At 36.4% G+C, this 51344-nt stretch overlaps 3 protein-coding genes across 5 annotated transcripts; 2 read left to right on the top strand and 1 right to left on the bottom strand.

The window, feature by feature from the left end:
* The first annotated feature begins 2906 nt into the window (after positions 1-2906).
* On the top strand, positions 2907-7541 carry LOC148863081 (microtubule-associated futsch-like protein). Of its 2 annotated transcripts, none has more exons than XM_088980288.1 (6): positions 2907-3397; positions 3506-3602; positions 4770-5127; positions 5702-6173; positions 6634-6692; positions 7214-7541. In XM_088980288.1, exons 1-6 carry the CDS (start codon positions 3364-3366, stop codon positions 7259-7261), a joined length of 1068 nt encoding a protein of 355 aa, XP_088836414.1. In that variant the 5' UTR covers positions 2907-3363; the 3' UTR covers positions 7262-7541. The 2 variants fall into 2 exon arrangements, with proteins under 2 accessions (XP_088836414.1, XP_088836415.1); XM_088980289.1 differs by having other exon boundaries at positions 3159-3397; positions 7221-7541.
* A 2936-nt stretch (positions 7542-10477) lies between these two features.
* LOC148863080 (putative LRR receptor-like serine/threonine-protein kinase At1g14390) lies at positions 10478-15134 on the top strand. 2 transcript variants are annotated; one of them, XR_016110408.1, is made up of 8 exons: positions 10478-12426; positions 12622-12755; positions 13339-13582; positions 13680-13873; positions 13987-14036; positions 14169-14290; positions 14367-14478; positions 14698-15134. XR_016110408.1 is itself a non-coding variant. In XM_088979974.1 (7 exons), the coding sequence occupies exons 1-7, from the start codon at positions 11181-11183 to the stop codon at positions 14980-14982; spliced, it is 2265 nt and encodes a 754-aa protein (XP_088836100.1). In that variant the 5' UTR covers positions 10478-11180; the 3' UTR covers positions 14983-15134. The 2 variants fall into 2 exon arrangements, 1 of the variants encoding a protein (XP_088836100.1); XM_088979974.1 differs by lacking the exon at positions 14169-14290.
* A 3519-nt stretch (positions 15135-18653) lies between these two features.
* Positions 18654-28949, bottom strand: LOC148863079 (ubiquitin-conjugating enzyme E2 2). The gene is made up of 6 exons (XM_088975971.1): positions 28566-28949; positions 27279-27412; positions 27153-27178; positions 24308-24397; positions 23581-23669; positions 18654-18985 (listed from the first exon to the last, which is right to left on the bottom strand). The coding sequence occupies exons 2-6, from the start codon at positions 27401-27403 to the stop codon at positions 18857-18859; spliced, it is 459 nt and encodes a 152-aa protein (XP_088832097.1). The 5' UTR covers positions 27404-27412; positions 28566-28949; the 3' UTR covers positions 18654-18856.
* Between the last annotated feature and the right edge of the window lie 22395 nt (positions 28950-51344).

Below are 51344 nucleotides of genomic sequence, written 5' to 3'. Positions count from 1 at the left end.
GTGACATTAAAGACGCACTTATTTAGATTAAATTTTATAAGTACGTAGAATACATCAGTCAAGTTGGCAATTAGAGTTTCATGGGATTTTCTCTTTAAGACCATGTCGTTTATTTACACCTCTACTTTGTCATCAATCAAAGGGGCAAAAGTTTTATTCACAAGGCATTAGTAGGTCACCCCGACGTTCTTTAGGCCAAAGGGCATGACCTTGTAACAATAAAAGCCAAACTCAGACATGAAGGTTGTTTTCTCTTGGTCGGTAGGATCCATCTGGATCTGGTTATAACCGGAGTATGCATCCATGAAGCTCAATAACTCAAACCTCGAGGTCGCATCTACTAGGCGGTTTATCTTAGGAAGTGGGAAGCTATCCTTTAGGCAGGCTCTGTTGGGGTTTATATAGTCGATGTACATACGCCACTTCCCATTGGCCTTCTTCATGAGAACTGGGTTGACAATCCAACTCGGATATTTGACCTCCCTCATGAAGTTTGCCACGAAGAGCTTCCCAACCTCATTGTCTATCATTCTCCACCTCTCCAAGGTGAAGTTCCTTTTTCTCTATTATATTAGCTTGACTAAGAGGTTTACATTCAGTCTATGGGTTATCATAGAGGGGTTTATGCTAGGCATGTCGGCAGCCGACCAAACAAAAACATATAGATTATTAATTAAAAAACTTACGAGTTTAGAGTGTAGTGGTTCCTTGAGGTGTGTGTTGATCTGCACTATCTTCAATGGGTCGGTATCCGAGATTGGCACCAAGACAGTGTCTTCCATTGGGTGGGATCTTTCGTCGATGTTCTCCAACGGTGGCCCCAAGTTGATGTTGACAGCATGCTTTTCTTTGCCCTTCAGTGCTGCAACATAACACTTCCGCGATTCGAGCTGGTTGCCGCACACTACTCCTATTTTGTGGTTGATGGGAAACTTCATTACGAGGTGATGTGTCGATAACACCACTCTAAGAGTGTATAGAATTGATCAACCTAGAATGGCATTGTATGGTGACGCTGTTTCCAACACCAGAAAGTAGTGTTGCAACCTCGTCTTGTTCGGCGCGGTTCCTGCTGTCACGAATAGGTTAATCGGACCAAAGCTCGGGTCGCCCCATCACCAAAATAGACTAGGAGCACATTGGCTTAGGCCAAATCTTCCCTCTGCAGCCCATTTGCTCGCAAGCTCAAAGGAACAGGATACCTGTCGAGTTACCGGAATTGGCGATTACCCTTTTTACTTCATAATCGTGAATCACGATCTTGACTACGAGGGCATCATTATGAGGGTAACAGATCCTACGTGTATCGTCTTCGTTGAAGTAGATCACCTCTTCCACTCTTTGTTGCTTTGGCGGGTTCTCCCCCCCACAGTCTAGCCTGCGAACTAAGGTTCGATTAACAGGGGCAACGGAACTTACTGGCTACTACCTCCAACTCTCCAATGATCATGTTAATCACGTCGCAAGCTGGTTGGCTTTCATATTGCTGTGTTTGCAGGTTGGTGTCGTGGTTGCGTTGCATCATCTGTCGGAGACGTTGGCCGTCTTCTATGAAAGCCACAAGAGGCTCAACTTGTGGGGGCAACTCCATTACTTGTAGGTCGTTGACTTGCACAGAAGCCTTGAAGGGCTTGATTTGCGAGGGCGACTTTGCAATCCGTTGGCTGCCCACTCCCATGGGAACTGCAAAGAGCTCGACTTGTAGAGACGACCTCGCAATCAGGGTTGATGAGGCTTGTCCGGGTGAGACCACTAGAACTTGTCTGGATTGATCATTCTGATTCTACCCCCTGTGGGTGTTCCTTTGATCCAGGCGTTGCTATTGTTGCTTGAGGATGCCATTACTTGAGGCTCAGAGAACGTGTGAGAACTTAGCTTTTGTGTAGCATGTTCCCACACAGACAACGCCAATTGATGTTTTGCAATCTAGTGCTCCCTGTTGGCAGGCAACTTGGACACCTGATTGAGTAGGTCACCTAGTCAAGCTACAAGAAGACAGATATCAGAGTGTTCAGGTTGCTTTACCCGGGGTGGGGCACTTCGATGCTTAAGTCAGCGAAGAGCTTTGAGAGAGCTAAAAGCGAGAGAACTAGAGAGCTAGTAAATTGTGAGAGCTAAATCGTGCGTACTTTTCTTAGAAAATGGGGGTGCCTTTATATATGCGACGGTTGGCATGAGCTTCACGCACTGTGTCCGTTATCCCCAAGAGGACATGATTTACAGGTCCAAAGTCATCGGAAGTTGTTTCGCACATGGACTAGGCTTTCTTGTTTTATATGGTTGCCTCCAGAATGATCGATGTAGGAGCTATCTTTCGGAGGACTCGAGAGTGATAAGACACACATAAAGGAGGTCGATGAGCATATCTCGTAGGTTGCCACTTAGACCTCAGTTAGATCGATAAATCCTTTAGGGGAGGTTATTCCTCATGCTGAGGTCCCTTGGACCGGTATTGACAAAATACCACACGTCGGCCTTGGACAAGGTTTTACTAGCCACTCTCGCAAGGTGCCCAAATTGTATACAAAATGCTCGGACCGGTTCCAAGATACACTTTCTTAATTTAGTGATACCCATAACTATTCGTGTGACACTAAAATGTAATACAACAGTCTTATCGTATCATGTTTCGCAATGTCACTGGAATGCCAAATCACTCTTCATCTCTAACTAATACTTAAAATGATGATATATGCATATTATCTAACCATCTTAATCTATTTTTTGGTCGTTATCACTACTCTTACTCTATTGATCATTTGGCAACCAATGCCGTTTTGCCAACGCCGCATATCGCAGAAAACCGACACGTACTCCCCAAGCGGAACCCCGGACCCGTTCAAATTGTTACATTCAATCCGACCTAAGAATAAGTTGTGCCAAATTTTTGTGCCCAAGGCCCCAGCAGCTATCCCGCCATGACCCATACATGACCTTAGCTCATCACATGAGCGATTATAAAACGATAGATGATACAAGGTTTGGTTTGAACTTTGAACTTCGAATTTGAAATTCGAAATAGCGAACCGACTAAAGTGGGGCCCAAGACGCGGGAGGCGTTCAACAATAACAGCAGACGGGTCACAGCCACAGGACAGCTTCTTCTCTGGCACTGCTCTCTGATTTATTTATATGATCTTAACCTCCTGATTTTAATCGTTTTCGACCGTTAAACATCTTTATTTTGAGTTTGGACTCCAGATATTTCTTTATATTTTCCCGCCCAAACTCCACTTGGCAAGAACTCCGCTTTCCTCTTCTCCCTCTCCCTCCACTATATAAACTATCCGCTCCTCTTTTCCACATTCAGCCTGTTCAGTTCTGTTTCTGCATTTCCTTTTGTCTATCATCCGGCCATAAAGCATGGACTCCATTAAGGAACAATCTTCTGCTTCTGGTAACATCGCTACCCTAATTTTTATTATCTTTTTCTCTTTCCTTTTTCCCTTTTTTATATGCACTTGATCTGAAACATTCTCTGCTTTGAATTTCTCATCAAATACAGCAAGATCCAAACTTCGATATCCACTACGATCTTCGATTAAACCCAATGATGGTAAACCGGCCACGGCGGATGTGTCGTCCTCTTCTGCCTCTAAGAGGTTTTCTTTCCTTCCCCCTCTTCTTTGATCTGCTATTTTATTGCCTACGTAGTTCATCAACATACTTGATGTGATAGTGTTATTATGCGTCCGATCAAAAATTGGATGGTTATCGAAGTTTTGTCATGAATCACGCATATCTCTATTCTTTACCATTAGCAGTAGATTAATTCTTGAAGAAAATTATCCTCCGATATCTTTTGCTTTTAGTTTTTTTAATGAAGCACTGAAATGAAATTTCTGTAATTTTTCCACCAGCATCAAAGAGACATTACTAAAATTATCATTATTTCCAAATTCAAGAAAGCAAATCTGCAGGAATATCTCGTTTATTTATGAGCATTTTCTGTAGTTTGACAAGTGAAACTGCTGCAATGGTTAAATACAGATTTATGAGCCCCAACATTTATGAGCCCGCAGCATGGAACTACCACAATGGGTCCCCATGCCAGTTCTGGTGCTCATTCAGGTTGTTTTGAATCATTTCAACTTTTTTCCCCACCGTAAGCAGACTATTTTGCAGGAATAACACCGTGTAATTAACATCATTTGCTTTGCTTAATGACAATATTCTCGAAAGCCAGATTGAATATTGTAGGGTCACCTGGTCCTACTGGAAATAACTAGGACTGAAGGCGTTAATTAGGCAGCTTATTATCTCTTGGACACCTCGATTTAATCTCCAATTAAATCTAGTCGTATGCATATTATTTTTATTTAAGCTTCTTCTAACCAAATGCTACTTGTTGTTGATAATAATATGATAAAAGTTCTAAATCTGGATATTTTGATAGAGAAATCAAAGAAATTAAGCTAGTAATACAAGTTTAGAAAATGTTTTGTAATGTTCGGAATCTGTTTCCAAGTTTCAGGACGGAATGAGACTAATTGGAAGGAGGAAATGCTTTTTCCTCTTTACATATTGTATTTTCTAAGAATACTTCTAGAAACATATTTCGGTAGTTTAATAGTTATTATCAATTAAAAAAATGACCAAAATGTAGGGTTGAATTCGTATCAAGTTAACACCATTGCAAGTTGAATGCACTACTTTGTCCATGTGCATATTTCTTCCTAATCTGAGCTCTCACACCCTTCAGGGCAAGCAACCATATTTTAATGGAAATACATATTTAACCGATGTTGAACGACATTTCATATTTTCAGGGGGAGGCCTGCGACGAATGTAAGCAAAAGCGTTAGTGTTCTTGATCTCTCCGGAAAGGACAAGTATGCCAAGCCACCTAGAAGGCTCTCTATTCCTGCCAAGTCTACTGCCAGCCCGCTTCCAAGACCAGCTGGCACCATAACTCCAATATCCGAAAATAGAGCAAAGAGGCCAGCCAATGGTCAACGGAAGAGTGAAACACCGGTTTCTGATGCATCCAAATCACTGAACCGCCGGAAATTCAGTGTTTTATCCTCAGCATCATATTGGTTATCGCAGATTAAGCTCTCTGAATCTGCTTCTAAGCACTCCATTTCACTTGGATTCTTTAAGCTTGGCCTAGAGGCTGGATGTGAGGTACGTTTGATGAATATCTGCCTAGACGAATCTCACATGTGTAGATAAATAACCACATTTTGATGCACCATGTGCTAAATATTGTTTCATTTAGTAGACATGTCCTCGAATCTGCATTTGTGCTTCATGAAGTATGTCTATGCATGGCAAGTATACATTTCGAAACTTGAATCATACACGAAGTGAAGATAACCCCAGTTAGTTGACTGTCCTGTATCACACTCAGCTCTTTGTCTTTGATTGAATACATTTTGATTTTTGTTTAATACATTCAGTTCTTAAATGCATTTGCTTGGGTAATCAAATACCTATTATCTGTACACATTTATACATAAGCATAGGTATAAATATGTACCTATACCTACTGATTGATTGATTGGCCGTTTGAATAGCTAAATGAACTAGGAGAACAATAACAGTAGTAGCTATGGTCTCCCTTGTTATCCTTTATATAATAAGTGCATGATGTTAACTCTCAGATGTCTATACTTGTTTTAGATAGTCTTATGCATATCGAAAAGTGAAAGAACAAAAAACTAATTTAACCGTTTATGATTTTGTGTCCAACTTGCAGCCTCTGCAGCGATTGCGGGAAGAGCTGAAAGCCTATGTACGTCGACACAACCTTGGAGAACTTGAAGAACTTGCAAAAGAATTGCTTAAAAGCTATAACATCATGGAAGATTTAGAGCAGTTGCAGATTTCAGAGACCATTTCTCAAGTGCCAGAAGAGAGTTCTCGATCCTCTGATGAAGATGTTCATAGCTATGCTTCTAGTACAGAACCTAGGAAATTAAGGCTGAAGTCCTTGAACTCTGAAAGTACTCAAGCTGCCAAAGTAAAAGAAACTGGCAAGGACGGTTCTCTTAAAAAAAATGCTGCTACCAAGAACAGGGTATCGTTGAATAGAAATTCCACAAATGTGAAATCTGTTGCAGATATTGGTAGTGACAACATGCAAAAGAAATCTCAGAGGCTAAGTGGGCAATCATCTAAGAAGGAAAAGGATATCAAGAATCAAGGAAAGACCGCTTCTGGTGAAAAAGGTAAAGTAGAAGACAATTATTTCTTGTTAGCATCTGGATTTACACTCTTAAGCACATAATATAGATGCTTGTCAAATGGTAGTTACACTGCCAGTGCTGAAGTTGCACTAGCTGAATCTGGATGATTTCTGAGCATATGAGATGCTTAATCTTTTTGTGGCATCCTTTCCATTGTTAGACAGAAAGTAAATTTGGATGGATGAAATCATCCAGTTGTGATGATGCAGGGCCCTTATCCTTGTGATAAGTGATAACATTGGGCCCTTATTTGCTTGCTTTGCCCCACTCTATGTGCACATCAGTTCATATTTGTGCTTGAGACAGAACTGTTTTGCATTTTTAGATTGGCTTTTGAATCATGGCTGTTTGGATTTGCTCGCTGACCTGCTTAAGATGGTGGTGACAATGATGATTAATCAATCAATTTGGGTAATAATTTTTACTTCTTTTCTTTTTCCAGCCCTTTTTGGACCTATCGGCGGCGTTGAGGAGACATCGCAAGAAGACAAAGAAAACATGGTAAAGTGACCAATTTTCAAATATGTGGTAATAAAAAACCCTCTAGACTGCAAACTGTGAAGGAGTTGTGCAAATTAGAAGTTTGCTCAAACCCTTTAGACTCAGAATCATAAACATGTGCCAGGTGATCCGTTTGTTTCTCACATGGTGAACAAACTCTAGGGCTTCCTATGGACCTAGGGGTTGGGCTTCCTATGGACCTAGGGATTGGTGAACCTATGTCGTTTTCTATGACCAATCTGAGTCCTTGCCATTCAGCATGTGATCTGGATTTCTCGGCACAGGTCTCCTTCAAAGTCGGATCACATGGTCAACAGCCAGGGGCCATGGTCTTAGAAGAAGCATCAAGTTCACATGAGGAACAGATAGGACTCACCATACTTATCATAGGATTCATAGCTTAGCATATATGATTGTTCTACCTGTATTTGATATCATCATTAATAAATCTGCAAATTTCTTTTTGTATTTACTCTATGTATTTTGCATGGCTCTAATATTTAATTCCGTTGTCTTTGTAGGATGCAGAACAACACATGGAGGAGATCAGCTTGAGTGAAGTAGCATAGAAACTGCATTAGAAAACTTGAGTTAATACAAAAGATTGTCTTTTCTTAATGGGAGTTTGTCTTCAGGTTTTTATAGTGGGGACTTTTCCTTTGTAAAGAAAGAGTTGGGTTAAAGTATTCAGCTTTGGGTGTGAATTGTGAAAGCCAATTTTCTTCCTTTTTTCATTCTTTTTTGTTGGTGGATAAATCAGTATTATTTTGCTTTTGTTTACCATACTTCTGGTGTGGTTGCACATTTATGGCATTGTTAAATATATATTATTTTGTCTGTTTTAGTCAATAATTGTGATTCTGTTGGCTATGGTCTTGTGTGTGCAATCATAATAAGTTAGGTTAATCTCTATCTATAATGCCGAGTTGAACCATATGGAGAGGTTTGGTGAGTTTTCAACATCGGTTGAAACTGACTTGAGTGATTTATTGTCAACAGAATGACGTACTGATACAAACAATGTTATGTGACAATCGATAACATTCCTTGAAGAAGCACGGAGAGAATAGAATCAACTCGATATTAGATTTGGGAGGGCATTCTGATTCTACAAACAAAATGTCCTGATGCGAATAGTAGATCGTCATTCATTCTTTGTCCCATACGAAGAAAGGGTTGCCAATATGAGTGTTGAACCGCCTCAGTCTTGTCTTTACACGAAGCTGACCCTCGAAGTCGTTGCCATTTAACAGTCACAATCTTAAGTCGAGATTCACTGTAGCTTGTAGTGAGAAGTTGGTTGTCCCGAAACAACACAATTTCGATATTGTCCATCATATTCATCTGTTACACGGTACAAGAGCAGTGCAGATCAGAATCAGATAGTGCTCACCGAGTGTGCTTCCAAGGATGTGGCTACTGGATCCGGACCTCGGACACACGTACTTGTACAAGCCTACAACTATACAAGGGTGTAGCTCTCGCTCGCGAATGGACACGATTCCCGCGATAGGGGATGGAGATTATTTTGGCGGGGTGAGACGGGTTTGGGGATTGAGGTTCCTGCCCCGCTTTGACTCGATTAGGTGATTATATATAATTTAAAACTTTTATTTATTTTAAGTAAAAATATTATTATTTAAAAATTTTTGGAGATTCAAATTCCCATAAAAAAACTCATTGCCGTTGAGAATCAAGGACGAAAATAGGGTTAATTTCAAAGTCGAGGATGGAAACGGGCAGTATGACCCCGCCCCGAACCTGCCCGCTTATTGTTCCTGTTCTTGAAAGAGCTTACCAAGGAATAGCCGGATCCTTGGCTGAAAATCAGGTGGAATAAGCTGGAACCTAGGCCGAAGTAGTGGGGTTAGGTCGGACCCAATTATTAAATGAAGGGATCCAAAGCGGTAGGTTTCAGGTTTGGCCGGTTTAAATGTCTCCTTCTCCTCCATATTCCCCTTCCCCATCTTTTTTTTTTTCTAATTTCTTATCATAAAAAATAAATTATAAAATATAAAAATTATAAAACGACTGATCTGTTCGATTGGTCTAGTCGTCCATTATTTTATTCTTCCAAGTCTTCTTTATTTATTAAATGATAGCTAAGCACAGTTCTACGCCATAAAAAAACACCTCCCAATATACTGAAGAGTGAAGTCACAGTAATGTTTACATAGCGGTTAAGAGTTCCATTATATATATGCCGGGTCCCGGATTATTCAAACCGTTGGATGAAGCAGTAAATTTGTCAAAATATTCGAGACATCGAAGCACATAGATTGAGCATGCATGCACACATGACATGCTGCCTGTGATTGTCCTATTCATACGCTTTCACAGTTCACTTGCGAAAAAATAAAGCAAGAAAGGAGGGGGGGGGGGGGGATTAGGTACATTCCTCATCCTCAGCCAATCATGAATCATCCATCCGTTCTTACCTGCCCCACCACAACGACATCAGTTCACTCGCTTACACAGATTTTCTTTTTTATTTTTAAATATTTCATGCATATATCCGAATATATTTTACAAATGCATGCCAGTTGCCATACATGTTGGTTGACTGTGTAGTCCAACTTCAACTTCAACGCATAACTTATAACTTCACCGACACAATTTCCCGTAAAGCCACCCAAGTTCAGTGTCGTACACGTACATTCCATCTACACTGTCAATGCATCAACTAATCACTTCATTGGATGGCTTTGATCATATTATACCATACCTATCGCTTTGATCTTCGAGCTGCGGAGCGTGGACTACCGGAAAGGGACTACGTATTTAGCCGTTTCTGTAAGATTGAATCAATTCAAGGGTATTCAAACCTTTTGTTATTCCCTTAAAATAAGAAAAACCTTCCCCCTCAGGTTTCTGACAATCATAAAAACCTCTCTTCAAATTTCTCTGAACTTTTGGAACACTCGAAAAAGCCTCTTTTTCATCACGAACCCTGACAGAAAAGCATTTGATTGATGCATTATTTTTTCAAAATACTTATTTTTACGTATTATTAAAATAATTTTAAAAGAAACATTAATTTGTTATAACTTATTTATCGTCCTCTTTCTCTTTTAATCTATCACCATCGAAATTCCTATCAAGAAAAAAAGAAAAGAAAAAGAAAAACGGAAAGCAAATGAAATTGGACGTTTATTGCGACCTGCAAAGCATTTACAATAACTGCATTTACAACAACTACGATAGCTGGAAAGCAAATGGGTTATTAAGTTAAATATTTATTTTATCTTACAAATTCTGACCCTGGGTTAAATTTACAGGTATAAAATATTATTGGAGTAGGTACCAGTTCAAAATTGATGCTAATTTACGGACGTATATTAGTGCATAAAGTGTGAGTTGTTTTTATAGGTTTGCAGTAAAAATCAGATATCTGCATTTAGCCAGTTCATTCTTTTCCGTTTTGTTTAAGTCAGTAATTAATGGGAGGTTTTTATTAAAATAAAAGTTGAGGAGAGGTTTTCATGATTGTCACAATCCTAAGAGGAGGGCTTTATATTTTACCCTAAACTAAAAAAAGAGTGCCACACCCGACACCACAGGCCCCTCGTCATCGTCGTTCATTAATTTATGAATTTAAACCCCGAAACGCTGAAAGCATTTCACGGAATCCACGTGCTGGCGTGGGGGTGGGTGTCATGTTGCTTTGAACTTCGAGATACCCGCCCGTGGCCGTGGATCCCGAAACGTCAGTTCAACGGCGGCCGAGCACTGGAAATCAACGATTTTGGAAATCCGATAGCTATTTGATACGATGGATTGCGATCCATAGGATCATGACTCTTTTTTTTTTTCTTTTCTCTTTTCAATTTTCATAAGCATAAATAAGTAAATAAGCAATGAAAATTATAGATTCTCTCCTTCGTCTGTACTTGGTTACTACACTTCTCTTTGCATGGTCCACTCCTTTTGATCAGCCAGCACTCCTGTATAATTCATTCATCTTCAAATTCCAATCATGTAAAATTGAAATTGACCAAAAGCTTGTTCAATGATGAGAGTGAGAGTCTCTTATTCTTTCCTGTTCTACTTTGATATATAATTTCTGCAAATATAAACTCAAAATCTCAAATCACCCTCCATAGACCATACTCAATAGCTCCCTTCTTTTGATCATAGACTGAGACTCTCTGCTAGAAAGAAAAGGGTAGCTTTCCATTTTATAGAGAACATTTGCCGATTTCTGACAAAAAAACAGATATTGGAAATTTCTCCTCTTCTCTTCTTCAACAGTTTCTCAGTGTCAGATTTTATGAGAAGTACAGTGCAATTCATACTTGCTGTTTTTCCCATAAATGGCAGTAATTGCTATTGTTCTGAATTCTGATGATTCTGTTCCAGCTACAGCTAGTCAGTCTCTTTCGGTATCTTAAAACAAGTGGTAAATCATAAATGAAGCTGGGCTTTTCTCATCTCTTTCCCTTGCTGAGCTTTGGAATGACTAGAGTTGTGTTTTGACTCCTTTGAACAATGGAGGCGACGACTCGCTGTTCATACTGTATATTCTTTGCAATCCTCATTTTGGCTCTGCTTCCTCCTCCCTCCGTTGCGCAATTGTCGCCATTTGAAAATCGAATCCTTTTTCGAGTCCAACAGCTTCTGGAGTTTCCACCTGCGTTCCAAGGATGGAATAATTGGACCAACTTCTGCTACCTTCCTCCATCGCCATCTCTCACAATTGTCTGCTCAGGTAACCATGTAACTGAATTAACTGTCATTGGGAACAGAAGCTCTCCTTCTGTCAACCCAAAACCGGCCTCAGGGAGGAACTCCGGTTTTTCCGTTTCTGAGCAAACTCTATCTCAGAGCTTCTCAATTGATTCATTCTTCACCATCCTTACCAAGCTTGCTAGCTTGAAGGTGTTGACGCTTGTGTCGCTGGGAATATGGGGTCCACTACCCCCCAAGATCAATCGTTTCCGGTCTCTTCAAGTCCTGAACATAAGCTCCAATTTCATATACGGACAGATTCCTCCGTCAATTTCCACCTTCAAGAACCTCAGCAGTCTTGTTTTGGCTGATAATTTGTTCAATGGAACGGTCCCAGATCTCACCAGTTTAGCGGTTCTGGAAGAACTGGATCTGAGTGGCAATCTTCTCGGACCCCAATTTCCCTCTCTGGGGAACAAGCTCGTGACCATTATACTGAAGAACAACACGTTTCAGTCTGAAATTCGTCTCGACTTCAAGAAATTTGATGCGCTGCAGCGGTTAGACATCTCTTCCAATCAATTAAAGGGGCCCATTCCCACTGCTCTGTTTTCTATGCGATCAATCCAGTATCTCAATCTGGCCAGAAATAAATTGACAGGAGCCCTTCCGACGACTATTTCTTGCAGCGACAAACTTGGTTTTGTGGATCTTTCCAACAACCTCCTGACGGGAAAATTGTCGTCGTGCATAGGATCTAACTCTTCGAACCGCGTTGTGCTCTACTCCTGGAATTGTTTATCCAGTGGGAACTCGAATTATCAGCACCCCACCTCCTTTTGCGACCAGGAAGCGTTGGCTGTAAAACCCACCACAACTCCGAAAACAAAGCACCATTCGAGCAGCAAGTTAGGCCTCATACTAGGAATTGGCGGGGGTATTGTGGGTGGTGTGATCGCATTGGGCTTGTTACTTCTTGTGATCTTTAGGATGACAAGATCAAGGAAGCATGGAACCAGCAGATTCAACAAACATATGGTCAATAAACCTTCTGCTGCGGATACAAGTAAGACCTTCCTTCTCTGTTTCTATGGATTATCAATTGCAGAGGATTAATCAGTCTTTCACCTAAATTAGTTCCTCAAAGTATCTCCAATATTAATATAACTTTTTGATCATCATGGAGTCTTTGTTGCTTGGTTTAATCTTATTGTGAGATTAAATTTCGTTAATAAAGCGAAAAAAAAATGTTCTTTGACAGGGTATGTATCCCACACAATGAGATTGGGAGCACTTGAGCTCCCACCATATCATGAATTCACCATGGAGGAGATTGAAGAAGCAACGAATAACTTCGACCAAACAAATTTATTGGGCCAAGGATCATATGGACAGGTAAGACAGAAAGTCTTCATCATGGGTTTTAGAATGAAAAAGAAAAAGAAAGATGAAACATCTTCTGGTATACGTCATGATTTTGGTCTCATAGTATGCATAAGCATTGTGGATATTAAGCAATTTTACAGAACTTTTATGTCAAGTAAGTTGTACTCAACTGGTTTAGTGCCAACTCCTCCAGTCACATTTGATGATAGGACCTTAAATCTTGACACTGCAAGTACTCGGGGAAATAGAATATGATTTTCACTGATTGTGTGTTCAAAAACTTTAGGGTTGAGTTTGGTTACCAGATAAGTTGAATTGTGGTATTTGGCCACCAGTTGTTATTAGCTACTTTGGTTCTCACACTACTTAATCAAGAAAAATGATAACAGGGATCGGATTGTCTGTTATTGGGAGCTTTGGCAATGTCAAGTCCATCAGTCATGAATAACCCATATTACCGGTTATTAAGAAGAAGCATTTACTTCACAGATAAATCATAACAATAATGCACTAATGGAATAGTGGTAGATGTAGTATGTCTAGTCCTCTATGAATCCCTCAAACTCAAACCAAATGATTTTCATGTTTTCAGCTTTACAAAGGTTGGCTCAGAGAAGGTTCTGCAGTTGCAGTGCGATGCTTAAAACTAAAGGACAAGCATTCACCTCAGAGCTTACTGCAGCACATGGAAGTGATTTCAAAGCTAAGGCATCGGCACTTGGTTGGAATTCTTGGACATTGCATTGTTACATTTCAGGATCACCCCAATGCAGCAAACACTTTGTTTCTTGTTCTGGAACATATTTCAAATGGGGCATTAAGGAGTCATCTAACTGGTAAAACAAACAGATATTATTGGTTCAGATTTCTCAAATATTAGTTTCATTAAACAAACAAATTCAATACCTCATCTATCTTTGATCTCATTTGCAGACTGGAGAAGGCGGGAAACATTAAAATGGCCACAGAGAATGGCTATTAATATAGGTGTTGCCAGGGGAATACAGTTCTTGCATACAGGAATTTCACCTGGCATTTTTGGGAATGATCTGAAGATTGAGAATATTTTGCTGGATGATAATTTCACACCAAAAATTAGTAGCTATAATCTGCCACTGCCGGCTCGAGTGAGTTCAAATTAAGCTAAACTTCAATATGTTATATACGTCTTTGGTCTAAAGTATATCTATAAGGGTCTACATTTTTCATTAAGCCTCCTCTCTCTTTATTGGGTGTCCAGGTAGGTTCACAAGACCCTTCCAATAGAGATTTTCTCGGTAATATTGGGAGGTAAATTATTCTTCCTTCTCTTTCTTTCTTTTTCTGTTGTTTCTCTTTTAAACAGTTCTAAAGAAGGTTCCTCTGATCTTGCTCACAAATGGTTTATAACTATGTTGTGGCCTGTGGCTGTGGTAATATTAGTGTCATGGATTCTGCTGTAACTTTAGAGGCATGGAAATTTGGTATATTGAGTCTCCAAGATGCAATTACACAGTGTCTGAGTGTATACAAGCAAAAAGATCAAGTTATGATCATGCAAATTTGTAAGCCCAACTGGACATTGCTTTTAATTTAACTTTGTTTTCTTATGAAAGTTCCATATATATATTTTTTTTGCAGTGCTGAACATGCAGAGAAAGATGATATTTATCAGCTTGGTGCTATTATAGTAGAAGTAATTACGGGTAAACAAATCACATCCCAAAATGAACTGGACGTGATAAGACTTCAGGTACAAATACCTTTTTCCACTATCCAAATTCTAGACAAAATTTGTCCATAAAATTGAAATGTTTCTAATTCCTTCCTGCCTATACTGACTCAAGCATCTGGTTAATTGCCCCAGAGCTTCAAAAGGGTCGATTATTTTCTATATCATGGAACTTCAAATTTTTTACATCTAGTTAATTGTTCTGTTTTATTTACTGTAAATACTTGTTTTGGTTTACAGCTAGAGAAGGGCTTAACAGAAGCCCCAGCAAAGCTCCGAGCAGTTACAGATCCTGCCATTCGAGGCACATTTGCTTATGAATCATTAAGAACCGCAGTTGAAATTACCATCAAATGTCTATCTAAAGACCCTAGACAGCGGCCATCAATAGAAGATGTTCTCTGGAATTTGCAGTATTCAGTTCAAGTTCAGGACGGATGGGCCACTAGTGGAAACCTCAGCGGCAAAATCAGTGGAAACCTTAGTGGGAACCTTAGCGGAAGCATCAGTACATACAGACCTTGATTAATTTCCTCTTCCCCACTGTGCAGTCACTATTTATTAGTAGATCTTATTGTTATAAATTTCTTTTTTTCTGTACATTTGAAGCTTATCATATATCCTGTAAGTCAATAAGGCATACTCTTTCACGTTATTATTTTCCCAGTTGGCCTAAACTTGTACCGATACAACTATTTTTTTCTTTGATAATTAAAATTTAAAAGACTAAAGCACTAACAGAAGGAGGAAACAAACTATTCAGTACATGGAGGTCTAGCCCAAGAAACAGAATCTTCATCAGAGAACTTAGCTAACTAAGACAATCTACGGAGTATGGGCTGCCCTATTCATCAATCTAGGGAAAAAAAAAAAAAAACTAAACTGAACAACATTAAAGGCTGTACCGTTACAACTTGGTACAACAATAAAGCTGTTTTAAATATAATAATTGTTTATACTTAATAAATATCTTAATTAAGAAGGAAACCTACATATGATATAGCTAGAAAGTCCATCTTGTGAAGGTTGATAGCTTTTAGACTGCACCAACCAAAACCAGGCTTAGATCGATGTCTAACTTCCCTGTTGCATGCCCAGAACCCAGGTTAATTTCTGATGGCAGAAGTCCCATACAAAAAGCATTTAGGTGCATGTGGACCAGAGCGGTGTTATTCCCTCCAGTGCCAATCCCGAACTTGTTTCACAAAAACCTCCAGTTGCCATCTGGAGGGACGATACGGCCAATTATCCAGGCCAAAAGTGTAATGAACATCTTATCTTAGAGTTAGAGATGAGGTATATTCAATATATTCATCAATCATCACTATAGAGAACTGCGTCCTCTCTGGGTTTGCAGATAAGGTTGGTATGACACTGGCAGCTCACATCACACAATTTGTTCCTAGCAAGACCCACAAACCACATAGCATATATGCCACCACTTGGATGGAGCATAGCCAACAACCGCACTAGAATGCCATTTGACAACTGAGACTGAGAAAGCACATGCAGCAATAATACATGCACTTTATTATGGACTGAAAGGAACAAAACCACAAGGCCGATGGCCAGGGGCCCCGTGCGAGTCTCCCTGCATCATACCAACTCATCCACAATTCCCACCAAAGGAACAAATTAATGAGAAAGAAAAAAAAAGAAGAAAACGCTAGAATCGTCGGTTTCAGACCTGGATGGAGTCTTTAAACATGTATCATGTATCAGACGCATGGTAGGCCATAGTTAGGTTAAGATTTATGTAACTCAAAGCTGCCTCTCTGTCTATCACTAGCCTTCTAACAGAATGTAGGTTCCAGCTAGATGATATTGATATTTGATAGATCCATGCATGCATTTTGCCTGACAGAGTGTAAGCAAGTTTCAGTTACGTATAAGTGAGAGGAGAAGGATTCAATTAAGTAGGTACTAGGTAGAAAAGTAGGTCCTATTACATTTATTCAATAAATATTTTGTATTTATGTGATTATAAAATCGAGAAAATTATTAATGAGGGCGTTTATAATATATAGGCATCATTAGTAGGGGCGGCAATTTTTCATCCAACCCTTGAATCTGCCTAATCCACCCAGTATTTAACCTGCCCAACCCGTTCATTTACTTGATGGGTTGTGTAATTAACCCGTCACCCAATTCACTCATTTAAATGGGTTGGGTTGGGTTGTGGATAACCATTGGATTAACCATTATGGATATTAGTATTAATTTTTTAGCAATTTTTTATTTTCTTCATTTGAATTAAATAATTTGTAATTAATGCATTAATTTTCTATTAATTATTGACTAAATTTAATTTTGTCTTGAATCGACATATTTCGCCCAACATAAATCTAAATCAATTTGACCAAAATCCGGATCAATTCAATGCGATTTGACCCGATCCAAGTCGACCTGAATCCAAAATAGACCTTGGGTTAAAGCAGGTTTGGGTTGAACCCAACCCATTTAATTTTATATAATTGGGCCATTAATGGGTTGGCGGGTTAAATGGATTGGGTTGAAACTCAACCGAAACCAAACCCAACCCAATCCGCCCAATTGCCACCACTAGCCATTAGGCACCCATATTAGCAAAGTGTCAATAAATGCTTTCTCGTTTCAAGAAGCTCCAAAATAAAATTTTATGAAACAAGAGAAGTGCATAGAAATCAATGTTCGCTTTTATAGAGATACAATTAATGAAGCTTTGCTGATGGAATGCCTATGTGACACCATTCACCCTTGCTGACTTCTATTCTTTGCCACGTTTTGCTCACGGCCTATTTTTCAGACAAGAATGAAATCAATATTATAATAAGTTAGAATGGGATTTAATTCCCTAGGGAGGGGAAGGAATGGTCAGGGAGGGGAAGGAATGTTCATTCCTTAAAATGAGGAATGCCAATCCATCAGGAATGGGAATAAAATTTTAATTCCACCCAATCAAACAATTAAAATTAAAATGACCCGTTCCAAATCCCTATTCCCACAAATCAAATAATCCCTTAAATGCCGATTTCCCCTATAAAAATTATACAAGTTGAGGCAATGTCTGAATTCTGAAACCAGCCATTGTCTCGGACTAGGGCCACTCCAACCCGAACCGACAAAATGAAATAGAATAGTCACCGAACTCCACCTCCACCTTATGTGACGAGTTGCCCAGCCCGGTGTCTATAACTTTGTCTTCGGTCAAACTGAAATTTAAATAATTCATTAACTTGAGTTGAGCCAGGACTGATACATACACAACTTTGGCCGTTAACATAACATTTAAAGTCACGTGCCACTTCGAACGTTTCAAGATCTCAAAACTACCCTTCTCATTATTTTTTAATAAGGTGGGCTATTTGAGTCTCTTTCTCTACTTTGTCATCTTTTTTCGTTTGAGCAAATAACAGAGCAACATCTCCACCTGTGCGAATCGAGAACACAACCCATGGCAACAGCTGGTCCTGTTTCCCCCATTTCTTTCTTCCTCCAACCCGGAAACCTCTAAAACACTGAAAGGAGAATAACCACCACCAGTCATTACTCATTACTCTCTCTCTCTCTCCATCCCTAGCCAGCACAACCTGTCAGCTGGTGCGTGTGTGTACTGTGTATGAGAGAATCAGGGTGATTTACGTCTGAAGTCTGAAGGTAAAAGAAGAACAGTGACAATCGGTTATCACGTTGAAAAAACATGGAGCATTTTAAAAAATTTGAGTATATTTTTAAAAGCTCAAGGGATTGATTATCACATTGAAAGCTCAGACCCTCAAGTCTTTACCACAAAGTACATGGTAGCCATCTGTAATTTTCCCCTTATTTTAGTTTAGTTTCAAGGGAGGTAGACAGGTAGGCCGGACCAAGCACATAGTAATATTGAGATATTTACAAATATAGCCCTTGCAAGTATAGGGGTCATATTCATGTGATGAAATAGGTTACATTTGATAACCTAATTAATTTAACCAGGTTCAGGTTGGAGGCTTGGAGCACAGTTTCATATTGAGTAAAGCTTGGAGCTACAGGGCTAGGAACCGGGATACTCGAGTTGTGGGAAATACATCTACCGGCTACCACCTGGCAAACCTTCAGAGCTACAGCTAAGTCTTTCAGTGCATGGCAGCATGCTGGTATAGTGATATTTTAGCCAAGCTGTTCAAAAGCCGCCCCAGGCCCCCAGCTGAGACACCCTCGACTCTAGGTTCTAGGGATTGAGAAAAATACAATGTAAACTATCATTGCCAGGTTTCCCCATAAATCGACATAATGACCTAATATTCATTCCCAAAGGAAAACAAACAAACAATGTAATCGAGTCAGAGGGTGCTTGCAGTACAATGGTTTACGAGTGTCAATATCACTTGTGACATTTCTCAAACTTCCAGAAGCATCCAAAACACCCTACCAGGAAATATCAATCAGCTGTCCAGCTCTGTTCAACAATTTCACGTACTCTCCTGTTATATTCACGCTTGTTCTCACTAAACATACGCGCAGCTTCTGAGTTTGCAGGTGAGTTTGGATTTGGATCACAAAGCAACGACTGCAATCAAAAGCAATCACACTTAGTAATTTTCATACGGAATGCTGTAAGAAGCAGAATGTATAACTGACTTTACATGATCTTGAACCAATGCTAATACTAAAAAAAATAAAACTTGTGGTTGAAACTTCTGGTAGCACAGCTGTTAAAGGTCCCAATTTTTTTTTACTAGTAATTAGCCATAACAAGCATTGAACTCAACCATGCCACCTAATAGATCTGAGATAACTAAACCACTTTACTAGACAACTATAGCAAACCAGTGTATTCCCAACATTGTGCCTTCAATCTAATAACTCGTCATTCAACCAAATAAATTGAAATACTGCAAAGATGAATATCGAGTAATGGCAGACCTTTATGTGCTTTCTATTTAATTCAAGAATACTTTCAGAATTTTCTCCATTAAGGATAGAAAATAATCCAGTTTGAGATGCTGGTAACACAAATACACATCGGCACATCATACATACCATTTCTGCATCATTAGAAAATGCAGGCTAAACACCTTAACAAACCATCTGAAAAGATGACGGAAGAAATGGAGTTGATTCATGATACAAGGATGAATGGGACAAATACACAGGATGCACCACAGACACAATTCATGAGCCGCAAAGGGGTTGTTTTGTACTCTTCAAGCATTATGGCCCTCAAGGTGGATTATAGTTGATTGCCCAATATATCCAAGACAAAGTTATCACAGAATGGTTCCTTGTAGCTTTAGCAGAAAAAGGAAAAGAGGAAGTGTCCTCATAAAATCAAGACAAGTTATTACAGAACGCATCTATGCACCACCGATATGCTATACAATGGTGCTGGAAAGAACACATCTAATGCCAAGTCCTTTTTTCTTGTACCCAATACTCTTCTAATAAATTACTCTAGTCCCTTTCAAACTGCAAGGGCATTAGTAGAGGAAGAACAACCCCATATTTGGAAAGTCAACTAAAACAACATAGATAACCTGCCCATCATAATATTAATATTCCACTCATCCCAAACGAGTCTCAATTCCCAGAACACTCACCTAGTAAAATAGGGAACCCAACCCACTACCATGTTAAAAATGATAGGAGGAAGACCATGATAAGAAGTAATGGATGCCACCAGGGGAGGAGTTTATTAAGCTGAATTTTGATGGAAATAGCCAAGGAAATCCAGGACCTTGAGGCATAGGAGGAGTGCTGAGAAACAAAGACAGTAGCATTATATTTTCGTACTCAGGTCCTGCGGGTGTGGGATACTCTTTAAGGGCCGAATTACTTGCTGCTGTACAAGGAATCCAGCTTGCAAATCAGCTAGGCATAGAGCATCTGATTATTGAAGGAGATTCCCAGGTGATAGTGGGTTTAAGGGTCGAATTACTTGCTGCTGTACAAGGAATCCAGCTTGCAAATCAGCTAGACATAGAGCATCTGATTTTTGAAGGGAATTCCAAGGTGATAGTGAGTTGGCTGAAGGATCCGGACACTGTGATCTGGGGTGATAGTGGGTTTAAGGGTCGAATTACTTGCTGCTGTACAAGGAATCCAGCTTGCAAATCAGCTAGACATAGAGCATCTGATTTTTGAAGGGGATTCCCAGGTGATAGTGGGTTGGTTGAAGGATCCGGACACTGTGATCTGGGGTTTTAGAGATCTTCTCAAAAAGGTTAAATGGCTAACAAAGAATATGACAATCAGAGTTCAGTGGGTAGGTAGATCAGCAAACTCAATGGCTGATTCACTTGCAAAACAGGGGGTTCTTCAGGCTACTTTATTTTGGGCTTCTGTGTAATTTCTATTGTACTTATAATTCTGTAACTAGTTTTAAAGGAAAGGTTGCATCTCGTACCTTTCCATGGGTTGCATGTAACTCTTATTTGCTGGTTTAATAAAATATTACTCATTTATAAAAAAAAAAGACCATGATAAGAAGTTCATATCCCTAATAATAATATTGTCATCTCTGAATTCCTTGAAGGCAACAACCAACAAGCCATTTGATGACTTAATCAATTACAAAAAAATTCTTTTCAATTCCTTCTACCCTTTAACCTCTGAAAGCTACATATTGATGTTTTGGTGTCTTGAACAAAAGGCCAACCATGTTGATGCAGGAGCTGGAGAGTCAAAATTGGGATTTTGTGAAATTTTATGTATTTCTGTATTTTTGGACAGTAGGGTATTTTTGTCATTTTTACAATTTTATGTAGGGAACAATGATAGGGTTTAATTTGTCTAGTTTCAGAGTCATTGCATAAGTAGTATTAGAGTTATTGAGTCTTCTTTGAATTGAAATAGGATATGACAACTTAGTTTGAGTCCTACTAGGATTATTGAGTCTAACAGTTTGACTCCTAGGATTATTATGAGTTTAGAGTCTATGAATATGTATGGACGTTTTACACAAAGGCAATGAATTATATTGAGTTTTTCTTCAGCTTATGCCTAGAGTGATTCTAGGCACCCTGTAGTGATTCCAGGTATTTTCTCTCTTATTCCTCCAAGAAGCCATTACAGCCATTGACAGCCATAAAACTCTGATCAAGAAGACCATTCAACATTCTCTAAGGACTAGAACTGAACTTGTCCTACATCTCATGTTCTGAATTTTTTACCACAGAAATAATAGAACAAAACCATTGCGCAATGTTTGTCCCCAGCTATCTGGGGTCTTGGGAGGGGTAGACTGAATATGGTCCTAACCTTTGGCATTTTTTTACACAAAGTGGTTCAGCCACTTTGCCACCCAACCACTGGGCTCAATTACCTTTTCTTTCTTTTTCTTTTTAATAAATGTGGGCTCAATTACCTCTGGACAGATGAGCAGTTCAAAGGAAGATCTAAGAGTGAAAATTTAACTGAGTATGTTTACTTTTCCATCTTCTTAAATAAGCAACTGGGCTCAATTACCTTTGTTAAACAACGAGTCCAGCTTGTCATTGTGCAGGAACAATTGCAAGTGACCTCTGGACAGATGATTGGTTCAAACGACGATCTAGCAGTGAAAATTCAACTAAGTTAACGATGTTTTCTTTTCCATCTTCTTTCTAAGTAAACAACCAGACCTTTTTGACAAGAAGAGTATATACTAGTCTTATCACAAAAAAAAAAAGAGGAAGCATGCCAGAAATAAGATGTAATATTTATCAAAAAATGGAATTAACCTATCCCAGCTTTCAATGAACTTCATAGGGGTAATTGCTTGGTGTAGTGGAAAAATCGCAGACTGGCAACACCCTCTTGTACTGCATTAGATAATAGTGTACAAGGTTGTTGTACTGCATTAGATGATTTTTAGTGTAAAATCCCATATCCAACACCTTTTCCAGAAATGTCCTTGTCATGTCTGGGTAACATAGGCAGCAATACCCTTGATGGAGAAACTCAAATCACTCTAAGTACTTTATGGCTCAAAGTGTATGGAAAGGTATTTCAAAGAGACACAGTAATTTCAATAAGGTTATTGTACTTAAACAATGGGATGACTCCCAGATCCTGTTGCAGACCGATAATTAGCACGTGCTTTTATTGGTACCTGTTCACTTTTATACATTGGCGACAGAAAATAGGCTATAACATGGACAATGTGCCAAGAAGCTCATTGTCCCTAGGTAGCTTCTACTACCTTTCCCGTCTGTCACCACCAGTTTGTATGCAATACTGAGGATCAGATTCCCTAGTAATCAATCCCCCACCAAATACAATCTATGCCTGTTTCTTCCTCGTTTGGCTAATGCAACAATTTTCTGATCTTTGTCTCCTTGAAGACTTCAAAACCTAAACCAATAAGCAATTTTTTATCCAATGATCCAATCAACACATTCTTCCACCCTTTCACTTCCAATTTTCCTAACAAAAAAACAGGGGCTCAGGCCCTTTATTTTCTAAATATTCTTCTCTTTCTTCTTTTCCTTCTCATGAATATGTTGACTTTCTATATTTTGATATAAAGTTTATACTTACTTGAGAAAGATTATTGATAATTACTAGTGAAAGATGATTGCTATTTGCTATAGAACCTAGAGAATTACCCTATAATTTAGGAGTTTTATTTAAGAAAACCCATCACCTAGGCGCCTAAGCAACAAGGTGCTCCACTGTTTCATAGCCTGGCCTTGGCATCTATAGTTTAATGACTTACCACCAACTTCAGCCCCTGCTGTGGTTGACTAGGCATTAATCGACTACTCAACTTAGTGGATGCTTAGTTATCCTAGGTGACCACATCATGAGGACTAGTTAGTGATGAAATCAGTCTGGCCCTCAAATGACTAGTCAACGCTTTGAAAACACTGATGAATAAAAGCCCATCAGCATGTCATACTTCTAATTCAACGCCTTGTCATTTTTAGCCTAACTAAAAGAGTTTGAATAGCACTTAATCAAAGCTCAAGAGTATGAATTCCAGACTTTTAGAGTGTAGCAGTGTACCATCTTCTTTTTATAAACAAACATTATATTACATTGATAGGCAAAATAAAAGCTCATGATAAGCCATCAGGCAAAGAATTCTTAATTAATTTCATTCCATGAGTTGAAAAAGAGTAATAAAATGCAGTGGACAGATGTAAGGAAGCAACAGACAACAAACGGAATAATCAATTGTACCTGGATTGATGTAAGTATAGCTGCTACATCATAAATTGGACTCCATTGGTTCTGTAGAATATCCAGACAAATACTCCCATCGGCATAAACTGGCAAAGTTCAAAAACCAAAAAGAAAAAAGTAAGAGGATGAATGGATAGAATGAACACCAAACTGTAGCCTTCATTAACCAATACAAGGTTATAAACTAATTTTACTACTGGAAATAGGGAGAATGAGACAGAAGAAGGGGAGAATGGGAAAGGAAGAAGGGAATGAGGAGGTGACAATATCAAGGAAAGAACATTGTGTTGGAACCCAAAATTGTTTTCTAATTTGGATTGTTAATAGTCCAGGATTTAAAGTAGAGATACGGGATACTCAAGTCTTCAAGAGTTTTCAAAAGTGTGCTGCTTCATTCAATATCATAAATAAAAGACCCAAGGATTTAAGACATGACAGGTGTATGATTACTGTATAAGGCACAACAGAGGTGTACACCTTATGCACACCTTTGCACCAGAGGTGTAAGCCTTGTGTGTATGCATGCCTCCCCCATTTGCCTCAAGGCTTTCCCCTTTTGCCTCACCTTGAAGTTGCGCATCAGGGCATACACCACTTGCACCTTCTAAGACATTTATTACAATTTCTAAATGTAATCCAAAATGAAAACTGCTGATAGCCCATTATCCTATTAGAGATTGCAAATGCATATGGCACCATTTTGCACTTCTTGCTCTCAACTTACTATTTGGATGGAACATTCGAGAAACAAATCGAACAGTTGGTGGCTTATTCGGATAATCCTCTGAAAACTGAAGGGTCAACTTAAACGTACCTGAAAGATTCAAACAACAGTTCAAAAGATATGGTCAAAGAAGTAAGATGCTACAGACTGAATAGAAATTAAAAAAGGAAGATGTATTACATATTTGCTATGACATTAGAATTTAACAATCATTAGCAGAAAAATAGATACATCAATCTATAAATTCAATAAAACCTTGAAACTTAAATTTATTATGGGAACACAAAGTAGGTCACACAGAAAACCCTGAACCTAAAAACTGTAAGTATCATTCAACAATATACTACAAGCAGACCCATTCAAGGGAATAATTCTAAGCACGATTCACAATTTCGACATTGATGGACATTTTTCCATGTAGAGGTGGAGATATTTCAGAGATATTTCACTAATTTCAATAAGATATTTGGAAAATAAAAAAAAGCAAGAAAATTTTCTAAAAACATGGAATTAGTTAATTAACCTTCAAGAAATCATTATAAGAAACATAGTTGCACATTTAAGGTTCAAAAAACCATAGCAAAGAACTGCATAAATCAAATAAAAGAAAATTAAGAGACTTTAATAGGTATCTTTGTCTCCCTTTTAGTCATTTAGCTATCTTCTCTTCATTAAATAATGCTAATTACTTGCCATTTTGTCTTTTTTGTTACTATATGTTTTGATTAGATTGATAATACTCTTTTGTAGTTATATGCATTTTTCTGTTTTTTGAAATAGTACGCCAATTATCTAATAACCAATTCCCCCCAATTGGTTCTTTTAGGAGCATTTAAAAAAACTATGATGATTAGAATGAAATATCAAAAAATAATAATAATATCAACAAATTTTAAACCTTAAATATATAATTATATAGTTTATCAATGAAATCTAACATATTACCAACATATTGGCAAAATGTCAAGAGATATTTGAAAAAAAAAAACAAAGGTTCCCACAAAAATTCATATTAACACCTAGCGAATTGGGGATATTTCGGGGAAATTTTACCAAATATCGTTGATAATGCAAATAATGGTTTTAAGATCACATGTATTGTAACACAAAGATGTTCCTTGTATTTCAAGCATGGGTTTTCACATGCAACTAACCTCCAATTCAACTCAACTATTCCTCATTCCAAAAACCCTGCTCCATCTCCCCACTGTGTCTGGTGTTTACACCCAATATAAACCAGATCTCTTACAGTAGAAAGTGCACCTCCAGAAGGACCAGAACTTAGAAACCTCACCAATATGGCACCATCTCACATACTGAATACAGAAAGATGCTCAAACACCTTATTGGTTGGTTTTCATCATCTGCAGAGAAGACCATTTACAGTACCTATGAGAACAAGTGACCTACTGCAAGCTGAGGGGTCTAGAAGATCTAAGGGCAGGCCAAAATGTATTTGAGTACCAACAATTTATCGCTGGATATGATACTGAACAGAGTTAATGGAATGGCGTAACAGGGTCCATGCAGCTCACAGCATCCATCGGGACAAGGCTTAGTTGCATTGAGTTGATTAGGAACAGGTAGCATTGGCACAACAGTTGGGTTGCTCCATTGTAACCTGGGTGACCATGACCAGGGTTCAAATCTTGGAATATGTGCAGGGGTAAGGCTGCATACATCTGTCCCCCCCAGACCCTGCATTGGCGGGAACCTTGTGCAATGGGCTGTCCTTTTTTAAACCAACCACGTATATTATTAAATTAATTCCTGGTTGAAGACTGCTTTGAATCAGTGAATGGTGAGATAATTTGGGGCCCTGCTTTCAGAAGAAATCTCAATGGTTGGGAATTTGGTCCACTAACTGAGCTACTAAGTCACATTCATGGTTTCAAGCCCAACCCAGTCTGATGATGAAAGAATCTGGTCTTGGGAGACCTCTGGTAAATACTCTTCTCAAACCTTCTACAACAACCTTGTGGTTGGTGAGGATGGAAACTTCCCTTGGACTGTAATCTGGAATTCCCATGCACCCTCAGAAGTTGCCTTCCTGGTTTGGACTGCAGCACTTGATCAATGCCTAACTACAGATCGACTGCTCAGAAGGGAGATGCATCTTCCTAGTATTTGTTGCTCCTTCTGCAATGAGGTCCCTGAATCCTCTAATCACATTGTCATCCACTGCAGTTTTTCTCATCAGCTTTCGGAAATGGCTTTATCTTGCTTTGGTGTTCTTGTCTGCCCCTTTCAGTCCTTCAGGTTCTACAAGGGTGGACTCTCAAGGGTTTGAATGTAAGGGGCAAGCAGCTTTGGAGGATTTTCCAGCTGCTATCCTGGGGGCTCTTTGGAAGGAAAGGAACAGCCGGATTTTTCTACAATAATTATAGTGATGTAGCTTCAGTCAAGAACAAAGTTATAGGTTTTCTGTATTCTTGGTTAAGTGTACAAATGACTTTTATTGGTGTCCAGATTTTGTCTTTTTTGCAAGCTAGACCGTTTTTTAACTGATTTCTCAGGTCTTTTTGTATAATCCCGGTGTACAGGCTCTCATTGTACATGGGCTGATGTAATAAATTCTCTTTCTTTTGCAATATAATGCCTAACCTTCTTCAAAAAAATTATTTAATTAATGCCACCTCTGAGGAGTTCATAGGAAAGGTTGAAACATGCTATCCAAGGAGAATTATGACTTAAAATGTTTCCAGAATATAAAAAATAACAAAGGTATTTATCAACTGAAAGAAAGCCACCATATGTGAGAAAAATTAATAAAAAGAAATGATCCATCTACCGGATGGTTTAGCATCTTCTTCAAGTTAAATTTGGGGTTAAAAGATTGACTCACCTCCATCCCAAGGAGTATCATCAGGGCTGAAATACAAAACCAAAAAAAATGCATAACCAACCAAACTAAGATAAGAAAGAGGAAAGTAACAAAAGAAAAAAAAAAGCATCTTTACTTCATACTTACCCAAATATAACAGCATTCCAAAGCATTATATTATTGTCTTGAGGTGCACCACTGATGCCTGCAGGAGGATCTTGCTGCAGCCTCTTGAAATCCCTCATCAATCTCTTCCTTGCAGGAGTCGACATCCTCACCGCCTATGGTATTCAACCAAAAACAAACATACTAATTTCAGAAACTGGCTTCTCTAAAATAGAAAACTAAAGCAAAAATAAATAGATAGTTTAGGCTGTGTTTGGAAACGATGCAAATGTGTAGAGTGTAAAACGATCCATATAAATTGCAAACATGGGCTAATTTTGTATTGACCAATTTACCTTCTTACCAAACAGACTTTTAGCTGCAATGGATGTTAACATGAATTCCAATAAAGCATATGCCTTTTTTTATCAAAAGCCCACTTGAATGCAAATTTTCTATTGATCTACTTTTGCATCTTATTATCAATGTAAATATGCATTGGAAAATGTGTTTTCTGTCATTTGTCAATGCATAAATTTAATGTTGCCAAACACAAGCAAAGGTGAACCAGAGTGTAAATTTACCCTGAACCGGGATTTACACTCCATTTGCATCGTTTCCAAACGCAGCCTTATGTAAAAAGTTTACAAAAGTTGTACTCAATCATTCCAAATTACATTAAGAAAAACATAAGAATGGTGTATAAACTAAATTCTGATCGCAGACATAAATATATATGCAACAAGATCATAATTGAATCGCTTAAAATTTGCAGAGGACATTGCTAGTTTGCTACCTAGAAACCTAGATATAGAATCTTTAAAGCATAAGCTCAATTTTGTATAACGTCCCAAGTATCAGAATTGTAACATTGACCAATGTAATTGGCCCATGAAAATAAAAGAAAATATTATATAACATGGATTTCTCTGCATAAACCATAATTTCAACTTATTTTCAACTTTGAAAAGTAACAGAAATTGGATTGGAGCCATTCAATCCAAAGGAAAAGAAGATTCCTCGCATCTCAAATGCCTTCGATCCATATTTTCAGGACTATTCTGGTAATATGCATCACAATCAGAAAACCGAGATCCACAACACGAGCTTCATCCCCAAACTGAATTAAACAATAATAGAAACAAAGCCAGGCATATAGTTTATTCACAGAGCTTCAGATGGAAAATGAATAGTTCTCTCTTTTTTCTTAGATAATGTTTTCCATATTAATTAAAATAACTGCAGAACCAAATCAAGCGAAATCAAAGTAGAACAAACAACAAGAGCAATGAAAATAAAGAACAAACAAATCAAAGAAATGTCTCACACGTGAGCAAACGCGGCGAGAAGCTTTGACTCTTCGAGAGTTTCAGAGTATCTACGAAAGCTAGGGTTTTCTTCTACGTATAAAATCTAGGGTTTCCGACTGAAAAAGGATGATATATAGGAAAAAGAAGGGAGAGGATCAGAGGAAGATCTCCATAGCGGACGATCGACGCAGAGGAGTGGAGAGAGTTAGGGTTTGGTGATTCATGGAGATGTGGTTGGCTTTTCTTGGTCAGCCGTCCCCATCTCTTAGTCCCATTGGCAATGCATCCCTTGCCTTTGCCACTGCCACCCCTCTGTTTTTTCTGCCAGCTGAATATTCTGATGACGACACTCGCCCCTTCAAATACAATTTTTCATGTATATGCCTACGTATATATTCTCCTCGCCCCCGCCGTAGTTATGTACTACTATAATACCATCGGGGATCGTGCGAAGTACTAGATTTATATAAATAATAGAAAAATGTCGTTTACTAAATTATCTCTGGATATATAAAAATCTATCTTATATAGTTAAAATTTTAATAAAGCATCACTTATAATTTGTAATGAATTTAATTAATCTTATATTAGATGACAGTGTTTATCTTAATGTTCATTTAAATAAATTTAATCAAAAGAAAATAAAAATAAAAATACAATTTTTGCCCTTTATAAGATATAGACAACCACTCTATTGGCTACATTTGGTTAATTTTATTTTTTCTACAAAAGAAAGTGTTAAGGGTATTTTTGGAATAAAAAATCATGGGCCTAATGGCAAAATAAACACTACTTAATGAAAAGTCGATTAAGTAAATAAGTTATAAAATATATGGGATGTTTTAATAAAATGAAAACTATAAGATATGTTTAAGTAAATATGTAAAACTATAAGATGTGTTAATAAATGACCCTAATAGAACCACATAAGAGTATACAATTGTTTTATATTTTTAGCTTTTTAAATAATTAACAATTACTCATATTTTATATACTACTTTTAATAATTTTTTTTATAATACAAAAATAACAATAATTATTTTCAATTAGGTTTATTCATCAAATTGATGAAATCGACCAATTCGATCAACTCAACTTGAGTTGGTCGATTTTCTAGTATTTTAGGTTGGATTTGGTTCAAAGATTTTCCAATTTGACCAAGTTGGATCAATTTCACTTTGGCCATTTGTAAACCAACCAAAATCGAGCGACCTAACCATGGATATATATTAATATTTTATATTTTAAATATAATTTTTAATATGAAAAAGTGGGAAATTTCCCATATTTCTTAGTCTAAAATGTTTTATATCATAAATCTATTTTTTAATAATTGCACTATAATTTTTAAAATTAAATATAAATTTTAAGTTTAAATCTTTTGAATTGACTGACCAAACCAAAAAATCGACCCAAACCGATACAACTTGAGTGGGTCAGTTTTCACAAAAAAGGTTAGTCAGCTTTAGCTGACAACTCCCCAACCTGACCAGGTCAATTTGGTTGGTCAAATAGCCAAAGACCGAACCGAACCAACTCATGAACACTCATAATTTCAGCTAAATTAATAGTCTCATTTCTAATAAATAACAATGGTTTAATCTCCAATAATTATTGAAAATTTATAGCAAAAATACACAATTATTGAAAATATATTGATAATGAATAATTACTTAAATACAATAAATATTAATTTTGGTATATATAATTATATAATAAATATAGATTAAGATGATAAATTTATTATTAATAAATATTATTTTTTAAAGTTATTTACTCGAGTTATTACTTGATATAAGTGAAATTAGTTATTTGCAATATTATGTAAAAATATTAAATTACTATTAATTTCAATTTTATATTATAATTAATTTTCTACTCTGAAGATTTTTTTCAACTTATTACATAATTTCTTTATTTTAACTATTTAAAATCTAGTTATGTAATATGTTAAATATTTTGTTATTTAAATACTTAAATAAAATGTAAAGTATTAATTATTTATTGAAGTTAAGTATCCATAAAAGCATAGTTTATACTATTATTACATAATATCATTATTAATTTTGTAAAATATTAAATTATTATTCATTTCAATATTATGTTGTAACTATTTTTCTACTTTTAAGAAACTTTTTAAATTTATTACATAATTTCATTTTTTAACTATTTAAAATCTAGTTATGATAAATATTTAGTTATTTAAATATTTAAATAATCTATAAAATATTTAAATTTTTTTGTTTGAATTTTATTTATTTAAAGCTATTACATATTATTAAATATTTGAAAAACATTTAAATTGATAATCCGGAAAAATATAATTTAAATTGTTAATACATAATTTCGTGATATATTTTGTAAGAATATAAAATTAATTTGTGTTTTTAATAAATATTTTAAAGTTATTATATAATTTTTTTGGAATATTTAAATAATTCTTAAATTTTTTAATCCAAACTTTTTTTAGATAAATATAGATAAAAAGTAGGAGAGGATAAATAGGAATTAGAGATAATTTTGGAGAAAGTGGGAGATAGTGGGGGAGGTAGTTTAGGATAAATTTTAGGAGAAGAGATAAAAAGTAAAAAAAAAAAAATCCTTCACTGCCTATATATATATATATAGGCCTCGTAAAACATGAATATGGTGTGTTTAATGTAATTGATACTCTTTAACCATCAAGTAAAAAGTACATTTGATAAATAAACTTTAAGTAAATTGGGCCAAGAAAGATGAACTTAACGATCAACAATAAATAACTTATATAAGTTATTTTGGACAAGTCATCTAGAAATCTAAGTAGCTAACAACAGTCCGAACGCCACTTCAGTTCCCTACAATTGTTTTCTAACGCCACTTCAGTTCCCTACAATTGTTTTCTTTAGTTTCACTTTTTCTTTTTTACTTTGTTTTGTTTTTACTTATTAAAATGCTTTTCATATATTGTTTAGTGTAGTGAATAATGTCTGATGATTTGGCTCCCTTGGATAAAGCCGTGAAATACAATTTTCATGGACAAAAACCAATGCTGAATATTCCAAGAAACACAATCCCCTGTGAAGGTGAAGAAGCCCAATTATTTGTACAAATAAATTCATCTTATCGTAGAGAAACATGGAGGTACAACAGAGGTTAGGTTCCCTCATTCTATAGCATGTTCAATGGACGCGTAATTACAGCATAGCACCTAGAATCTGCAGCTTTAACTTACAAAACTCTCGATAGAGGAGCCCTACACAAAAGTAAAAAAAACAAAAAACTCAACAGAGAAGAGAGAGAAAGGCAAACAAAGTGATTAGCTGTTTATAAGAAGCCAGGGTTAGGGCTTAGGGGGTTTTCTTATTTTCTATAGTATCCAAGAGAAAGTAGCTCCACACTGCCAAAGGTCCATAACAATTTCATCCATCAAAATGTCCAACTCGACTTCAGTACCCGCCTCAAATGCTTCAATCTCAAAATCTGTCCATTTCCCCAACCCATGATTCATCTCCCTCTCTATTATCTCATCTGGGATTTTTTTTCCAGCAAAATCAGATCTCCTTCCAACCTCATCGTAGACCTCTTGTAGCAGCAACTCTCTACTCATGTGCAGTGGCAGTTTCGCCCATGTCTTGTATCCTGACTTACAGTAAATCAGTAATGACTATATTTGGAATCCAAGCACTCTATAATACAGTCAAAAAGAAAACTCCCAAGTAGGAAACCTTCTTTCGCTTCCTTGAAACTCAAATTACAACTGTAGCTTCTCGAAAAGGTATCAGGAAGAGCATCCAACTTGTCAAGCAGGGGGGCCTGTGAGGAAGCTTGCCATGCCATCTGCATGGCTCAAGGTAATATTTCCAAACAGCAGCTCAGCATGCATGATAACCTCCCTGGCATCGTCGAGCTTGGTTCCTGTTAGGCCAATATCTGCAAGATCAATGCTATGAAATATTCTGGAAAGAATGCCCGTGGAATCTATTGTAACCTCATATCCAGCACTCCTCCATGTTGAAAGATGTTGCAGAATCTGACAAATCTGCATCAATGAGTGATGGTGGTTGTGATTGATCATATGAACAACCCATAGATTCAGAGTGCAGGTTATGTCCTGGTATCAGAAGTACGTAAAATTAAATTAAAAAAAGAAAAAAAAAACTTAACAAACAGGAAAACTAATTTAATATAAATTTTAATGTCTGAAATTGGAATTTCTGATAACTGGATACTCTGTTCGCAGAATACAAAATCAAAACACACCTGTTCTTCTTGGCTTGCTTTCATGCCTGATCACGCCTGGTCTGCTAGCTCTCTCCTTGTCAACAATGTTTTTCCGCCTGGTCACGCCTGATTTGGTGTTCTTGTCGAGCACGGGATTTTGCTTTGGTCTGCTTGGTCACATCCAATTTGATATTCTTGGCCTGGTATGCTTGGTCTCCTTTCGCCTGGTATGCTTGGTTAAGTCCTCTTTCCGCCCCCCTTTTTTCTCTCAAAAATGGAGAATGACGTGAATAGAAAGTCTGCCAAGTAGCAAGTGAGAAAAAGTTAAAGATCTGGATAGGCAAGAGGGGTAAATAGGATTACATATACTCTTTTTTTTTATTGGTCGTCTTGAAAATGATATATAATAAAAAAAATAAAAAAATTAGAAAAAAGAGAAAATTTCTTGACCAATTTATTTAAATATATATATATATATATATATATATATATATATATATATATATATACTTAGGGGTGTGTGAATCTACCGATACCGGGTTTAGATTTGACCGGTCCAAATCTAAATCAATTTGAAGTTTTGAACGGATTGAACAAATAAATAAGATACATTGAATTCCACCATTTCAGTCTAATGGTCAAAATTATTTATTGGATTGGATTGGACTTGATTCATTTATAATGAACTTATATCGGATTGAACTAATCATTTATATAAATTTAGAATACGGGCGTCAATGGACCATATTTGGATTGAATCAATCTAAATTAAAATCAATTTGAACATTGAATTGGACCAATTCATAATAGTCCAAAATATTCATTGAATTAGATTAAACCTGATACATTTGCAATGGATTCACATCAGACGGGATCGGATTGAACCATTATATGATCCATTAACAGCCCTAGATACACTCGTGTCTAACATGGTGGCTAAACCATTTCATATTTTAATTGCGGGCTTTTAGCTTCAAACGGATCGAATTTGAGAGTATAACTTCCCAAGTTCCAAGGGCATATATAACCATATGTTCTTATATCTGTCATTAGGATTTAATTTATTTTATTATGTGGATTTATGTATATTGATCATTCGAAAAAAAATGTGTATATTGACCTTTTGTAATTTTTTTATGTGCATTTTATAATGATGAAATTGAAATAGAACCCGATCCAATATCCGATTCCTTTCTCAAATCCAAAACATGATTTTGTAGATTTGTTGGATTCTAAATTTCTAATCCAACTCAAATATGCTTATATATGAATTTAATTTGATTGGCCTGTAGTCTTATTGGCAAATAATATTAATAGTAGTAGTAAGGCACAAAACGATTCAGTTTCGTCTAAACAATATGAATGCTTACAAATAAATATTCACATCCATAATATTAAAACAATCGAGGTAGGGCTACAATTTGGGCGGAGTCAGGTTGATCATTTATCAAAACTTAGATAGACCCATTGCTATATATATTCTCTTAATCTAAAGCCATGTTCGCTTTTTAATAAGTTTTTCAGGTAAATGTATTTATTCCGATAAGTGTTTTGGAAGAAATACTTACCCATGTAAGTGCATTTATCCATGTAAATAAGGTAATGGCCATTTTATCCATAAAAATCTATCATTAAAAGGGGTATTTTTTGTCATATTCAATTATTAGCAACTTCCCTCAAGTGGAAAAGTTATTTACTCACTTAGTAGATGGGTATCACTTACCCGGGTAAATAAACTTTTCCTATTCCCCACATAAATATGATAAAAGAACATAGGTTTCTTGGTCAATGGGAATTAACATCTCATTGACCAACTTTTCCCCTTCTCAAAATCCCAAAAAAGAATGCCACCTAAGAATCCCATTTGTAGAGGGATGTAGATATAACAAATAGGATGGGTTCTATATTAGATTTAAATCGAATTTTGATGTAACCAAATATTGTATTAAAGAAAACTAAAAGTGATCAAAATATTATATATTATTAATAAATGAAACAAAATGGCTTTGATATTGCATTTTCATGAACACTATGAGTCAAAAATAACAAATACAGAACTTGAACATATGACAATATGGTAAAAATACAACATTCAAATCAACTTTACCAATAGATACAATATAAATTTTAAGTATACGTGAATATATATGTATTCAAATCAAATCCAATCCAATTTTATCAAATTGGATAACTGTGGATCCATATTCAATTCAGTTAGAGATGGATTGAATTTGGATCACCCCTAATAGGATTGATTTGAATTCAAACTCACACAAATGAATACAATTTGCAACCCGAACTTGCACCCTCAATATAAGAGTTCATTTTACAATTTCTCGAGGAGGAAAATGGACTACACACAACTGGAAGAGGGTAGACATCTTCCAACCACCCTAATCCATGGTGAAGGTGGAATTCAATCACAACTCGAATCTTGGCTACAAGAAACTAGAGACCTTACCAACAAGTTGATTGCACAAGGAAATCCAAGCCGTGATATGACATCTATATCTATACTAGTATTAAAAGTGTGAATGATAGTGTGAAACCTTTGTTTAACCAAAATACCCCAATTTCTGAATTTGGTCCCTCTTTAATTATAAGGACAAAAATGTAAATTGAACAATTACTTTTATCCTCATTCAAATCCATCTCATTAAGGTTTATATTTAAAGCATTAAAGCCCATTAGCATTCATTAGATCCTATTTCCCATCATTCAATTCTCTTTCATTAAGTCTTATGCTTAAGTTATTAATTTTAATTATTTCATTAATCTTATATTAATTAATCATATTAAAAAATAATTATGATAAAGAATCAACTTTATTGATGATAGAAATAAAATAATACTTAAAATCAACTCAAGAATAGAGTTATTTTCTTATTTGGTGGCAAGTCAACAATTTAACATTTTGGATCAAATGTGTCAGTCGTAAATGTTATAATTAAATAATAATAATAATTAAACAAATAAAAACAAGCAAAACTAAAAAAAAAAATACAAAAGGAGTTGTAGAAAACATTTGGGCACATTTGTAATGTCGTATATTCATTATATTAAACAAGAATAAGTATAACAGATAAGAATAATTTTTATAGATATAGAAGTATAAAAATGTAACAAAAAAAAAAGAAACATTATTTATTATCATCGTCATCATAAAAAACTCTCATGTGCAAAGCATGTACACACTTACTAGTGATAAATTAACGGATCAAGTGCAAACAGAATGGGTAGGGCTTGAGAAGATAATGGTAATGTTTGGAACTGGTGCTGTTTCTCAAAAATCAGTGCTGCATTGTATTATTAAAACAAGAAAACATAAAAAAGGATGTTTTCTCAAATCATATAATTCCTAATTTCCAAGGCATGGTCTGAAAAACAATTTTCAGAAAAACACTCAACCAAATAGTGAGCATTTTTTAAATAAATTTAAGATGATGCTAACATGGGCACTGATTTTTAAGAAAACAACATCGTTATCAAACAGTGCCAACAAAATCCAGTTTTTTCAAGAAAACAACATTGGTATCATGCATTGTAGCTGCACCTCCAGTTCGTAAATTACCCTTCGTAAATGTTATGCATACATGTTAACATAACCACCACACAATTCTGTTGGGTTGGAACAAAAGTTTTGTGACATTCATAAAATTGAAGGAGTCACGGTGTTATCTCCCTTGGTGTCTGGGTGTAGACCGTATTCCTTGTAGTGGAGCCTAGTAACTTTGTATATAGTCTCAAAATTTAGAAGAACCAATCAAATGGTTGATATATATATATATATATATATATATATATATTGAGTGAAAGAGTATAAATACAAATATATTCAATGCAAAATCTTTTATATATATAATATTTTTAGGCTTGATTTGGGAAGAGCATAAATACAAATATGTTCAGTGCAAAGCTTTGTATGCAGTAATCTTTACACCTTGTATATTTGCATTGTTCTCAAATGTATATCACAAATACAAAGTTGCTTAGCTCAATTTGGAAAGGGTATAAATACAAATATATACAGTGCAAATACATACAAAATACAAGGGTTTACACTCTACATATTTGTATTTGTACTCCTTCCAACTTGAGCATTAGTTCTTTTCTTTTGAATGACCCCAAATTTTACTCCAGGTGGTTAAGTATTAACCATTTTCAAAAGTAAAATTTCTTATTATAGGGTAGGACATATCCAGCCTTGCCCCTTAGCCCATGCTTATAAAGCTCTCCCTAACCAACATAGGCCCACCCAAGAAGAAAAACAAACACATAGAATCAATAATCAAACACAGCCTAGCTAGTTCTAAGGGTTGTCAAATTCAGATTACCTTCCGACCTATTTGGCATGTCTTTTTGGGAAAATCTTTTGGTAGTTTTGACAGTCAAAAGATGCAATGAGCTTTTGTATGAAGATCTGAATAGCCTGAAGCACGTTTGGCATATGTGTATTTTTCCGTGCGTCTTTCCGCACGAGAATAAAATGTAAAAGACGCGAGAAGTTTCATTTAGAGCTTCTTGAAATCAACCAAAAATGGGCTTTTCACGTCTTTTTGGTGTCTGTCTTTTTTCGGCTAGATATTCCGTATGCCAAATGGAAATAGACCAAAAATCGGTATTCCCGGCTTGTAAACAATCGAAAGACCGTATGGAAAGACACGCCAAACGGGCCCTTCATAAATGATCATTGGAAGCTTTGTGAGGATGAAGAGTACCTTCATAAACCAAAGTAGGAATTTGATCAATATGTTGGCAAGAAAGTTGGCTTCCTGATTGCCTTGAAAGATAGGTGCCATCATTCAATTTTTGCTCGATCTTCCACCTAAATCTCAATTCACCCCAAATGCCCAATCAGACCCTTCCAATCTCCCCAAAACACCCCAAAACCCCAAAATCCAAATTTCATCCCGAGAGCCCTCAGATCCACCGTTAAACTTATATGATACCTATACGATGGCCCTGATTGACCCCTACTTATACCTTCAACCACTAGATCTGATACCACCATTAAACCCAAAACCTTCTAAAATACTTATCCATAAAATTTCAGCTCAAAATTCCTTTATTTACCCCCTCATTAAGCAAAGATTCTATTATGACACCTCTTGTTAGCCTAAACACTCGAAACCCAGTTTCCTTTGATCTTAACACATCAGAACCGATCAAACCACACCATTAAACTTTAGATACATCAAAATACTTGCCCATAAAGTTTTAACCCCAGATTCCTTCATTTGCTCTTCCATCAAACTAAGATTCCATTCTATAACATCTCATTGACCTAAATGTTTACGATCATCCCAAAATTTCCCTTTTACTCTCTCATCAAACAAAGATTCCATTTCAATCCCTTCCGCACCCACAACCCATATCCACTTAATTCAAACACATCTAAACCAATCAAGCCTTATCAATCACCCCATAATGCTAGAAAACCCCTATATATGAAATTTCACCCCAAAACATATCCATTTACCCCGAATCATACCTAGATTCCATTGCAAGGCTCCAGATTGATTGGATTCCAAATCCGCCCAATCCGGGGCTAGTTGGCCCAATCTAACCTTACCAATCACCTCACACTGGGATTACCCAGAAATACTACCCTACAAAATTTAACCCAAAACTGCCTTTCTTTGTCCCTCGATCACACATTGATTCTATTTTAAGACTCTAGGTTAATAGAATCAAGCCCTTTTCAGATTTGCCTAATTTGGACCCAGTTGGGCCAATCGACCCATAACGTCCAAAAACCCCACCCTACCAAATTTCAACAAAAAATACACCAATTTACTCACTTTCCCAAAATGATTCTATTTTGGCCAATCTCATTGGCCCTCACGTACAAAACCCTTCTTTACGGTCAAACCTACCTTGACCCTCTGACAGTTGACCCAAAACCCCTTGACCCGGTTTGACCATCCTTACACCCGGTCTGACCCCTTTTGAACCGATTTAAACCCTATTTTCCAAAAATACCAAAACATCCCCTCAAATTCTCAAAATTTACAAAACTACCTCTAACCCCATTCTAAAAGCTACGCTAAGTTCTTCGGTCACCATAATCTACTATTCCTCTTCTTCCCCCGTTCGGGCGGCGGTGGGCTGGCGGCACCCCCTCCCAGCCACTCTCTTCCTCTATCTCTATCTCTTCTCTTACTCCTCTCCTTCTTCTTGTTCTTGTTCTTGTTCTTCTTTCGAATCCCCCAAAGTACTGTTCATCTTCCTCCTCTTCTCACCGAAGAGAGGCGGCGAACCAGCGACACCCCCTTCATTTTCGACCTCTTTTCTCTTCTATTTCTCTCTCTCTGTCTCCCTCTCTCTTTTCTCATTTCTCTCCACTACGAAAATCCTCCAAAAAAGTTACTGTCCACCTTCTTCCCCGCGCGATACCAGAGAGGCGTCAGATCTTAACTCGGCAACCCCCATTCTCCCTTATCTTATTTTCTCTCCATTTTCCTCTCTATCGGCTACTCCCATAGTTTCCCTCTCTCTTCCATCAAACCAGAACCTAATCGACTGTTCATTCTTCTTTCTCGTTCGAACTGAGGAGGCGGTGGCGGCAAGGCCGGCGATAGGAGCTACCACCCGGGGATCTCCTCTCTCAGTTCAGGCGAAGTCCACACCTAAAGTGTCGTTTCTTCTCACCGAACTACTGCTCGTGAGTTTTGGTCGCTATCCCAGTTTCTCTGTTCACTTATTGACTTCAGGCCCAGATATTGTCAGGTAAGCCTCTTCATCTCCATGTAGTTAGCCTTGTTACAGTCTTTTTTTTTTTTTTTTAATATTTCTCTTGTATTTAAATCGATTGGGATCGGGGGAGGGAGTGAAAGTCGAAGGAATTGGTGATGAAGCTCCTCTGAACCAGCTCTTGTAAACCGTATACTCCCTACACTCCTGATCAATCTCAGTGGTCGTCGTTTCTTTACTGAACTGATGCATCTAGATCAGCTGATACTGATGCTTCCTTATTTTCTTGCTGTGATTGTTTTCCAACGACTAAAGTATTTGATTTTATTTTTGAAAATGAAATACCATATTTTTTTTCGGGTTTGCTAATAAAATGTTTCCCATTTTGTTCTGTGTATAGGACTGATATTAATCTTGTTTCATGGCTGCCGATTAGTTTAGTGTATCTTTTCCTTTGTTTTATTTTATTTCCTTAGTCGTATGATTGGAGTAAGAGAGGGATGAAAATAGGCAATAGTAGCAGGTCTGTAAATTAGAACTAGAGGAGATAAAGGAATGGTTCAAAAAAATATAGTAAGGAGAGGTATTATCATAAGAGGGAGAGGAAAATATATAATGTGGATAGAGGAAATAATAGAACACAAATATCTATAACCATTTATAAAAATGAAGATGATGGCAATGTTTTGTCAAAGAGCCTAATTTTTCACTTTCCATTTTTACCCTTTATCATGTTTTTTATTTTAAAACTTGATTTTCACTTTTTGTTTTTACCCCTTATTATATTTTTTATTTTTCTAATTTTATTTAATAGAGCCTGATTTTTCACTTTTCATTTTTACTCTTTATCATGTTTTTTATTTTAAAATTTGATTTTCAGTTTTTTGTTTTTACCCTTTATTATGTTTTTTTATTTTTTCAATTTTATTTAATAACGATTAACACTTGTAATTGGATAATCTTTCTATTTCATTTATAAAATTTTAAAGCTTGATTTTCACTTTCTATTTTTATCCTTTTTTTATGTTTTTATTTTTTTAATTTTATTTAATTAACGGTTAACACTTGTAATTGGATAAAACAAATAAAATAATAATAAGACTATTGTGGAACCTACTCCTTGCCTCATCCGATCTTCTCCCGAAGCATTTACCTGATGAACCTCTTCATTGAGCCAACACATATCAAGTATTGGATGGTTTTCCCAAACCACGAATTTGAATTTAAGGGAGGAATGGATTTTTCAACCTCTCTCTTTTCATCATGGAAGAATCAATTAGATGATTAAATGAAGTTTTTTTTCTCCCTGTTTTTTTTTTTTTTTCAATTCTCTGTTAATGTAATAAGTTGTATTGGATCAGGAAATGCTCATTTTAGGTTCATTATATTGATTTGTCTTAGGGTGTTTTTTTCTCAACGATCATCAGGCCAATCTGGTAGTCTGACACCCTACCAATGTAATATTGTAGGGGTTGTACTTGGTAGGGCCATAGGGGCTTGGAATGCATTTTGTTGGCAGGAGATTTGAACTCTTCTATATAAATCAAACGGATGTTTGATTCAAATTCAAATATAAATGAATGAGGACCAACCTATATTCTAATGCTAGCTGTTAGATATGCAAATAATGGCCCCACCATTGACAAGTAAAATGACATGAGGCAAAAGGCCAAATGTTATCATTCACACATGAAGCGGAGACAAATTCTAAAACCCTAGTTTTCTCCTTTACAGTCGAAAGGAGGAAACAAAAATGGTCTCTCTTATTCCGCACCTCTCTCCTCAAAATAAAGAAAACAATATAAATTACAAAAAAACAAAGAAATACAAAAAAATATAGAAAATCATAAAAATTTCTATACTATACTAAAAAATGAGAATGTTGCAATTGGTTTGGTCAAAACACCCTATCTTTACTTCCCAACTTTATCCCCAACTTTCTATTTCCCCCATTGTATATATTGTCATTGCAAAATAATTATGAAAAACATAAAATGAAGAAAACGATATAAATTACAAAAAAAAACTAGGCCAGAGTTCGGAATTTCTGGGTCAGGCTGAAATGATCACCCCTAGCCTCAGGCTATTGGAGTTTCTATTAAAACAAAGCAATTTTTGAAAATCATTCTTGGAGGTCCCATCACCTCCATTTCTATAACTGATGGGTGGCGACTCCATTTCTAGCCCAAGTGAGCTGTTTTCCCAAAGCTCACAATGAGGTGCATATCATGTGCTACACAATTAATCTTTCAACTCTTTCATAGAATATATGTAGAATTCCATGGACAGTAGTACAACTTACAACCACTGTTTTGAAAACTGGATCAGATTGGATGGTTGATTGTAAGCTGAGTTCGCAGTGTCTGAGATTTGTAAGTTGCGATTTCAACAATGGTCGGTTCGCGTCTGAGAAAGAGAGAGAGAGAGAGAGAGAGAGAGAGAGAGAGAAAGAAAGAGAGAGAAAGTGAGAAGAGGAACGATGAATGTTCGCCGCCTCGCCGGTTGTGTGGCTGTCTAAGAGTGTGAGGACTGAGGACTGAGGAGGATGTGAAGACTGAAGAGAAGAGAGGTTCAGCTGGAAAGAGGTGAAAGAGAAGAGGGGTTTGACTAGGTTTTTAAACTTTAATCTATAGGTCGGGCCGGGCTATTTTGACAAATCTAGAGCCCGATTCGAATTTATTTCGGGTCGGGCTTTTTGGCTCGGGGTTAAGCCCACTGGCTCTTTTGCGTGTTCAAGCCCGTCTGGGGGTCGGGCCACCCAACCCATGAACAGGTCTAGTCATGATCTCTGCTGAACGCCTCCTCCCCCTTAATATGTATGTATGTGTGTATGCATGCATGCATGCATTTTTACTCTAATATTCCAATCTAAGGGTCAAACTACTTGAACCATTCAATTGAATGGCTGGATCACTAACCCGAAAATTGGTGGCCAAAGCGATTCAATTTCTAGGTTGGTTTTTAAAACCTTGCTTACAATAGCATAATATTAACAAAAATTATGTTATCACTTTCAACCTTTAATTCCATGCAATGCCATTAATGATTAAGAAATTTAAGATTAATGCTATCATATGAAGCATGACACTCAGCCTAAATCAAGCTCTGAAAAGCAAAAAAGAAGTGTCATAAGCATTTTTGAGAATACCCACACCTCCTCCTTCATTGGTGATGATGTGCTGTCTAGTGCTCTCTAATGGTAGATAACTTAGAGGCCGAACTGAGTAGGTCGCCTGGTCAAGCTGCAAGAAGACAGATATTAAAGTGTCTGGGTAGCTTGACCAGGGGTGGGCACTTCAATGTTTAAGTTAGTGAGTTGGTAGTTGTTTGCAAGAAGGCAAGGGAGCTAGAGAATTGTGAAGCGGGAGGACTTTGTGTAAAGGGCAACATTTATACAATCCCGCCTGAAACGAGCAGGGTGATAACCGGCTCTTCTGACATGGCATCGTGGTCTCGGAGAATTTGGAGGCGATAGTCCATTTAAGGGGGAGGTCTCTTGGCACGCCAAACAGGTCGCTAACCGGAGTCAAGTAAGACCGGTGGAAGCAGGTCACCTCTTATGCCGAGGTTGTTAGGGCGGTTGTGAAGTGTCTAAAGTGCTCATGGGGTCTATTTACATGGTGCTGAGATGTCACTCTACTGTTCTACATTGCCATATGTCATGACATCATTGGAAGACCAAATTACCCCTCATCAATTGGAGTTGCCTTGCATGCACAATCCACATTTAGTTTAAGAGCAAATTGAGTTGGACGATTCCACTTTACCCTTCTACAATTCCCTTTCAAAGTCTTCAATAGGATCTCAAAAACGAGCCACCTCTTGATTCTTTTTATGAGCAGGAGAGCCCATAACATCATAGGTTCTTTTACACATTTTTTTCCAAAATATCTAGAGAATTATTGAAGGGATAGTACTAATGGAACCAGATCTAGTAGGCACAATATAGTAAGCACGTTCAATAAGCACTTGATAAATATTTTGACAACAGTCAAAAGTTGTTTTTAATCTCTTTCAAGGGTAGGTTGGGGTATTTTAAGTGACAAGTGTCAAAAATTTTTCTAAGTGCTCATCAAACATGCTTACAATGCTGTGACTACCTGATCCATACTGAATACTAATGGTGTGGCTTAGTTGAGAATCCTTATAAGCATTCCACCAATGGATAACTTGGTCCAAAATATGGATGGGAATGTTAGTAGAGTGCTGAAATAATTCCAAGTTTTAGAGGCCATAACACCTCAAGAAAATAAATGATTAAATGACTCCACATAATGATTACAAATACGTTTGGAGACAACAACCTCTCGTTACAAGGCTGCTCGGTTTGGGAGGAATATAGAAATATCATATACAAAGTTTTGTACTGTACATATTTGTATTTGTACTCATCTCAAACTAAGCCTTACTGCAAACATAATCATATAATAGAATATTTAGGCTCAGTTTGAAAGGATTATAAATACAAATATGTACAGTATAAATACATATAAAATAATATAAAATATAAGGTTTTGTACTCTACAAATTTATATTTGTACTCCTTCCAAACTGAGCATTAAGGGTAAAATGGTAAAGGAGCCATTTTACATGTCATTCAGTAATTAAGAGCTCATACTCAAGTTGCATTTGGTAGCACTAAACTAACCTTTGAACCTTTTACCCAAAAAAGAAAAAAAAAACTTTAAACCCTAAAATTATTTTTTCTTAAGTTGGATCAACATTGGGTCAAACATTTGAACACCCCTCTAAATTTTATCATTAACCATAGAAATCCCGCATATATAATAAGAATGTTATGTATATACATATATAATAGAATATAATTGATGAATAAATATATTATATATGTTATATTTTAATATAATATATACTAGAAAATGCATAATTTTAAGTACATCGATGAATCAAGATTTGTTTTATAGTCAATTAGAGTAAGAGAATGTGCTCTACAAGTATTAATTATATATAGTTTATGATATTTGGATTGAGATTTTATTAGAATCCAAGGCAAGTATCTCTTATATATAATATAGACATAAATATGAGATTTTGCTTGTTTTTCTCTCTCTAAACATCTCCCCTCTCTCTCTCCTCCCTGATGATGCAACATGGGTTAGGTTCGTCCAACCTGAACCCAATGTGTCAAACTTGTAATTATGTGAAAATTTTAAGAGAAGATAATACGAAAAATGTTTATTGTAAAATGTCTATTATAAATGTATAATTTGCATATGTAATCTGTGTGCTAGGGTATATTACAACAGTGGGGGTTCTGTGTGTCTGTCTGTTCATAAATTTGGTGAGTAAGATTCCAACCTGAACACAACCCATCCAATAATCGGCGGGTTGGGTCAATGCGTTCAGCTAACACGATCTCGACCATTTGGAGCATTGGAGCATGGGGCAATTTGCTAGAAATACTACTACTGGTCGTTAACACCCCAAGTTCATCATGCCAAGAAACAGGTTAGAAAAAAAAAAAAGAATGGACGAACCCGACCAATTGACTTTATTCCATTGTATTTTTTTTCGCTGCAGACTTTATTCTATATCATCTACGTACGTTAATATAGATAAGGATGGTAATTTTCTCCCTTCCCAAGGATACCCAACTTTCCCGACTCCGTTATGGAAATTGCTTTGGCACGGTGGCGATAGGGATGGGGAATGAGGTCCCCGCCCTGCCCACTTTGACCCCTCGATTATATATATATATTATTTATGTTATTTGTATAATAAAATTTATTTAATATATTATTTATATTTTAATATTTTATTTATTTTAAGTAAATTATTTCTCAAAAAATACTGTTAGCTAAAAAATTTCGGAGGTTCAAGTCCCTATAAGGAACCTGTTCCTATTGGAAATTGGGGATAGAAAACAACTTTTATCCCTGACAGAGATCAGAATCGAGAATAGGGATTTATTACAAAACCAGGGTCGAGAATAAGGAATATAATCCCCACCCCGTTGCCATTCCTAAATACAAAGGGTTATTTACTTATTGAGAGACCAGTCTTTAATAGGGCTGGCAATTTTTCAACCCAACCCGTTAACCCGCCAAACCCATCCATTAATTAATGGATTGGGTTGTATCCATTTTGTCTTGGGCCATAGCGGGTTGGGTAACCCAATAAGAGGACATTTGATGGGTTGGGTGGGTTGGAACATGGTTATCCAGCGGAAAACCATTAATTTCTCTCTCTCTCAGCTATCTTATGCACTACTTTCCAATTCTTAACCGATACCCACTTTCTAAAACTAGGAATGGCCTTCACTGGATTCCAATGGAATGCATTCCTTAGTACAAAAATTGCAATGAATGACAGCCACAATGATACGACCTCTACGGTAACAATCCTTAGTCAAGTTTCTTTACCAATATCACTCTATAATTCATAAGGTTTTTAAAACCGATTCAGATAATGAACTGTTTAGGGGTCTGATTTCCGGGTTGAATGGTCTGACCATTTGAACTGAGTGGATGGTTTGTTCTAACAAAAAAATAAAAAATTTAAAATAAAATAAAAAATGATCAAAATCGTTGAATGGTTCGAACGGTTCAACCACCCAAATCAATGATTTGCTGACCAAATCAACATTTTTTTGACAAAAATCCAGTTTTGGGGAAAATCAAAACCAACCACCTGATTGATTCCCAGTTTTCCAATCCGACCATCCGATCCAATTTTGAAAACCATGATAATTCAACCATTCATGCCTATACTCGATTAAGTACCAAGGAAGAACTCTTATGATAAATTTCAAGTGTTTTGCAGAATTATATGACTGCTGATTGGAAAATGCATTTGTGAAAGAGCTTAAGAATTGGACTGGAATATGATTTGCATGTTGGGACTTCATTGATTGATGTACACGTAAAATGTGGTAAACAAGGCAATGCTCATAAACTGTTTGACAATATGCATGTGAAAAGTGTTTCATCATGGAATGCTTTGATAGAAAGTAAAATGAAAATGGAGCAATGCAAATTGAGGATGTTGTTCGAAAGAATACCAAAACGAAGGATTTGCTTCTTGGACTACTAGCTATGATATCTGTACTTTTGTGAGCTCTGAGTTTGAGATGTTAAGGGTGGATTCAGAGGTAAATCCCAATTACTCTCATGATGTGAATGTCATTCTGGCGTGTGCTAATTCATCTGCAATGGAGTATGGGAAAAAGATCCAAAGTTATGCAAGTGAGATTGTTTTGGGCATAAAATTTTCTATCATGTTTATATTTTTTTTTTATAATTTACGCTATTTTCTGCACTTTTGTTCTTTATTAATAACTTTTTTTTTTTATTTTGCAATTCCTAGTCTTTAATGGTCTTCTAAAATTTTCTGTAACTTTTGTTATTTTTCTTCATTGTGTTTTTCAATAATTTTGTTATATTTATTTTGCAATACTGTTTTTTCACATGTATAGAAAGGACAAAATGAAAGTTGCAATTTTTGTTTTTTTTAAATTTTATGTAATTTCTATTAATTTTATGCATTTTTGTGTTTTTGTTTAATTTCTATTTTATTTCCTGCAATTTCTATTATTTTTGTGTAATTTTCATTATTTTATCTAAATGGGTTGAATTGGATTCAGGTGGGTTTGAGTTGAATCCAACCCATTTAATTCTATTTAATTGGGTCATTAATGGATTGGCGGGTTAGATGGATTATGTTGAAACTCAACCTAAACCAAACCCAACCCAACCCGTCCAATTGCCACCTCTAGTTGCAGCTCTGCTTCTCATTCCTTACTTTTCATTCTCAATAGGTTATATATATGGTGGCTATTCCCTAATCCAAGTCTTCGACCATGTATGGATTGATCATGAATAAAGACCTGGCAAAAAGTTGATCTATCTGACCCGAATCAATCCGAAAAAATAAGGTTAGGGTCTATAGAATGATCTGACCCAATTTGATTTTTTTGGGGTTGGGTCAGCTTGGGTCAGGGTGAATATTGTTAAACAATTTTCACCATTTAATTTCTACTATTTAGTCTTTCGTCTTTATTTTCTATTCTTTCAATTTTTGAATTTTCAATTTTTTTTGAAGTTCTGAATTTTTAGGTTATTTTCTTTAATTTTGGCATTTTCATGTTTTTTTTTTTTTTTGAAGATTGATCCGAATTGACCTATGGTCGACCCTAACCGAAACATTTAAGGTTAGGGCCCAGAATTTGCCGACCAACCCGAAACTTGACTCAACCTGAAATCAATCCAAAAGAACCACGGCCCAATCAGAACCTGACCCACCCAACCCGATTGCCAGTCTATCATGAACTCTGCCTGCTTTTTGCGAGAATCAGATCTAACCGTCCAATCAAACGATGTTGTTTTGAGTCCAAAAAATGGTCAATAGATTCATTACTCACTATCAGACATTTATTCTAATCTATCTTCTCTTTCCGTGTAAATAAATAAACTGATCAACTTGACATGGCATACAGACAAATCGGGTTGGGTAGAACCCGATTACTGCCCAATCGAGCATAAATTTGAAAGTTGAGATAAGGAAAAAACTTTGGCTGGATGAAAATAACAGCCTAGGTCATTAGACGGCTTCCCTACTATGACATGTTACCCCGTTCAGCCCCCTATTTGTCATTCTAATTAAAAAATATTAGGTTCTCCACTTCGTCTTAAAATACACCACATAAGCATTTCGTTTTCTTGAATGCCCAGGTGTGAAATTAACGCACATAAATAAAAATATTTTTAATTTTTATTGAAAACCAACACCTATATCGAATTGATGGGGTGGCGTTGGAACAAAATAGCCATAACTATTGTGGTACGAAGGGTGGGGTGGGGGGCTCTTCGATTAGCCATAACTATTGTAGGTCTGCAGTTGAATTCTAAGGTGGGGTGCAGTCTATTTATCCCATATTTTTTCAACGGGCTTTTTGTACCTTTTGCTTTATTTTGCGTTAGAGAGGCCAAAAGCTGGTCAAATTGTGTTTGATAGAAAATTTCTAAGCAAAAACTCCGTTTAAAAATGCAGGAAAAAACCCAACTATATAACTTTTTTACATTTGCAAGAAATTATTTTGAACAAAAAAGCGGATTACCAAACAAATACCTAAAAAGCATTTTTCGAAAAGACCATTTTAAAGCACTTTTCCAAAAAAACCAGGGTTTTTGAACCACCGTTAACTAGGACGGTCATACCATTTGGCCCAGAAACAATCTACTTAATTGGTTCCGTTTTACTCCAAACCCGATTTTTGGCCAAAAATCGTTGAATCGGCCAACGACCTATTGACCCGGGTGATCGAACCGTCAACCTGTTCAATAGTTTTGGTTGTTTTTTATTTTTAATTATTTTTAATTTTGTTGTCAAAACGAATCGTCCATTCGAACCAGATGATCAAACCATCAACCCAGAAACCGATGGCCAGAATGATTCCATTTTCGAATCGTTTTTTAAAACCATCGATCAAACCATAACAGTTAAAAATGATTATTATTAATTTTTAAAATGATCTTTATAAAAAAAACATTGGTTTTCGTTCAAAATGTAAAACCGATTAGGACACCCATTTGTTTGGTACAACAAATCATGCTTGATTATCACTCTTTCTTATGTTCATTTTTTTCCCTTTACTGTAAGAGTTTAACTTATAAACGAGAGAAATAATAGAAAAAAATGGAGACAATAGATCAAAATTTTTAACCGAGCTCACTTCTTTCTTTACTTAAGTTGGGTTATTTTTAGACCTGTCAAAAAGTTGACCCAACACGTGAATCCGACCCAACCCAACCTGAAAAAATAGGTTAGGGTCTCATATTTAACCAACGTTTTAAAAAACGACTTCGAAATGGAACCGTTTTGGCCACCGGTTTTTGAGTCAACAGTTCAATAGCCCGTTCTGATAGTAAAATTAAAAAAAATTAAAAAATAAAAAAACGGTCAAAATTCGTTGAACAGATTGACGGTTCGATCGCTTGGGTCAACGGTTTTTAACTAGATTTTGGGTTTTGGGTAAAACTGAATCGGTTGCCTAGACAGTTCCCGGGCTGAATGATCCGATCGTCCGAGTCAACAGCGGTTCGAAAACGTTGTATTTAGCTACCTGATTGTGAGATTGACCCAACCTGATCCGACAAAAAAGGGGTTGGGTTGGGTCATGGGTCAACCTACTGACCTGATTGTCAAGTCTAATTGGGACTATTTATGAAGTTTCCACTCTTTAATTTTTTTTTATTAGTCTTTACTCTTTATTATTTACTCTTTAAATTGTTAAGTGTTCAAGCTTTTTTATTTTATATTTGAATTGAAATTTTAAGGTTAATTCCTTTAATTTTGGCATTTTCATGTAATTTTTCTTTATTTTTTAAATTTCAGTTATTTTTTGGGATGACCCGAATTGATCCATGGGTCAACCCTAATCCAAACATTTAGGATTAGGGTCTAGCATTTGATAACTCAACCCGAAATCAACTCGAAATACATTAACCCAACCCTAACCCGACCCACCCAACCCACTTGCCAGGTCTGTCCTATTTTTTTGTATAGGCCACATTTACAGTAGGAAGTATTGGCCTTAAAAGGGCAGAGTTATAACTGAAATATCTCAAAATGGAAAATTCTTGCCTTTTTTACAATAAAACAAACTGTGCGATGATGACTTTTATGTTCTGATATAAATTCCTTTTTTGGTCAAATAAAGTCGTAGTTCTTATGGAAGAAAAACCGAAAAACCAAAAATCAAACAATGAGACTGAATCGAAAATTCCAATTAATCAAACTGATTAGTTTAATTTCGGTTTGGTATTCTCGAAAAATTGAAGGTATCAGTTTGATTTCAGTTAATCAATATAAAAAACCAATGATTAATCAAATCAACCGATATGCATATATTTATATTATTATCTATATATATTTATATATTATATATATTTTATAATATCTATATATTATAAATGAATATATATAATACATAATATATTATTTTATATATATTTCTATTTTTTGATTATATATTTATTTATAATATATATTATAAAAAGAAAAAAAACCCAACAAACCAGTAAATTGAATCAGTCATTAACCGAGCCAATCAACCGGTTAATTGATTGATTTCGGTTCAATTTTGATTACCCGCTTTCCAAAAACTGATACTATTGGTTTAATTTGAAAAATAACCGAAGTATGAACACCTCTAAATTGGAATCCCCATTTCCTAATTCGATTTCGATCTTTCATCCGCTTCAAGTCCAAACCCGCCGTTCCTCCTCTCATCTACGACATTGAAAAGCTTCAACCCTAGCAAACGCCTTCACCGCAAGTCTCTGCTACTACTGCCATCACAACGAGGTCAAGGACAATAAGGAGGACATGTAGGCAGAAAAGGCTGGGCTGGGCTGGGCTGGCAGGGACTGAGACCAGCAGGTGGCCAGGTGTCCTTAAAGCTTAAATCTCTACTTAATGTCAAACCCGATGAAGAAACCATACATCCAAATGATCCAATCTATTTGGGAGGAAGGATTTGGTTATTTCTACCTTGGCCAGCGGGCTCAGGGCTGTTATGTGCCTTCGTTCTCTTTTCCTTTAGCTATTGTTCTCATTTCTCAACAAAAATGCTTTATTAGCATCATAGGTTCATAGGTCAGAATAGGGGTGGATTCGAGCCAAGCCGAGCTGAATAGAATCAGGCTCGAGTTTGGCTCGAGACTATTCTACAAGGTTTGAGTTCGGTTCGAGCCAAAACCTTGAGCTTGAGTCAAAAGTTCATAAGCTCGAATTTGGCCTAACTCGGTTAGTTTTATATTTTATAAAAATATTTTATAAAAATAAAAATTATACATAAAAAATTAAGCCAAACTCTAGTAGGCTCGACCTTGGCTCGTTTAATAATCAAGCCACTAAATTGGGCTCGAGCTCAGCTGAAACC

The sequence above is a fragment of the Nelumbo lutea genome, chromosome 3 (genome assembly GCF_056320005.1).
Source record: "Nelumbo lutea isolate HS-2025 chromosome 3, American lotus-T2T, whole genome shotgun sequence".
NCBI classification, from domain to species: domain Eukaryota; kingdom Viridiplantae; phylum Streptophyta; class Magnoliopsida; order Proteales; family Nelumbonaceae; genus Nelumbo; species Nelumbo lutea.
The sequence above is the reverse complement of the archived record's forward strand: the minus strand, read 5'-3'. Positions and strand labels throughout refer to the sequence as shown.

Bases quoted from the DNA above. Each gene is read 5' to 3' on its own strand.
- LOC148863080 (XM_088979974.1), top strand. From the start codon at position 11,181: ATGGAGGCGACGACTCGCTGTTCATACTGTATATTCTTTGCAATCCTC. The intron at 12,427-12,621 runs GTAAGACCTTCC...GTTCTTTGACAG, and splicing joins ACCTTCTGCTGCGGATACAA to GGTATGTATCCCACACAATG. The intron at 14,479-14,697 runs GTACAAATACCT...TTTGGTTTACAG, and splicing joins TGGACGTGATAAGACTTCAG to CTAGAGAAGGGCTTAACAGA.
- LOC148863079 (XM_088975971.1), bottom strand. From the start codon at position 27,403: ATGTCGACTCCTGCAAGGAAGAGATTGATGAGGGATTTCAAGAGGCTG. The intron at 24,398-27,152 runs GTGAGTCAATCT...TGAATCTTTCAG, and splicing joins TGATACTCCTTGGGATGGAG to GTACGTTTAAGTTGACCCTT. The intron at 18,986-23,580 runs GTACAATTGATT...TTTTGATTGCAG, and splicing joins CTATACTTACATCAATCCAG to TCGTTGCTTTGTGATCCAAA.
- LOC148863081 (XM_088980288.1), top strand. From the start codon at position 3,364: ATGGACTCCATTAAGGAACAATCTTCTGCTTCTG. The intron at 3,398-3,505 runs GTAACATCGCTA...CATCAAATACAG, and splicing joins GGAACAATCTTCTGCTTCTG to CAAGATCCAAACTTCGATAT. The intron at 6,693-7,213 runs GTAAAGTGACCA...TTGTCTTTGTAG, and splicing joins AAGAAGACAAAGAAAACATG to GATGCAGAACAACACATGGA.